The sequence below is a fragment of the Chinchilla lanigera genome, unplaced genomic scaffold (assembly GCF_000276665.1).
Source record: "Chinchilla lanigera isolate Chin_1 unplaced genomic scaffold, ChiLan1.0 scaffold00003, whole genome shotgun sequence".
Taxonomy (NCBI): domain Eukaryota; kingdom Metazoa; phylum Chordata; class Mammalia; order Rodentia; family Chinchillidae; genus Chinchilla; species Chinchilla lanigera.
The window spans coordinates 29,369,618-29,433,493 of record NW_004955404.1 but is presented as its reverse complement, the minus strand read 5'-3'; the positions used below and the strand labels follow the sequence as shown (position 1 = coordinate 29,433,493).

The window sequence follows — 63,876 nt, the reverse complement described above, 5'->3', positions numbered from 1 at the left end:
TTTTGGTTTTTCTCCGGTACCGGGAACCGAACTCACGACCTTGCACTTGCCAGGCAGGTGCTTTTGCCCCTGAGCTAAGTCCCCAGCCCCAACTGCAGGTTAATTTAGATGGCAAGAACATACAGAATATTTTTATGAATATAATTACTTTCTAGTATCCTGAAAGAAACAGCACTATGTTGATACATATTGGCAATTTTCAGAAACTCAACAGATCATCTGCTCTGTATTACTTTTTCTTTAGGTATAATATTCAAGTTCATAATGATTCTGCTTATAAGCTACCAGTCTCAACTTAGTTCACATATGGATCAAACATTTGGTCCTGTTATAACTTTAAATGAGCTAGAGCTTGTGGCTATGTATAGCAAAATATGCAGTTAAAAAACTACTTTAGGGCTACTTTAAAAATTCAGGTTATTAAAGAGGATGTTGTTTTCTGAGCTGCTTTTTTTGTTTGTTTGTTTGTTTGTTTTTGAGGCAGGGTCTTGCTATGCAGTTCAGGCTGGCCTTGAACTCACTTTGTAGCTCAGGCTGATTTTGAACACACGATGATCCTCCTGGCTCAGCCTCTCAAGTGCTGGGATTACAGGCATGCACCACCATGTCCAGTTAAGCTGCTAATTTAATGAAATCGTTAACATATGTATCAGAGATTGGGTAACTGCTTTTCTTAGGATGTTGTACCTTATATATAGTAAATGCCTTCGAACGTGGGCTGACTAGATTAGTGATGTTACTTTTTTCCCTTTTGCTATTCCAAGTCCAGATGATTTATTTTGAAGATACTATTTCAGAACTTCAACTGTAGAAAAAAATTATACAATTTTCTCTATACAGAGAAAAACATACACATTTATCAATTAAGGAACTGTTTCGGGGGTTTTTGGAAGGTGAGTTACTCTACAGTAACTATGCTTCAGTTGCCGTGCAATATGGCCGGAAACCATCCACTTCAACTTCTGAACTTTGGCTCGGAACACTTGTTTGGTGAATATTCAGTTAAACACTTGGATACAAGCTCTTGCCAGAAGGTCAGATCTCTGCCATTTATGCTGGAACATTTCTGAAGACAGTCTACTCCTTCTGTTAACTCTACACACTTCTGTGCTTGGCTCTCCAATGCAATTACAGACAAGGCCAACGCAGGAGGCTTCGCTTTAGAAAATATGATCCTGCAGTGACATGCCTTAAGCTGAGCTTCTAGTCGTTCAAAATTTAGGTTATTTTTCCTTTCAAATGGCAAGTTTTCTTGAATGAGTGAATAATAGAGCTGTAGAAACTGAAAGGCAGTGGGAGCTTTGACTTCCCAACACACCTTCTCCAACACAATCCTTTCCATTTTCATCAAATCTGAAACCGTGAACCTGTACTGACTTATTTGGATCAAGTCAGTTGCCAAGGGGACATTTCTTTCCTCTTCTATTGATTTTACAGCCAAGTAAAAGCAGCTCAGTCCAACACACCCAAGGTGCTTGGGCTGTACCTTCGTTTTAGACAGGAATCTGTCCAGTAAATTCACAGCTACAGAAAGCATCTCTGTATCAAAGCCAAAGAACTGAGTAAGACTAAGAAGATCTTTTACTTCAAAGTCCCTTAGTCTTGCAGTCATTCTGAGGCCATTATCATGTGCAGATTCAATTAGTCTCAAGCCACAGACCTTTGGCTGACATCTGGCCTCCTGTTCCAACAGGGTATTTAGCTGGTGTAGCAGTTTCTGGGAGTCAGTTGTTGTCAGTACTTCTGTCATCTTGGCAGAGACTGCAGCTCCTCAGCGCGGCCACCCCCCCTGGGCCTGCTCTCACCTCACCGCATGATATTGGATTCGACAGGCCTAGGAGGTGAGGACACTCGGGGGCAGGAGGGGAGAGCCCCATGGGCTGAATTCCTTGCAACCGTGAGCCAAATTAAACCTCTTCTCCTAATTTGTGGGTGTTGGGTATTGTGTACCAGTGACAGGAGACCTGATTAATACTATGTTCCCGCCAGTGATATATAAAAGTTCTAATTGTTCTACATCTTCAACAGCACTTATTATTGTCTGTCTTTTTAACTATAGCCATTCTAGAGGTATGTGTGAATGTTTACTTTTTAGTATTGACTTGGTAGTGTGTTTACAATATATTGTGAAGCAAAGCTCCTAAAGCCTTCTCGGAAGGCTATTTTCTCCTCCCAAGATACCTTGCGGCATTATTTTGGAGACTAGAACATCACATTATTGATGCTTAGGTAGGTAAAATAAGGATAAGTGATCTGTGCTCTTCCATAGGTAAATTGGTAAAAATAAATAAAAACGGTTGAGAGTAGAGAAAAAGGTGAACAGACAGAAAATATGATTAAAACAAGGATTTTATATATGTTGGGAAATTGGTCCAGAGATTAGCAGTAGAGAATTCAAATCATTTTTAAAATGTACATTTTTCAATAAAATATATTTTCAAGTTGAGTATATTTCAATCTTATAAATTGGTAATAAGAAACTTTTCTTACCGCATATACCTTCTAAAGATGTCATTAGTTCTTTAAATTATAGAAAAGATGGATTTAGGTAGAGGTTATGTTATTTCTAAACGTTGTTCATTACTGAAATACTTTTTGGATCTGAATTGGCTTAGGATAGAAATAAAAGGAAACATTTTTTCAGTGGGCATTTTTAAAGTGGACATTGTGCAGTGTTCGTGAGATGGATATATGCGTGTGTACCTGTTCATCTGAAAAGCATTGTAAGGAAAGAAAAGAACTTGAGCCAATTTCAAGTCTTTGTTATCTCATACCATTCACAGGTGCCAGGACAGTTATCCACAATCTAATGCCTAAAACACGAAGATATAGGAAGATCCTTTTTGTCATTTTATATTTATTTGATTCCCCCTGAAGAATATGGAATTTTTTCCCCCTTAGGGAACTGTGTATCCAAGTAAAGCTAAGAAGGCCTCATTTCAGCAGACACTGTGAGTCTTAGGTGACCTGGGGACCCCAGAGGCACAACACTGTTTCGAGTGCCAAGTGAGACTCCTCTGAGTGTGGTCAATAAGAACAAGAATTGCTAGAGGTATAAATCCAGGTGAGCAAGGGATTGTTCATGTGGTTTGGATGCAAATATGTTCTTATGCAAGCATAAGTTTAAAACTTCAGGGGCAGGGCTGGGGATTTAGCTCAGCAGCAAAGCACCTGCCTGGCAAGCACCTGCCTGGCAAGTGCAAGGTCATGAGTTCTGTTCCCGGTACCGGAGAAAAACCAAAAAACAAAAAAAACAAAAAAAAACTTCAGGGGCTGGGGATATAGTTCAGTGGCATAAGCTTCTTCCCGGCAAGTGAAGATCCTGAGTTCGATCCCCGGTACCGCAAAAAACAAAAAACCCAAAAAAATCCCCCCAAAAACTTCATTGCTCACCTCAAAATAGAGTGCCCCAGTCTGAATGCATGGAGAGGAGGGAATGTTTGTTTCTTATTATGTATCAGAGGCTTTACAGAATTTTCAAGAGACATTTTTAATTTAGAAAACCAGGTTGCTGCAACCTGTTAGATGAAAGAGGCTCCTGCTGGGAGAAAGGAAGGGGCTTCATTTTCTAATCCAGTGATGGCTGTAAAAATATTTATGGAGTTTGAGGTGGAGAGCCTGTTTATGCATGTGCACGTGCATGCGTGTGCGTGCGTGTGTGTGTGTGTGTGTGTGTGTGTGTATTAAGGTAGAGGAGGGATGGTTAGAAAAGTTTCTTTCATTGTTCAACTTACACAGTTTAAAAGACCTGATTATATGTAGGCCACACTCTGAGCTGTAAGTTATAATTAACAGTTTTATGAAATCAGATTATTCATATCTGCAAGTGGAAAAGATGGGATTGATTTCATGCCCATTCTTCAGCTCATTTTCACACTATATATTTATTAGCAATCTTTGAGAAGGGAGAAAGTCAGAAAGTATTTTCATTTTGGTTCCTTTTTGATGATTTGTTTTTCTTCTTTTATTTCTGAGTCTTATCAGAATTTTTTTGTCTTTCTAAGCAACGTTTTTTAATGTTACTTCTTAATTTTTCAATTAGATGTTACCTATACACTTCCTATACTATATTACTTTTAAATTATGAAATATAGCACATAAGAAATGCCATATATATTTAAAGAAAAATTATAAAGGTATAAGTATATAAAATATGTTGTATAATATATTAAAGTCACTATATACTAATATGTATTAATATGTAAAATAACTATATAAATTAATAAAATAGTAGGGAATCATAAATAGTGCTCCAAGGCCAGAAGAGACTTATGTACAAGGTCTGAATAAAAAATAAAGTGGATATTTAAATTTAAGAAATTTGTCACAGTAAAAGATACATTATCATTCACCTCTCTCAAAATACCACCCTCACTTTGAACACATTTATCTTAACGTTCTTGCAATTTTCTAAAGCAGTTCTGAAAGTTCTCTTTTGTGAGTACTTCTGGTTGTATTATCCTGTCTGCCTTGATGTCCTAACTTTAATGAAAATGTTTACCTGCTAAGGTTTTTGACTTTGGGGAAGAGCCAGAACTTGCATGGTGCCAAATCTGGGTGAGTAAGGTAAATAAGGCCACATTAAAATGCTTCCAGAAGCCTGCCTTTTTTCCTGCACCCTGCAGCAGCATTCACTGGATGTGTGGAGCACAGGCTGTGATCCATGAAAATGGACTTCCAGAACTGCTTCAGAAAGTAGCAGGAACGATGGGATGTGCTCCAAGCAAAGGTGAGTATTTTGAATGAGATTAGTGGCAAGATGTCTTTTACAAATTTTAAAATTTAAATATTCACTGTCTATTTTGATCACATCTCATATGTCTCCTAAGTCAAAACTGTCCCCTGTTTCCCAAGGTCTGTATTTCTATAGTAATTTCCTTGCTTTTCTTCATTTTTATCAACTACTTATGCATCCCTACAAAATATAGTTTGGTTTTGGCAGATTTTGAATTTTGTATTAATGGAATCATACTACAGTGTCGTAGCTCTCAATGTGGGAGATTTCCCCCAGGACATATTTGAACTGTCTGGAAATATTTTGGTTTTTACAACTTGGTTTTTACAACGTGTGCTGCCAGTGTCTAGTGGGAAGGGGCTAGGAATGCTGGTAAACATCCCACGGTGTACACAACACTGTAGACGATAAACAGTTTACTGGACCAAAATTTCAATAATGCTGAGGTTGAGCGACCTGTTGTAAAACATTCCATTGTATAGCTGTGCCAAAATTTAGTTACTTAAGTTACTGCTATTAAAATCTGTGCTGATGCCATTTTTCAGCTGATACAAACCATGTTTCTGTGACCATCCTGGTATCTATATCCTGGACATACAGCAGCGTCTCTACAAATGGAATTTTTTGATCCTAGGAGAAGCGTATTTTTATCTTTCCTAGATTAATCTGCAAGTGTTTCCTAAAGTGGGTATTAGATTTTTATTATATAAATTTAAATAAGTTTTCTTATCCCATAATCACCAAACACACTTTCCTTCCAATTTATTTGTATCACATTTTAGGTTACAATAATCTTTTTTACAGGGTAAATTTGGTTATATCCAAAACATTTATCTATCTATCTATCTATCTATCTATATATATATATATGAAAGAATTTGGGGAAGATTAACAATTATCTATTTACATTTTGTTTGCTTTTCTATATGCCTAATCATTTATTCATGTATACTCAGATACTTTAATAAAGATACAGACTCATAAATGTATCAACTATGCCAGGCAACCTCTATCTTCTATTGTTTTTTTCTTGGAGATATCCTTCCTCTGTTCTTTTCCTAACTGGACTGATTGCTTTGAGACAGACTGAAGACTTACCCCCACCCCCATCACCTTGGGAATAGCTTTTGCCTTTTTCCTGTGTTGGATTCACCTGTTTCCTGTATTCTTTAATTTCCTTTCTTAGTTTGCTGAAGTACACTTTAGTTCAGTTAGTCCACGTTCTACTTCTTCTTGATTTTGACCTTTGGAACTTTTATGGTGTTTTATTCCTTGTTACATATTTTCATTTTCCCTGGAGCAGTTTCTTGATTCCTGAATGCTTCTTTTGTTCATTAATATCTCGGTTTTGCTTCTTGTTTCTTATGGTTCTGGGAAAAGTAATTAAAGTTGTCTCTTTTCTTTTTTGTTCCGTGTACTGTTTCTGTTTTCTCAATCTATGGGTTTTTTCTTTTTTTCTGTTTGTTTCAGGTCTGTTGTTTCTAAAATGTCTACTGGCATTTCCCTACTCACTCATATTTAAAAATGTGATATTAAGAGGCAACTTGAAATTCCATACATATGTGTGGCACACAGTCCGTTTTGGTGAGAAACCCTGTTTATCTTCACTGCTGATGTCTACAGGTTTTTTGGTGTATGCTTGAGGGTGGGGTTTTTCACTTTCTTAGAAGAGAATCTTCATTCTTATGCCTGGACATGTTGGAATGAGGGCCAGAAATCTCACTGTGAGACAGGTGTGATTGCTCAGTGTGATTCCAAGACTGTGCCACATTTTCACCATGTGCTGCCCTTGCTGTAGCCAAGCCCAGGATTCAGAGATAACCTGGTACAATCTCAATGAAAGAAAATGAGCTACCTTTCTAGCTGATTAGCAGCTGTCACCAGTTACACGTGGCTGTTCTGGAAGCAAGGCTCTGGTCTGACGGACTTTTAATCAAATATTTTGTTTTTGTCCTCTTTTCTGTCTCTTGACTTTAAAGATACCAGCTATCTTCAGTTCCTGAATGTATTCAGAATTATGACACATTTTGGATCTTAATAGAGAAAGCAGAAATCTGGGGGCTGGGGATTTAGCTCAGCAGCACAGTGCTTGCCTGGCAAGCGCAAGGTTGTGAGTTTGATTCCCAGTACCAGAAAAAAGCCAAACAAAAACCAAACAAAAGAAAAAAAAAAAAAAAAAGAAAGCAGAAATCTGAGTAAATTGTCTCTTACCTCTGTCTTTTTTATATGCACAATTTTGTTCACATTTCTAGTTGGCTGATAGCATTCATCTCTGTGCTTGTAGAGTTATACCTTTTAATTTTTTCTGCCCTTTTAGTGGAGTTTTATCAGGTGAATAAAAATATGTTTAATCCATTGTATTTATAGAAGCCTATTCTTCCGTAATGATAATGTGACAATAATCTTATAAAATATATTTTTAGTATTGAATGAATACTAGTTAAGAAAATATATTTTTGTCATGCACACACATACTGCACATGCATACACACAAACTGCTCTAGACAAGGTCCTTGATGTTTTGCAAGTTGCCACTTTCAAATTTCACTTTTATATATCTATTGTATTCAAATCCTTAGTCTACTCTCTCTTTTTTTCAGTACTAGGGATTGAATCTAGGGGCACTCTTCCACTGAGCTACATCTCCAGCCCTTTTTATTTTTTGTTGTGTTGAGTTAGCGTCTTGCTGATTTGACCTGGCTGACCTTGAACTTGTGGTCTTCCTTCTGCTTATTCGTTTGTGTTCCCTTACTCTTGACTTTCAGGACACTGGTCTTCCTTGTCACTTGCAGATTCTTGTGAATTTCTCCTCTCTATCTATTCTTCTTGAGTTTGTGGTTCCCAATATTTTATTTATTCTCCCCCACTTCTTTCTATCTTTGAGCATTTCTCTTAGATTTGTTTTTATTTTGGAATATTTATACATAATTAGATGTATTGTGGATTGCTTCCAAGTATAAATAGGAAATTCATTTGTTGCATATATACCATACATACATATCTGAAGGTTCATTTTGTACAATATTTTTAGTGCATTTGAGTACTGAGTGCAACCTATCATATAAGGTCAAGTATGGAATTTTCCTCTTCTGGCATTGTATCAGTATTCAAGGAGGTATGAATTTAAAGCATTTCAGATTTTCTGATTAGCAGTGCTCAACCTGTAATAATTTCATGCCACTTAGTACATAGTAAACACTAAAAGACTCATGAACTGAAATGAGAAATTCACAAATCTCATTTCAACCTTTCAACTTTGACTGTGGTACAGTAATGATTAAATAGTGAAATGCTCCAAAAACAGACAACCCCAGAAAGAAAGACTTAGAGTCCATTGGAAACTACCAAACAGATGATCAGCCTTAGAAGGTTGAATGTCTGTAGAAAAACAACACAGTCCGAAGATCAGAAATGTGGTATTTTAATTTAACAGCTTTCATATATCTTGGATCTTTGTAAATTTAACATAATGCCAATTTATAAGATCTGCATTTCCCTTAAACATTTAATCAATCAAGATTTAAAGCATTAGTGCCTTCATAGAGAAAGAAGCTGGATTTAAAAAAAAAATTTACATATTTATTTTTTGTTTACCTAATAAGCAAACAGTGACTACAGTCATTGCCACTTTAAGTGACCACAGCAGAACAAAATATATAATTTGTACAGAGCTATGTTACAATTTTATAAGGTTAGCTACAGTAAACCCCACGTTTTGTTATAAACTATATTGCTTTGGCCATATTGAAGCTATCAGATACTAAAAGGTGTTTGAACTTATACCCATGCAAGTAGCAGGTAACAAAGGAGAAAACAGATCAACACCACTTATAAATCTTGTGAACCATAACATCCATGTGAATGCTATTTTATTGCTATATTAAATAGTTCTTAAGTTGAATGGTAACATGTTTTATCTTGGTTTTATTTTATTTATTTATTTATTTTTTCCGGTACCAGGAATCAAACTCACGATCTCACGCTTGCCAGGCAGGCGCTGTGCCGTTGAGCTGAATCCCCAGCCCCTTATCTTGGTTTTACATATGTAAAGAAATCATGTTTGTTTCTAATCACCCTTTATCATCATGTTAACATTTTGAATCAGTTTTTAAAAAGCTACTGAACACATTTGCATTAGAAATAGTGCATGAATAGTTTTTATATGCAAGTTTAAAATTTGGCAAGGGATTATAGACCATGATTCTGCCAAGAAGAAGGAAAGCGATTAGAATGTAAATGAAGAGGGTACTAGAATGTAAAAGCTCAGTCCATGGCAATTAAGTGATCTAAAACTTAAATAGGAGCAAAAGATGGATTCACAAAATGTGAAAACGTTAGTGATCCAAAGTTAACTTAAAATTAAAATTCTGAACATCTTTTATGATGACAGGCATTTGAGAGAGAGATTGGGAACAAATTAATAAATAAGACTGGGGGTGATTTGTAAATAGAATCCATGTGATATGTGAATTAATTGTTGTCCTTCCTTTTGGCCACATTTTTGGGTTTTGGTTTACTGTAGCATCACATTAGATTCTGGCAGGAAGCAACATTCCTAGCTTATTTTCAACATGTGGCCTGGTTTACTGAAATAAAAAAAAGACTGGAAATTGTGTTATATTTTAAGACAGAGTTAAAGCTCTTGGGTCTAATTTGTTCCTAAAGTCAGTCTGAGAACACTGTGCTGTGTTTTGCTGGAACAGAATCAGGACCTTTTGCATTGATGTGACGAGGCAGTGACGAACTCCAGGCTAAGAATGAGAATCTGTCCCCGTGGGTTTCCTCTCACCCCACCTCATTTCCTCTGTCTTCTGGTTTCTCTTGTACATATTTTCACACGCATTTCATCCCAAGTTAACCTAAGGCGCTTTGCTGAGGAGATTAAAAAGTTAGGCAGGAATGCACAAATTAAAGGGATAAAGAGATTGCTTCCTAGTCCTAAGAAGCAATTTTACCTCTAACTGATAGAAAAACACTATTCCAGACACCTTTCTGTTCGTTATTTACAAAAATAATATAAAAATTAGTAATAAAGCCTTACAGGTTGCTGTTAAATTGCCCGTTAGTTCTGTGATTTGAAAAATAGTATTTTAACTGTAATATGCAAATGCTAGAGACCATGGGTGAGAGAGGACGCTCCTTGCTCTTTTGCCATGTGAAGACTGCACCAGGCAATTCACATTTTGTCCTTTATGGAGTCGCTGGCATCTCTTGGTTGTAGAGCTATGAACACGGGGACCTGCCCTTCATTAATCATCTACATGTAGTGTATGCAGCTAACTATTTACAGATGACAGAACTAAACAAGCAGGGTTTAAACTATAAGAGTGAAAGAAAATTTTAATAGTCTCCAAAACTGTAGATAGTACACTTTCTTTGCAAAGGATGTGAATGGCAGAGTTCAAAGAAGTCTTTTGTGATAGTTCTGCTTCTTTGATCTTATCTGAATGTGAATGCAGAGTGCAATGATTTTCATAAACAGTCTTGATTTAACTTTCTAATATTTTTTCATGATCATTTCATTGTTACTAATGTGCAAAAAGTAAACTGGTTGAACTGCTTGTACACTTTGCACCTAATTACACCCTGACCATTGATATAGCTCTGTTTGCAGAAACGTCGTTTCTTGAAGGATTTTTAAAATTTCGTATTTCCTCTTTATACAGATTCACACGATTTAAGAATAAACCTCTTCAACAGGAATTCTGAGTGAGCTCATTTTTTTAATGTAAGTGGTGTATGAATAAACTGGAAGCTACTGAGAGCTATATGGAAGTGCTAACTGTAAAAAATTAAGTGCTTTCACAATGAGGCTTCCTTAACTCCCACTTCTTCTTATGCTATAAACAGCCCATAAAATGTCAGGTGGAATTATGAGTGCTAAAATGATCCTTCTTACATTTTTATGCGGTTTTGTGCAAACCCAGTTTTTTGCTTTGTTTTTCCAAACATATCATTTTGTTTTAATGACTTCTGTCCAAAAGAGAAAATGAGATTAAGTGAATGCTCCTCCTTTCAAGATGAGCTGTATTTATTACTGGAACGGAAGTTGTCATATCCGTGATCATTAGCTTTGAACTTTAAGCATGACTGCTTTTCCTCCAAGGACTGTTTTTCTTCAAATGACTGGCACCAGCAGCACAAGCATGACTGTACAAAACAAAGCAGCTCGTTACACGTCCGCGTTAGTCACACTGGCACCGCTCTTCCTGCTCTCTAGGGCTCCTTCTCTACAAGATTAGGAGCTCTTGGTCTTTTTCTTTCCACACACTCTTATTTTTCCCTTTAAAATTTAATTACATTCGTACATGATAATTTGTTCACTAAATGATTTAATTACATTAGTGTATGATAATTTGTTCATTAAAAATACAGAGAATAAAAATTATGTAATTAATATTTCTTACTTAGAGAGATATACTCTTAATTCCTGATATTTACTCTTAATTACCTGATGTGCATTCTTAATAGCTGATAAATATAGATTTTTAAAACTTTCTGTCTGGCAAATGGAAATATCACCACAGGTATGACTGTAAGTGTTTACGAATGTGTGGTTCATTTGCTTTTTTCTTCTTTTTTATTTTAAAGAGAAAAAACAAAACCCAATGAAACAGAGCTTCAAAACAGGTTAGTAGGAGAGTTACAATAATTAATACATTGTATATTGTTGTCTTCACAGCAGTTATTCAGAGGTGGCTAGTTTGTTTCAATGAGATTGTACTATCCCTATACTCATAACCTGCTTTCTCTCACTTGACAGTGCCATAAACATCATTCCATGACAGTTAATTCACTATTACTTTGCTGTTTTTTTCAGCCACATGTTTTTCTCACATGCCTTTTTAACTATTGTTGCACAGTAAGGGTATAAAGTCTGCAAGTGTCCCAGTTGCATTCATTCACTTTTTTCCCTTGGATGTTTTTTATTTTTATTTTTTTATTTTAAAAAGAATAATAAAAAAAGAACAGTAGCAAAATTTTATTGTTTTTCTCTTGTATCTTTAAAATCCAAAGCTCTGTTCATTTTATTTGTTCTCTGAGAAAATATGTGTACCAGAAAATAGGAGGTTGACCATTTTCTATTCTATAAAATAAGGAAGTTGCTCTTGATAGAAATCTTCTTCTAGGCCTAAAACCTGAATAATGAGTAACCAATGAATTTTGTAGACTGTCTTAAAGTTCAGAAAGAGGCCAAGTTCTTAGCTTTCCCATAATGAGATCCAGGAGCAATGGGTTCTCCTCACCGACAGGGAAGGTGCATTTTATGTCATAGTGAACTGTTGAAGGAGCTAATGGGTGGAACGAGGGATGTTTCAGTGCCAAGCAGGTAAATTCTCATTTCCTGCATATGTCTGATTAGACATACTCTGCATGGAACAGTGCATTTCTGTGATATACTGAATATGGTCAAGAAAAGGTAGATCTTGATTCAAATTTCATTGCTTGATTTGCTATTTTCATAAGCCATTTGAGAAAGGGACTGACTTATTATAATATAGATTGTTGTCAAATAGCCCAAAATCTCCCAGAACAGAGAAACAGTGCCTTTAATCATGTGTAGTTTTTATTTTATTATGTGACATCTGTCAGACATCAATGCATGTAATTTTTATTAATTTCCTGAGCAATTCCATGAGTTTAACTGATTGGCTGAGTCAGCAGAGAGTGGCTGGCTAAAATATATGGGCAAAACTCAGCTATAATGATGTAGAAGTCAAAGACATATTTGAAAAATCAACCATAAGCTGGGCGTGGTGGTGCACACCTGTAATCCCAGCACTCCAGAGGCTGAGGCAGGAGGATTGTTGCAAGTTCAAGACCAGCCTGAGCTACAAAGTGAGCTCAAGGCCAGTCTGAACTGCATAGCGAGACCCTGTCTCAAAAAAAAAGGTCAACCATAATATAAAGCAAGAGGAATCTAAAAAGCAATTCACTGGATCTCCTCAAAGAGAAATATTAATGGTTTTGAAGGGTTTTATTTGATGTCAATTTGCAGAGTTTTTTCTCCCGTCTGTACTGGAGATTGACTTCCAGGCCTTCCCACTGAGCTATATATACCCAGGCTTGTCTTTTTTTTTTTTTTTTTTTTTTTTTTTGATAGTTTCAGCCAGGGTCTCTCTAACTAAGTTACTCAGGCTGGGCTCCAGACTGCTGTTCTCCTGCCTTAGCTTCTCAGAGTTCTGGGGTTTATCACCACACTCATCTGACTACAGATTGCTTTTTATATTGGAATATTCTCTTACCTTAAAGCAGTTCTTGAATCTTTTGCTCACCAAATACAGAGCGATTGGATTAATGCAGGAATTCAGGGAGGCCATGTTGATACCGATGTAGTCCATCACCAACAAAAAGCTGCAATCAGATTAAAAGCTCAAAACATGTTTGTGAAAAACATGCTGCTCTGAGCATGTAAACTTTTGTGTTTTTGTGAGGAAAAAAAATTACCCATGGCCGATGTTCTGAAATTATCACTAATTTTCTGGTGGTGAGCTCCGGCTCCCATTTTCTGTCCTCTTCCCTGCTTTCCCCTCCTCTGCCCAACTCTTCCTTTTAAATTCCAATCTCCCTGGGAGCACTGGGTGCGGAGCAATTGCAAGTGTGAAGGAGATTTAGACATGACATGTTCAATCGTGTCAGCGGCTCATGATTTTGACAGCTCTGCCTCTTTTTCCCAGGGTCCTCACAGGTCCCCCTCAGTCCTCTCTCTAAAATAGGAGGGGAGGCTAAATTGGGAGTCTTAGTTGGTCCTTAAGGGTTAGAAAAATGACACTGTCTCTGCCTATGAAAGAGATCAATGGAAACACTTCTGTGTGATACTTGCTTACCAAAGGGTTGATTTCTATTCTACTTTTCTTACCTCAAAAGGTCACATCTATTGGGATCATTCTGATCATAAAGAGTGAGCTTCAAAATCCTGCTGAGGTGAAGGGGAAGCCAACAGAGTGCGAAAACAAGGACCAGGCAAAATACTGTCTTGGCAACTTCTCGCCTCTGAAATGAAAACATAGGCAGGCCTTGAGAGGAACTCCTTTATATTCAAAGTGTACACCTTCCCAGCCAGAAAGTTTAGTATTATTTGCAAAAATCAGTGGCATCTGTAAACACTCAGGACACAGAGTTTTCAGTTAAATACTTACTGTAAATTAGAACTGAAACGACTACATCCTTTAAAAGTTATGTCACTCTCTAGATCTCTCTAGATGATGCAAAACATTTCTAAGTAGATAATAGGGAAATATTCTTTAAGATTTAAAAATGCTAGAAGGACATAAATATTCTGTAATGCATGCTTTTAGTTCATTATCAACCACTGTAATTTTCATCTTCGTAATCATAGTTATAACCGCAAGCCACCCATTCTGTGCATCTTCTCACCTGCTTCAAGTGATCATTTAAAGCAATCTGCATGCCACTCTTCTTCCTCAGCATCTCACAGGTCATCAGGGTATAAAACAAGGCAGTGATGGCCAATGGCAGGCAGAAATAGAAGCTGAAGAGCCACCAGTCTTTAGCGGTCTTGTAAAACTATGCAGGAGAAATAATGTTGCTGGTTAACGTGCCTTTGTTAAAAAAGTCTTATGTACAAAACATTCAGCTTAAGAAAATATTCACCAAGGAACAGTTAGCTTCTTTTTTTTTAACAGTTAGCTTCTAAAGGAGATCCTCTTTTAGAAATATTGTGTAGGATCTTTTAGGTTGTGTCTACTCAACAAACAAATAATTAAATATGTATATTAAATGGGACAAACTTTCCTAAAAAGCATTTCAGTACTTTGTACTGGTGTACTATATAATTATGCATAAAATTTAAGTAGTTAGGCAGAATCGAAAGTATTATGGATTTAATAGTTTGTCTCCACATAAACAAATGATACTTAGTATCTTCTTTCTGTGAAACACACATGTGAATATATAAAGATACCCTAGTGTTTTGGTGAGGTTTTCCTTTTTTATTAACTCTGTTGAATGGAAAAACATATGTGAAAAAGTCTGCAGTGACTATTTAGGTCAATCAAAAAAATCAAAGAGCTTATGACTTAGGCCTTTTCTCTTATTCTGTTTCCACTCTATCTGCTGCTGTATCTGTGTTTGAGAAGAAGTTATATAAATTATGCAACACTTTCCCCCATTTTTTACTAATAAACAATAGCATTCTCAATTTCTTATTAATGTCTTTCTATCCTTTTACCTATGACATACATGGTTCATAAAATTTTGTATAGTCTTCTTATATGTAAATGAGAAAATAATCTCGGTAATAGACCTGCCTCCCTTGCATTAACTTCTCTTTACCTATTCTGTTGAAAAGACCTTTTTACATATACTTTCTGTCTTGTGCAGGCTAATGTCATTGTTCTTTTCCTGATTAAACATTCTTTAATAAATGACTAAGATGAAAAGTTTCTTGCAAAGGTAGTCTTTCCTTTAGATCAAAGGTAGAGAGAGGGGCAGGCTTGCCGTTCAGAATCCACTCATAGCAGGTGGCATCTATACGAACATTTGCAGAACCATTTTTATCTGACAACTGCTGTGTGGTCTGATGCAGAGTACATGGGAGCACCCAGTTCTTATTGGGCTTTGGGCAGAAAAGCCATAAACTTACACTGATTCTCATGTGAACTCAGTTTGGTTTGTGTCCTTGAGGCACAAAGGGTTCACGGAGAAGTAGTGGCCTGATTCTTGCTATCCGACTTTTTAGTCAAGGTTAACCCTACAGTGCTGGGATCCATCCTCTTAATTTATGCCAAGGAAACAAATCAATAGCTTTGATTTGATTGGGTTCAGGGACAAGTAGCTAAATGTTTTTGAGGTAAGGGCAGAGAGGAGAAAATAAAAGTAAGATTTACCTGCATGAAGCCTGTTTTCTGAACGGGGTGAAGCATGCAGATTCGTAGATGACGCCCTTTGTAGTTCATGGTAATCAGATCAAAACCTATGGCTTCAGGGACAGCCAGAACCACGGAGATCACCCAAATTAAAACAATTTCTACTGCTGTCCATTTTGGAACTCCGATCCCTTTAATACGACTCCAAGAAGCAACGGCTCTATATCTAAAGATGAGAATCGATTTTGAGGATGCTGGTGCTTGGCTTTACTGAATGGCATAGTTTATTTTCTACAGAACATAGCAAATGATAGCATTGTGCTTAAGATCTCTCTGACTGAAAAATAAGTTCTTACCTGTCGATACTCAGGGCACACAGACTCAGCACAGTGATTCCCACGGAGGCCTTCTGTATGAAAGGCACCAGCTTACACATCTCAACTCCAAACGGCCAGTCTTCTGCCAGCAGCTGCAGGAGGGGACAGAGAGCTTGGTGAGGGAGATACTCACAGGAAATCCTCTGCCATGCAGTGAGTTGGTAAGTGCTATGGGTAAAAACGGAAGTGGAGCAGGGTGAGGGAGCTGGGAAGGCCTGACGATCATGGTGTTCAATAATATGACCCAAAAGGTCACACTGGAAAGAGAAGATCTGAGCAGAGTCATTAATTGGAGGAGAAGAGTAACAAATTTTGGTGCTTATTCTTTGCCTCATGGACTAACACCCCTTTGAAAGGCATTAGTGTTCAAAATATGCAATAGAAGAATGCATGGGGGGGGTAATACAAAAGCAGTTTATCAGAATCCATTGTCCATATACACTAGCTGAGTCAGAATCTCCCGTGTGAGGCCAACTGTGGCCAGCTGCTTAAGGTCCCCTCTGGAAACTGATGCATACTGTCGTAGACTCTCAAAGCTCAGATCATGGCCAAATCAAGACACAGCTTACTGAAAACTAGATGGTAAATATACTCAGCTAAGAAGACTAGATTCCCCGCCCCTTGCCGCATGAAACAGTTCTCTATGAAGAGTAGATGCATTCATACACTTGTTTTAACTGTAGGCAATTTACTTAACTAAACATAAAGCAGGTGAAGTAGCCATGCTGCTTCTTGAACACCCTAGGCACAACCCTGCTTTAGGCATCTGCTCTAGCTCTTATTCCGGAAGGCTCTGTCACCACTGAGCCACTGGGTAACTCTCTCACCTTTTTCTGGCCCTCCTCAAATCTTCTTTTCAATGTGACCTGTTTGGAGCATATTATTAAATACTGTAATGAGTCAGGCCTTCCCATTTCCCTTAGAATATTCCACTTTCCTTTTTATCCATGGCACTTTCCAACTCCTACTGTATTTGCCATAACTTTTACTTATTTGGTTAATTTTTGATATCTTGACCCCTACAGTATAACACAGAATATGAGTTGCTCAATTATCTAGAATACTGCCTAGCAGATACCTAGATACCTAGCAGATGCTTGATAAATATTTATGCCTCTAGAACATATAGACATGAGCAATACAATGAACAAAAACATAGTTCTTGCTGTTATATATAAATATCTCTCTTTTTCTGACTGCAGACTGTGCAACTATCCATTATTAAATGTGGTTGTTGTCTGTCTTAGAACCAAGGGGTGTGCCCCACACTGGTAAATGAATCACTTTAGGTAAACATCTGGACTGAATGTTTATGAGGTTTTGAAAATAAAGAAAAATATTTCAAATCCACAGTTTTTTAAAATAAAAGTATAAAAAAGAACCTTCCAAAAGTGAAAACTATTTTGAAACACAGTTGGGTGTTTCTGTCCTTTAGTAATCAAGACTCACTTTAGTTTGTCAAGCTGGGTTGATTGTTCTATAACTAGAATAGCACCAAAGGCTAAAATGTGTGTCTCATTATGGATGTGACTTGAAAACTGCACATAGGATCCATTTCATTTCTAAATCAGACACGAAAACTTACACAAAAATGTGAGACAGATGTTGGCTGACTTATCAAGTATGAGTTTCACGTAGGATCCTGAAAGCCTATAGGGCTATAACACAGAGCAGGAAGGGAGGTAGGTGTAAGCAAGTCACTGGTGTCAGGCAGATAACTGGGAATGGTGAGACCCAAGGGAATCACTGTGTGAAAAGAGGTGCTAATAAACATCAGGTGGTTTTTGCTAATGGACTCCAAATATAAAAATACCTCAATGCTTTAAAAGAACTCAAAAATTGTAATTTTGATACAAAATCTCACCAGTTTTAAAAACTACTAACTCATTAATACTTTTAAAAGGCACTGTCATATAACATCGTATTAACAAAATGGAGGTTTGCATTAACCAATTCATTCATAACTCTGCTTGACAACTCATTCAAGGAATACTTATTGAGTATTTACTACATGCTAAAGAACATTTGGAGGCCAGGGTACATTTTCAGGAACAACACAAACCACCTGTTTTTATGGAGCTGATAGTAAGTTCTCTCTGAGAAGATGATATTTAAGTAGCAATGTAACGTAAATGAAAGAATAAGCCATTATGCTAGGCAGAGGAAAGAGCAAGTTCAAAGGCCCTGAAGTTAGAAAAAAAAGAGCCAAAAAATCCAACCAACTCTAGTAGACTAGAGACATAGATAACCCGAAGGCCATCAAGGCTGGAGCAGAGTGACCCAGGCCAAGTGTATGGGAGATAATATTACATAAAGGAGAAGTTTGGATTTTTTTTTAAGAAATCTATTGCAAGGTCCTCAGTATGGAAAAGGAATGATACTATTTCCCCTTTTAAAAGGTCACTCAGGCTGCTTAATATAGAACAGTACCTGTGGTCAAGCAAAGAATACATTGCTGAGAACTATACGAAGCTCTTGTAAACAAGCCCCTATAATGAAATTAATAAAATGTTTTGTCTTGTAAGAGGCTTGGACTATCCTCCCTCACTAGCTAATTTTTAAAACAAAGTATATTCTTTCCTCTGGTCAAGTTAAACAGACCCCAAACACGTGCTCCTTGTTGCTGTTCCTTTAAGTATCAATTATCATTGCTCACCTCAGCATACTTATTGTAGAACAAGGAGCTAAAGGTGTCATAGGTAACCTGCTAGCTTGATTTGCAGAATTATATGTTGCTTGGTGGTCTGCTAACATCAAGAAATCTGAAAACCTTGATTTTATCAAAACTTGTGAAACAATCTATTCACTCCCTGAACTCTCCTGCACCTTTTTCCTTTATATAATTTACAATATGCTTGCTGGGGGAAGGTGGCTTTCAGTTCTTTCTCCTTCTTGATACCTTCTTGATTAAACTTTCTCTACTCTAAGCACTGATGTTTGATGTTTTGTATTTACTGCACATTGGGCACATAATTTTGCTTTGGGGGCTTTGTGACAAGATTTGGTGAGTCAGCAAAGAGCTTGTGTAGACACCTTGATAGCAAGTTGTATCACTACGGCACTGATCTAGGGATGCCCCTGGATTGTCTTCATAGGTGGTATTGACCACAGTTAGTACAAAATAACTTGGAGAAGGGAAACCTCTAAGCTTTGGTTCATCCATTTCTCCCTCTTTCCTACCTTCTTTTCTTTCCTTCCTTCCTTCCTTCCTTCCTTCCTTCCTTCCTTCCTTCCTTCCTTCCTTCCCTCTCTCCCTCCCTCCCTCCTCTGCTTCCTTTCTTCCTCCTTCCCTCTCACCTCTTTTGTAGTGATGGGATTTCACCCAGAGCCTTGTGCATGCTAGGCAAGTGCTCTATTACTGAGTTATTCATCTGGCCCTAGGTTTCGATTTGAGACACTTAAGTGAATTGCCTCATGACATTCAACTGCAGAATTCTCTTTGTATTTGTATTCAGTCTCTTGGGTTCCATGTACAGGGAGCCCTTGGCACAATTTGACAGTGACCCTTGTTCAGGAAGTGTATGGATTTGTTGGACTTTACCCTTTTGTTGTTCTTCCTGTGGAATCAGTTGTTTGTTTAGTGTGGTTTTAAAGTTTGTAATAACACAGATCCAGCATATCATTTGAAGGGACAAAAACAAAAACAATCAAACAAAAGAAATGAAGCAACAGGATTCCCTGCTCGTAGTAGCTCTCACTCAAAACTCCAAAGGGAAAAAAATGGAAAACATTATTAGAAGATCCCAACAAAAGTAAGTAAAATTAATCACTTTTCAGGAAAAATAAATCAATATAGTTACTACAAGGAAGAAAGACATTGGATTAAATTGTCCAAAACTGAAGAAGTTGAAAGAGTTGGGAAAATAAAGAATTCTACCACCCAAATGGAACTAAAAAGATAAATTTCTCAAAAGAAAATGAAAAAGTCCAGCTGCTCCCTTTGATTTAACACAACTTCTCACTGTATTATTGTAAGAGCTTCAGTTACAAATCAATGACTTTCTTGTACATATGAGGGCTTCTTAGTTTGTCATCACCATATACATAACTCCTCATTCAAAAACCATATGACTGTAACAGGGTGTGGTGAAGGTTTAGCCTAACCTTTCCTGTAGCCTTTGGAATCCAGCCTTTGATGAAATGAACCTAAACTACAGCTTTCTGTACATGCCTGATGGCCCAGTTCTTCTACTGGCAATGACTAATTTGCAAGCTAAACTCTCAGGTAACTTTTTCAGTGCACTGGCTAGAAATAGGAGTTTCCCTGTACAGACTGCACAATTGGATGCTCTTGCTATAGAATAATTCACAAACCCCTTGGAGGAATCAAAAGGCATCTTGAACTGAAAAAGTGAGACTGTGTCCAAACTACCATGCCTGCTACTAAAGGAAAGCTATGATATACTATATGTAACCTCAAACACCATCCCTTAAAGAAGAGACAAAAAGGAACACAAACACTTAGGATAGTCTTCTAATGAGACCATGCTCTTCCCCATATAATATGCCTATCCTCTTGGTGCAAAAGCTTAACTCTAAAGAATATTGGTTTGTGCCAAACCCCAGGGCTCTCAATCAAACAGTGTAAAATGTATACCCAGTTTTCCCCAGCTACTGTACTCTCCTGACTGCTCTGTCAGGAGACCTATGTTGGTTCACTGTACTAAACAGAAAGGATGCCTTTTCCTGTATCCTACCAGAAGAATGGCAGGACCCAAATGACAATTTTACAGGACTGTGCTTCCATAGGGTTTAAGAACTTGTGAACAGTCTTTGGATGAATACTAGCCAGAGACTTAAGGTATTTTCAGCTGGAAGAAGGAATCCTCCTATAAAATGTAGATGACATTTTGGTTGCAAGTAAGAACAAAGAAGCTGCTAGTGAAAATGCTGTTCAGATCTTAAATTTCTTGGTTGGTAGAGAAAATACAGTCTGTAAGGAAAAGCACATATCTGCTAAGAGACTGTTAAATGGTTAGGATTTGAACTCTCCAAGACTCTTGAAATTTGCTCCCTAACTGAGAAGAAATTATTCACCATGTGGCCACCCCTACTAACTGTTGACAATTGTATGGCTTTCTGGGGATGGTCAGATTTTTCCCTGTCTGAATTCTTAAGGTTGAGCTAAATTCCTTTAGGAAGCTCTAAAGGAAGGAGATCTAGAACTCTTACAGTGTACTAAAGAAAGATAACAGGCTAACGGATAAAGGAAAATCTGCTTATCACTTCAGGTTTTGGCCTTTTCAATTTAAGAAAGACTTTTTACTTTTTGTATAAAACGTACGGACTGAGTTTCAGGGCATTTACTCAGACTGTTGCTCCTTTTTATCGCTCTGTGTCTTACCTTTCAAAGCAACTGGATCAAACAACAATGGGATGGTCTCCTTGCCCTAGGCGGGGGCAGCAACCTGTGATGATCTCCAGGAAGCTGAACAGTCCACTCTGAAGCAATGCCAACCCCTCGCTACGTCCTTTCATGACAAACAAGGAGCCCATTGGCTGACTTCAGCAGATTGGAAAGATATCAATCCTGTTAGACAACTCTATCATAAAGTTAGTTTCCAGCCCGACTCCTGTCACTTTGTTGCTGTTTGACTTCGATGAGCTTCATTTAAGCGGCTGTTTTCAGATAATTGAACAAATGACTGGACTTGATTAACCAACCACTGGGAAAATCAGACATGATTATAGATGGTAGTAGTTTCATGGGCTAAGAACAACTGTAGGTCAGACATATCACTGTCACCTTGCAAGAAACTATTAAAGCGAAGGCCTACTTGGCACCTCAGCACAGAATCTTAAACTCATCTCTTCATGAGAGTGCTGCAACTGGGTAAAATTATAGTGGTCAATATTTACACTTACTTGCCCCTTCCAGAACCTTAGTACAGATCACCACCACTCCTTACACTGACTGCAGATATGCACTCTCAGTAGTTTGTGCCTATGGACAGAGAGAGTTTCACTAACTTCAGGCTGTATCAAATATTCTTCTGAAATTCTGGTCCATTGCAAGCTATCAATAAGCCAAAGAAAGTAACTGCCATTTGTTGCTAGGTCACAAAAAAGAAATTTGATATTGGGCATAGGAAAGCAGTTGGCTGACCAGGTTGCCAGAAGCCCACACGATCCATGAACTCTGAGGCTCATGAACATGCCCCACAAGACTTAAAACAAGAATAGAGGTTGGAAATTTCTTCCCCAAAGCATCCCATTTGGAAATTCAATGCTAACAGCACTGACCTAGTTCCAGAATCTAAACTCTTCTAAAGAACCTCCTGAAACAAACCCACCCTACTGGCTGTTATAGTAGGATACCAGTCTTCTGTGCATCCAGAGGTATCTGATAGGTTGCAAACCATATAGATAGGTCCAACAATATGTAATCTCTCCCAAGAAAACCCCAAAGACTAAACTGTCCAACTAGAGAAGGGGAATCCCATGCTGAGGATGAAGCCCTGGTGAGACTGGAAAATAGGTTCCTCACCAAGATGCCAAGAGCTCCAGGAAATTTTAAATACTTGGTAGTTCAAGTAGATACCTATATTGGTGAGTTGAAGCCCACCCCTTTACTGTAGGAAGGGCTTCTGAAATAAAGCTTTAGTGAAATAAAATTTACTAACATGAACCATCTGTGTACATACAAATTGATAATGGGTTTTTTTTGTGTGTGTAGTACTCAGGAAATTGAACTCTATGGTGCTGTACTAGGAGAGAGACAGACAGACAGACAGACAGACAGACAGAGAGACACAGAGAGAGAGGCAGAGAGAGACTGACTGAGACATGCTAAGCTGCCTATGTGAGGTTTGAATTTGAGATTCTCCTGACTTGGCCTTCTAAATGCTGGGACAACAAGCATGTGCCACCACACCAGCTTGGGAAGTATACTGTGGCTAAAATAGCTAAACAAGTATCAAGGGTCTTACATTACATGCTTCATGAAGACTGCAATCTACAAGAAAGAGAAGATGAATCACACTTTACAAAGAGCCATGAAAATATCTGCCCTGAGTCCAGCTTGACATGGGGTGAGGCATTGGTTTGCTTCTGGTAGGGGTAGCATCTAGGCATAGAGCCCAATGGAGCCCATCTGAAAGTATGGTAGTCCATTCCAGGCACCCCCACCAGAGGGAGACCTGACCCTAGGAAGAAAAATCACAACCACAAATTACTGAAGAAACCTTAAATGAGATCTCAACTTCTGTTCATGAATGTTCTTCTAAGAGAATGTTGTTCACCACAATTGTCTCTCTGTACCACTTTAAGGCTGGACATCAAGTCCATCTTAGAACCTAGAAAGAACAAGGATCTGAGAACCAATTTTCTGTCAGTGGCATGGATCCTATGATATTCTGCCAACTCCCATTCTGTCAGTTAAGCTTGTGGAATTAAACCTCGTACACATCATACTTAAGTCAAACTCACCCCATCATAGCCTAACCCCAAAGCAATGAAAAACTGGTGGGCAAGGAGTTTGATCCTGATCTCTAAAACACTACAAATTTCTCTTCATAAAGATTGCTTCTAGGGGCTGGGGATTTAGCTCAGCGGCAAAGCGCCTGCCTGGCAAGCGCAAGGTCGTGAGTTCGGTTCCCGGTACCGGAGAAAAACCAAAAAAAAAAAAAAAAAAAAAAAAAGAAAGATTGCTTCTAAAGGTAAGTAACTAAGATCATATGGGATTTCACCTGCATTATTACTGACATAACTCTTTGTCCTTAGCTACATTTTTGTCTTTATGCTAAGAATTAGCCAACATGATCTTTGTTTACATTGTTGCTTTCTTGACCCCTGTGAGCTTCCTGGGACTACACTCATGGAGTAATCAAGGAACTAACCACACTCTTCTGCTTTAGCTTTTAAAAAATTCAATATTTTGGATACTCAAAGTCCACAGACCTCTTGTTCACTAGCTGTGGATTCTTATTTTGGTTCCTAACAAATCTGGCAAATGAAACACAAACTAAAAATTCAAACCCTACTTGTCACAGACACCTGGTTTGATCTAATCAAGAAGCCACACCCTGAAATTAAAAGCTCTATTTAAAAATTTGTTTGAAAATAATGTTCTTGAAAAGACACCTATTTGTGGTGGCTTTGAAGGAGACCAATGGACATAGCTATGTCTGAGTAGTTGGGTATCTGGCTATGCCTTTCCATCCAGTGGTACCAAGAAACTAAGTACTGGAATAGCTCTACAAAACTGTTTCAAGAATTAAGAGAAGGCCTTATAATTATTTACTAGATATCAGGAAGATGGACTTTGGTACATATTTAATAGGCTCTTCTTGTCCTGGTAAGGGTTAGAAGTCCATGAACACATAACTAGAAACTTGTCTATTATCCCAGAAATTGCATCTAATAAACCTGCCTGATTTATCTCTCATCAGCAAAAAGAAATAGAATCCTTGCTAAAGTACTAGTCAATAACCATAGGGCAAAGAGGGGATTGCGCTAGTAAGAAAACTTGCTTTGTGTTTGTATTAACATGAGTGCTGAAATTGAAACTCACCATGAGAAGATTTGAAAGGGGGCTTTCTGGCTTCTATAACTACCCTCAGAAGTACCAAGAATAAATGACAAGAGCACAGATTGTTTTTCTGGTCCCCCAGAACACTACATCTATATTTTCTAGGATACCCAAACTAGGAATGTCTATTTTACTGATCCTATTTGTAATTTACATTCAAATTGATGTGATTTAAAATATTGCAATAACAATTGCTGAAAGAGCTCAAGTTGTGGTTTTATACAGCCTTGAACTGATCCCTGGAATTCATAAATATTTCAAATTTCAGTAAGACAATATCATTCCTTCATCCCCTGTACTTACCCCTTCTAAACAAGAAGTAATAGATGGGTCATCATCTCTATTCCTATGAGACTAAGGAATGACAAAATAGATAGTGGGGATTTGCAGCTAAACCCCATCACAAAAATTGACAATTTTTCTTGTAACTGATTTGGATTATTCTTCCTTCCTAAAGTTAAAAAACAAAAAAATAGAGCACCTTCTTTTTCTTTGTCTATTAGTGACGTTGACTAGTACTTGAGCATGTATTCCCTGTTCCGATTCATGTAATATCAACCATCATTGATAACCTTGTTATCTTCATTGCAGAAGAATGAACTAAAACTTTACAGCGTGATTTACAAACTTGATTTAAGCAACTGTAATTGCTCAACAATCCACCAAATTTTTCCCAGTATCAAGAGAGTCTAAAACCTTGATTTTATTGTTTTCCTCCTTTACTCTTTTTCCTTTTATAACTCACTTATATGCTTGCTGAGGGAAGGGGGATTTGAGGCCTTATCCCCTGCCTTCTTTGTTGGTACCGTTTTAATTAAACTTTCTGTACTCCAAATATCAATGGTCAGTGTTTTGCATTTGCTGTATACTGGGCACATACACCGGGCCTAGGTGTTCACGCACATGCTAGGGGTGGGGGCATTAGGTGATGGATCTATATATTTTGAAGGTAGGGCTAGCTAGTAGAACTTACAGGTGGCTGAACGTAAGATATGAATGGATAGGACATTCACAGAGCTTTATCATGTGAATAGTGAGGTCTTTTACTGAGAGAGCTGGCACCATAGCTGTGAAGCAGTTTTGTACTCCAGCTACTTTAACAGAATTATCCAATGTCCCTGGAAACATATGAATAAAGGAAGAGAAAGACAAAAGAAAAAAAAAAGAATCAAGATATACCACTTACAGGCACAAATTCCTTATGACGTATGCTAGAGTTATGTACATCTGAAATGTACCAATACAACTAATTAAAAATTAAAAACTAAAATAAAATGTAACTGTATAGGAGGATTCTGGTAGATCTGGCATTATTCCAGCAATATTCTAATCATTCTTATTGTCCTTAAATGAAACAAGCCAATAAACCTCACACTTATTTGCTATCTACAAGACAATTAAGCACTTAACACATACCATGTTATCAATTCTAGTAATCCTATTATATAGTACTATTGCTATCCCTGTTTTACAAGAAGTCAGAAGCACTTAGAAGTTTAACTTGCCATGTTGGTTTTAAATATATCCACAAATATTATTACTGCTTCTTCCTTCAAAAGACAAAGCCAGCTTCCTTTTCCTTGACAATGGGTTGAACCTAATGATTTGATTTTAACCAATCGAATGGGGTAAACGTGATGATGTGTGATATATCCAACAAGTTCATAAAGGCAACATGGCTTCCTCCTTGCTCTTCTACCATCAGTCACTGTGGGGGAGGCCAGATCCTCTGCATCAAGAACTTTTATGCAGAGGCCAACATGGCAGATAATGGTGCTCTCTAGAAAACGGTGAGCAAAAATTTACCAGTTGTGTGAGTGAAAGGTTCCTCCAGCCCCGGCCAAGCCTTTAAAGACTGCAGCCCTAGGGGCAACAGCAGCCTCCTGAAAAAGCTGGAGCTCAAAACATTCAGCTAAGCCACAACTCACAAGTTCCTGACCCAGAGATGTGGTGGGGAAAAATAAACATTTTTACTGCTTTAAACGGCTAAATTGTAAGGCAGTTTGTTGCTCCTCATTAGATAACTAGTATGTCTATCTTTGCTCACTCCAGTAATGGATCTACAGGTGAATCCAGCAGGTCTGACCCCAGAATCTATGCGTATTTTATGACCATATAATAATGCCTGCCAGGTGGCTTTACCAAAATGTGCATAGGACGAAATATCTAAAAACTATAACTGCATGTCAAATAATGTCAAAAATTCTAGACAGTGTAAAACTTTCTTCTAACCACTTAGTGTGATGGTTGACTCTATGTGTTTACTTGACTGGCCTCAGAGTGCCCAGATTAAATATTATTTTAGGGGGTTTCTGTGACAGTAACATTTGAATCTGTAGCTTCACTCAGTAGCTCATACTGCTTTTGCCAATGTGAATGGGCATCATCCAATCTGTTGAGGGTATGAAAAGAACAAGGGTAGAGGCAGGAGGAATTCACTCTTTTTGCTTCCTGCCTGACTGCTTGAGCCGATGTCTCATATTTCATCTCATTCCATCTCATTCCATCTCATTCCATCTCATCTCATTCCATCTCATCTCACCTCACCTCACCTCATGTCATCTCACCTCATTTGTCTCTCCTTGTTCTCAGGCCTTTGGATTTGGACTGAATTAGATTTCTGGGTTTCTGGTTGCACTTGACAGATAGTAGGACTCCTCTCCTCAACCTCCATAATTTTGCCTATTTCTATCTATCTATTTATCTATCTGTCTGTCTGTCTCTCTCTCTACCTACCTACCTGCCTATCATCTATTTATCTATCTGTTATCTATCTATCATCTATCATGTACCTATTTATTCATTCATCTATTCTACTGGTTCTGTTTCTTGGACAGTCATGATTAATACACCTCACTATTACACTCATATAATGTCCAAGCAGGTGGATCTTCTCAAAATTTTTACTCTGTCTCAAACTTATTTCCAAATATGTCAATATTGGTATCATGTAATACAGCTATCATAAGCTCACAATGAATGAATGTCCAGGCCATTGAGGGAGAAGGGGGCTGGCCAATGAAAATGGGCTCTGCACTGAATCCAGGGTCTGTTTTGAGGTTGCTATTGTTTTTGGCTCAGCCTAGAAATTGGATTATTGCTCTTCATACCACCGGGAGGCCTGCAGCTCAACCTCTGACCCAAGCAATCACAGAAGACAGGGGTACAAACTGAAAACTGTAACAATGCTCTTCAAGTTCAACACAGAGATAGTAAGAAACCTAATCGTAATCAAGAAATTACAAGTTTGTAATGTAAAATCTTGAAAGGAAAGGGGTTTTAAAAAACATAGCATTGACCTTTATCAGCTTTTTGTATTTCATGCTTTTGATCCCAAATTGGATGCTCCTGGTTCTGGGAGGCTGGAGGAGTAGGCACCGTTGATTCCATTATTTTACAGCAAGAGGGATAATGGTGGCAGCTTCTACGTGTACTTCCTCTAAAAAGCTCAACCTCTGCCTTTTCTGTAGAGACACGGAAAAACCTGATACTACAATAGAAACCATGCCTGCTGTTGATGCTCATCTCTGTCATCAGAATGGGAATGGTCTCTAATATGACAGTCTTTGGACAAGTCAGTGCTTGGAGCTTAGTTAAAATGCAAAGACATCAACTTCCTGAGTAATGCAAATTAAAGTCCTGGGTGTGGAGAAGCTGTGAAGTGTCATAAGAAAATCACTTCCAACCAAGGTGCCACCTTCAAAATTTGGTGAGAGAATGTTCATATAAACTTTTATAATCTTTGCAAGTTTATTCTTTCACCATTCATTAGCAAAATAACAGTCTCCAACTTCTGTAATTTCAAATCCAACAAGATATCTTTGCTTTCTGCAGAGGAAATTGATTCATTTTACTATAAGAGGAAACAGCTTTACCATTTAGCCCAGTAATAACATGTTCTTTATTCCTTATTTTTAGTTTTTTATTTGGACTTTACCCCATCAGTTAGATAAGTTAAGATCAAGGTCTAAATACTGAAGACAAATCAAACATGTAATCAAAGAAGTCTTTCTTGGACTGAAGTTGTAGCTCAGTGGTAGAGCACATGCTTAGCAATTCAATCCCCATCACCAGGGGAAAGAAATGTTCAGTCTCTCTGACCACAAAAAGATATTAGAATTCAATATTGATACTGCGTCCTTCCCACATGAATTAAACTTATAGGTCCTGTTTAAAGTTACATCTGAATATATGTTACCTAATATTTATCAAATGTGAGCCAATTAGCAAACACTCCCATGACTAACATTGGTTTTCATATCACACTGTCTCATCCAACTGAATAGCTTTTGTTAGCATTGGGTCCTATGGGCAATGTGGCGCTCATTTGACAAAGTGATAGCTTAATGTTTATGTAGGTTCCTTTCTCCCTAAGGCTTACATTGCTTCCATAACACACTTCCTTTGGATGATAAAAGTACTAGCTTGAAAAAAGACGTGACCAAAGTGGTTACAAGAGATCTAAGATGGTCACAATTTCATAGTGTTCGTTGGGATAGAAGAAAAGGCAAGAGGATACAAATGCACACTATTTTTTATGAAATTGTAAAATTGTTTTTCTCTTACATAGGCTTTTAAAAATTCCTAAAATAAGAAGCAGTATGAACGGAAAATAAATATTCTTTCTTTAAGAGTATTGTGAAAATACAAAATCTCACTGAGAGATTTACATTTTTCATTTCTTTTTTTTAATTAAAAATCACATTCTTGAGACGTTAAAGGAGGGGAGGCTGGTGGAATCTTGGTAATACCCTGTTAATACCAAAAGGAATCAAGCCGTATAAAGTCAGGAAATGCCGATGTTAATCATCTTGCATTAGTAATGTTCACTTGCCTCATTAACCATACATACCATTTTTCCTATTCCTTAAATTTAGAGTATATAATGAGCTTTAACTGTGTCTTTGTTTTAGATTACTCTACAACATTTGGAATGTCTAGCACAGTGCCTGGCACACAGTGGTTACTCATTAAATGCTTGTTGAATAAAAAGAATGAATGAATGAGTGAATTTGGTCCTAAGGCGGAAATCTGTGATAAAACTTTTGTCATGAGCTTTCAGTCTCATGTTATAAATATATTCTTAAGAGAATGAAGTGATCTTGTTTATATTTCATACTTCCCAGTTCAGATGATCAGATGTCTTCTTGACACTTAGAGCCAGTGCCTCAGGGTAGAGGTTTGGGGCTTTGCTGTGTGCCTGTTGGACTTCGGTCCTTCCAGGCAGTCCAGAAAATGGGAAGGCCAAAAGCTCATCCCCCACTCCTTCTCTTCCTCCAGACTGTCAAGAGAATGACTGACGTAAAACAGATCCTCCTGTTTCTCACTATCTGATGGGACCCTGTGAAGAGCTTTCGTTGCTGCAAGGACTGTAAATTTTGTGGCGGCGATGCAGCAAGCATGGGCGCTGTAAGAAGCATCATTTCAGAGGATTGATGAGCAAAGCAAGAAGAACAACCAGTCTGTTCCATCCCTGGTGAATTGTGAACATTTCTTTCAAGGGACTGGCATTACAGAAATGTTTTTCCAGGAAGAACCACAGGAACTGATGGAGTGGTTGTATTCCATGGCTTTGGGAAAGAGTGTTTTCAATCTGAGTTTCCTGTAGCAGGTAACTTTTTCTGTGTGAACTAGCATTTTAATAAGGTAGGACACCCTCATTCAAGGATTTCCATATGAGAACTCTCTTTTTCTTATTCACGCACAGGAAAAATTTAAAGTGAGCTGCTGGTCAAGTGAATAGACTTTTTAAACTTACATTGTGCCCATGCCCCCAGGGACAAATGTAAATGACCAGTTTCACTCTGTGTCTATCAAAATGCACTTAATCACTGAAAAGATTAGGCTCCATGGCTTAGAAATCTGTGGGTCAAAAATGATGTCAACTTAGCCCCCAGGGCCACCATTATTATGTGTGGACTGTCTTCTGGAGGTGGGTAACCTACAGGTAGAGGCTCTGGAGACCTGTGCTATACACTTCTATGAAACAGAGGGTATTCTATTGCTCAGGAAAGAGTCCTGTGACTTAATGAAACAGAATAATGGGCTTATGTTAATGGATTAAAATTCTTGTCACAAAATCTCTAAGGGAAGCAGAGATAGGAAAATACTTTTAAAAATATTTCCTGGGAGAAATTGAAGTTTACTTCAAATATATTTTCCTACCAGTATCACAATAAAATTTATTTCAAAGTCTGTAACAGGCCCGTAACTGAATGGATCGCTACTGCCCTATTACCTCGACTTAAAAATATATATAACAGTTTGTTCTAGAAAACTTCTTTGAGCTGGGTATGGTAAGCATGTCATCCTGGCACTTTTGGAGGCTAGAGCAGGATTTCAAATTTGAGCCCTGCCTGGGTGACTTAGCTAGACCCTGTCTCAATACACAAATATTTAAAAGGGAGCCGGAAATGTTATCCACCAGTAAGACCCTGGGTTCAATCCCTGTACTGTAAAAACAAATAAATAACTTTCATTGACACATTATATATTTGAAAAGAAAGAGAAGTAATTCATTAGATTCAATTATGCGAGCTGGATCCTCTGAGACAGCTGATGGAATTGGAAAATGGGAATGTGGACAGTCCGAAGGCTCGGAATAAGACTCTCAGACTGAATTAATTCAACAAACCTTATTGAGTGCTTCCATGCGTATTTAAAGCTAATTCCATCTGTGGGTTATCTTGTGTAATACTCATCAGCTACAGTAGAAGATGTCAGATTTCTATGGAATCTAAAAGTCCTTTAAAATAGTTTGAAGACATTGAGTGAGAGGGAAGGTAACAGTGTACACTATACACCTCCGGAGGGTAGTTTTCTTCCTTTCTAGAAACTACAATGAAACTGACGAAGACAGAAGTAGGGAAGGGACACAGGTCAGGAGCAGGAGCAGGGTTTTGAGCCTTAGGGAGGGAGAATTGCTTGAGAAGTGCGTCAGTCAACTTTGTTAATACATTCTAAAAGGACAAGTCTTATCTCTTCTTTCTCCATTCCCCTTCTACTTCCCCACCTTCTCCCACCACCACATTTTGTCCCTTTTCTCCTTCTTATATATTTTCACTGGAGGATCTATAAGAAACACAAAATAACTCTGTAGTAGAAAAGCACTGAGAATAAAATTAGTCCAAAATTAGATAAGTTGCTGGCCAAAGTACACTCGTACACCATACCGAGCTATCTCCCAAACATAACTAACCTCTTCTTAACTTTGCAAAGTTTTAAAAGAGACTATTACACATCATAAATTACGTCTAATGTAATTTCAGTCTCAGGCTGTGTGTGTCAACACCCTTTAAGGCACTTAATCATTTGTTAGCATTTGACATGTTTCTCTAAAAATAATCAACTATAGCATATTAACCACACACAGATAACCATATATGGGTTCTTTGTGAAGTGAAGAACACAGCTCCCTGGCCTCGAGACAACGGAGTCTTGGCCATTTTATCCTTTTGTATAACTCTGGAAATAACCTTCAATCTTGAACAGCTCACACTAGGTAAGCAAAGCAAAAATCTAAAGCCTTTGATAGATAAAGCCTTACAATATTGAAGGGAACATTACCTTGACATTTTTAGAGGCTTGGATTTATGGAGGGACCAAGTGTCAGGACAAAGGCAAACACGAGAAGTACCACAAAGTCAACCTGGGGAAACTTTCATTGCCCAGGGCCCTATGTTTGCTCACCATTTTGTCACAGGACTCTGTGGCTGGCAGGTAAAACAGTGCATGGGGAGCATGAAGTCTTGAACTGCTGTGTTATTTGAATTCTGCTCCTGATCTGCTATTTGGTTATGACCAATACCTGCAAGCAAAGGGGATCAAGCTTCCCGTCTTTCATTTGGCCATTTGTAAAAATACAAGTAGAAAGAGCCCACTGACCTCCTGTCTTCTGCGTATTTCATTGTATACAAACATCAGCCCACCAGTGGCTGTTGTAAGCACTATGCTCAATGGGTTTGGGACATTTGTTTGATCTGTTAATTAGAGCTAATAGTTGCACTCTTTATTAACATTTTAAAATATAGTATTTAAATGTTCTTAATAGTGCTTCTTAAATTTAGTTTGCATTAACTAAATCGCAAAGGTATATAAATTCCATTTTTGAAACAAATTGCTTCTGCCATTGTATACCTTTGTCTATCACTAAAATATCTCACTATCATATCTAAGTTATTTGACCAATAATGAGAAAAGTGTTAATAAATTTGTTGATGAAAATAGTATTACTAAATAGGGAAATATCAAACTCCCCTCCTTTTGATACTTTTATTTCTTGTATTACTCTATATGTACCTATTTCTATTTGCTGATTTGGAAAATTATAACTTTAAAAGTTAAATTTGATCGTGCTCCATTAACTCTTAATTTTAACTATGAAACTAGTGAATTGCACACAAATTTGTTAAGTACCAGAGATAATCTAAAGAAAGATAGTGAAAAGAATAAATTTGTTCAGAAAGAAAATTCTGATTGTGACATAAGAACAAAATGTCTGATGACCTGCCAAGGTCATGTCACTCAAATCTCATTTGTGGGTGCAGTGCTGCAACTCCACATTTCAACATGCTAGCATTTTAAAATCACATGCATTTCCATCTTAATGAGTTAAATGTTAAAGATCAGCACTTTTTTTTAAACTGTGAAAGCAGTTTCCTTGCCTCTTATGGTGGCCTATAAAGTCTTAATGGTTAAACAATCTGAAAGCACTCTATTGGGCAATCCAGCCAATTTTTAGCTGACCACTGGACACCTGATTACACTTGGATCTTAATCAAGCCAATTAAGTATCAATACCTGCTATGTCACTTTGTAAGATTTTTTAAAAATTCAATTCTCTTACATATAAAGGAAGTTACATTTGCAAACTATATTGACCCAATTATTCATAGAAATGTAGAAGACTTACATTGTTAAAGTCCAGAAATATTTGCTCAGGAAATTTTAATTTCTTCACAACCCATCTCTAAGTGTTTTCAAATATCATCACTCAACCAGACCACGCCAAATCAACGAACCACTTAACTAACAATATGAAAAACCCATCACAATAGCCAAAATACACTTGGCTCTTTAGCTTTCTTCATGGCTTTGACTTCTGCACTGCCACAGGTCAGTATCTAGATACAGACTTCATGTCCACTACATATCTAGATGACCCCCACATTTTAGCACATGTAAGAAAGATACAGTAAATAGCTTGCAAATAAGAAGAGATTCACTCTCACAGATATTTCAACCTTGGCATTTGGTTTAGGTGGACATACAGACCATCTGGTGACTCAGATACATTAGAGGTATATATTAATGTATATATATTTATTTGGAAATGTTATATAAAGTAATGATTAGAACTAAGAGTATGATAATCAGTTCAAAGTGTAATGTAGCAATATGTATCAAATTTACAGATGCATATAACCTTTGATTTAGTAATTCTAGCTTTTGGAAATTTACCATTTAGACATAGCCCTACATGGATGCAAGGCGATATGTATAAACATGTTATCTGAGGTCATGTTTGTAATGACAATAGCTGAAAAACAAAAAAACATTCAAAACATAAATTTCTACTTATTCGAATATACATGCATTCCACTAGCATTGTTTGCTTATGATGTGCGAGGCTTTGTGCCAGGTGGTACTGCGTATCACTTACGTATCTATTTTATATGTGTCCATGCCTATATCTATGGCCATATATATTTGTAAATATCCACCCTGGATGGTTGAATGAATCACTTCTCATCTGGTTTCTGTTGTGCAATGTGGACACCGCCTTACCTGCGCTCACGTGGAGGGTAATAAAGCTTACTATGCTCAGCAAGTTTACTTGAGTACCTGAAGTGCTTCAGCAGCCTCCGTTTGCTCAGCGTCGAGACCTCTCCCTGGCCTTCAGCACAAGATCCCCTGACATAGGAGACTGGAAAGTGATTGATCCCACCTGAGAGTTTCAAGGTCGCAGCTCCTGGAGGGAGCAGGGCAGAGCAAGCTGGTCTGTCTCCAGAGGCTATCAGTGCCTCTCAGCAGCATCCCCGTGTATGGTTCTGCCCCATTTTACAGCCATGTCAGGAACCGTGGCCTCCAGCAAGAACTATGGCATTCTGTGCCTTGTCAGTTTTTTTTTTGTTTTTTTTTGTTTTTTTTTTTTTTTGGTTTTTCTCCGGTACCGGGAACCGAACTCACGACCTTGCGCTTGCCAGGCAGGCGCTTTTGCCGCGGAGCTAAATCCCCAGCCCTGTGCCTTGTCAGTTTTATTGAGCTTTGTATTTATTAATGTTATAGATTCAAATGGACATTTCTTAACCCCCTGAGTATATTAACCAAAAAGGCTTTAGGGATTCTATGAGCCTCCAGAAATTGTGTACATTAGATTTTCAATGAGAATTTTAATACCTCACCAAAAAAAAAAACCAGAAATCACTTATTTAGAGATTCAAATGTCTCACTTTAGGCATTCACAATAATGACATTCATAATTCACTTAAATTATTCTTAGTAACTGTGAAACTTGCCCACTTAGAAAGAAATTTTTTGGGGGGGTACTAGAGATTGAACCCAAGGCCTACTCACTCAGTTAAATAATCAACTCCTTTTAAAATTTTGAGACTGGGTATCATTAAATTGCACATTTTTTTAGGGGAATAAATGAACTTCAGCTAGTCCTGGAGTATGCATTTTGGTGAGTAGTCCTTAGGGAAACATCTACTGATATTATTTATATGACACACTATAGACTATCTGAAGACAATTTCAAGAGCTAGAAATCCTCAGAGAATTCAAGTTTATCCAGAACATTTGTAGCAAGAGTTCTACTATGTCATAATGTGCCACATAATTCTGCCAATGCACCCAGCTGAGGAGGTTGTAAAAAGGGCCAAGGCTTGAGGTTCAAGCCCAATTTAATCATTTTGTAGTGTGGTGACAGTGGGCAAGTTATTTCTTTATTCAATGTGTAATTTCCCCAGATCTAAAACAGATATGATAACACTTCCTTCTTTCTAAAATTGTTGCAATGATTTCATGAAGTGAAGCAAGTATCTAGTGCACATTAAATGGTAGCCAGTATTATTATATTAAACCAAAGGAAATGATGCAGAATCCCACTTTAGCAAACCTAGCAATGGGACGTAATTTTATGTGATGAATTTGTCTCTGACCTACGAAAATGTCTAGATGATTGAATTTGTAATGACTCATTATTTTATTTCAGAAGTAAAAACACAGCTTTAACAAACTTGATAGCTTCAGGGAAAAGGATGTAACTTCCTAGGGAAATAATAAAGGACTTTGAAGTGAAAGGACTTCTGTGTGCTCAGTCAGATAGTCTTTGGTTGATGGAAAGTCATTTGATGAGACAGAAAGTCTCTTCCACTATCCCACAAGAACCGATTTACAACTTTTCTGGAGGCAACAAAATAAAAGAAAATGTTCTCAGACCTGCCTTCCACACAGCACTTCAGTTTCTGGATGACTCAGAGAGGTTTTTAAATGGGCTAGATGTGGGGGGGCTCCAGTTTTGATGAACTGAATATTTATGCCAAATTACCAGGGTAGAGTTTAGTTTGTGGGACTCCTTATGGGTTCTTTCTTGCCCTATTGGAGTTGTGACCACATTAAAGAGACTCTTAGCCCATACTTTTGTTTAAAGTAAAACCCTTAGTCCATCAGAACCAACTGCTGGGCAGGATTGTATAATTTCTTCAACTTATTCCCCAATTCTGGGAAGGCTTCCTCCAGACCTGGATCCTTATTTGAGTCTCATCCCTAAACCTCAGAAATATCTAGAATTCCTTTCAAATGTGGAATTTGTTTTAGAATCTCCAGAGACTTAAGAAAGAAAATGGGTAAGGTGCTGTAAGGTAAGGACACCTGGCACAGGGCTCAAAGCATCCCTTACACTGTTTCCCAACCTTACATCCCAGGGCTACTTTTGCCCTTGTGCACAAATCCACAAAGTGCATTCTCTTTCCCTAATGCTTCACTTATGCTTTTCTGTAGGACTTTCTGTTGCTGCTGATCATTGAGAAGCAGAGTTTTAAATATCTGCATAGCATTTTAAAATTTTCCAGCTTTTTCACTCAAGCCATTTTTCTTAACACCAGAAATTCTCAGCATGTGGAGAGTACAAGCCTTACAACAATTGAGGAAACTGAGACCCAAAGGGTTGGGATCTGTCTAGAGTTCCAAAACAGCCTGGAGTCCAACAATGGTTGCTTATGTCCTACTTGGATTCTTCTACCTATTTCCTGTGACACCTGTGGTAATGATAATATTAACAATAATGTCCCATAGTAATGCTAACTACTAAAACTATCACATACATTGAACGTTCCTTGGTCTTGTCTGCAGAATAATACATGGGGTGCAATTATATGGTGTAAACATTGGAACCTGATGGCCTTGGGGTTGGTCTCCAGCTCTAGCTCTTACTCACTGGAAGATCTTGAGCATCCTACTAGTCATCAGTAAAAGGCTGGCGATATCTATTTGTGGGTTACTGGAAAGACTAAAGTAATTAAATAAGTTATTCCCGTGCTTGCACCACTGCACGCATTCAGTGAGGAGTAGCTAAACTCACTCATCGCAGCTAGAATGTCTTTCCTACGCACTAGCCCCGGGTCTCTTTCTTCCAGGCCTTCTGTTCCCCCTAAACCTACTCCAGCTCCTCACCTTCCAGGTCCTCCCGGACAATGCTTCCCGAGGTTAGTACGTGTATGAAGCACCTGAGCTTTAGAGGTGCAGATTCTGTTGTAGTAACTCTGAGGAAGCCCTGCTGTCCCTAACAAGCCCTGGGGATGGCAAAGCTGCCAGTCTGTGAACTACACTTTAGGTGGAGAATGTGCCCATATAGTTGGACTTTATGACCAGTGGTGATTCTCAAAGAGTTCACCATAACCACATAGAGGGCTTTTAGAAAATATAAATTGCTGTGCTCCACCTCAGAGTTTCATTGACCTGGGGCGGGACAGGAAAACCTTTATTTCTAGCAAATTCCCAATGAAAGGCACGCTGCTGATCAAAAGACTATGCTTGTCCTCGGCTTAGCAGGGAGCTGCTGAAGACTAGAAGGGAATTTGGTTGCAATGACTTTTAGGAGGGGAAGAATATTCACGCGGAAGCTCCCGCTGAAGGCAGTCTCAGCGGCCCCTTTCCAGCCAGGCCCCTCCCATAAATAAGCCCTCCGGGACATATGCAGCGACCTGTACCTTGTAGACATTGATGGGGATGTCAATGATGATGTGCAGGAGGTCTCCAAGAGCCAGGCTAGCGATCAAGATGTTGGGACCGTTCCGCATGCACTTGTTCTTGTAGATGATCCTCAGCAGTGTGGAGTTCCCGATGATGCCTAGCACGAACACTAAGCAAGACACAACCGTGTTGATGTATTTGAAAGTCTCCTTGATCTCGATGTTGCTGTGGCACTGTGAAGCAGAGGGGGGACGCGGGGGGCCCCCAGGCGTCTGCCCTTTTCCAGGTACCTCTGCAGGTGCCGAGGACTCTGGCAGGCTGGAGTTGGAGCTTCTCAGCCAGGAGGTCTTCGTAGATGGCGTTATTCTCTGTCCGGTCTCCAGAAGCCTTGGAGTGGTCCAGGCAGGGGGGAATCCTTTCTCCTCTCCCCAGACCCCCGCCGAAGTGCAGGCAAAAACCAGCGCCGCCAGGGCGAGTCCGCACAGACTTGGCGGCGACTGCATGCCGCCGCTTGCTCCAGTGGGTGTCTGGTGGCCGCTCCGCTGTTTTCTGTCTGGAGACCGGCAGGGGAACGAAGACGGGACACAGGGATCAGCTACAGAGCCACGCCTCTGCAAACTCTAGCGCAAAGCTCGGCGCGTCGCCACTACCCGCGCGCAAAAAGTAACTTAAGTTTGCGCGCCAGTGGGAGCTTCGGTGTGCGTCACCCGCCCGCGCGCTGAGTCTCCTTCCTGACCCCTCTCCCGGGTTTTTCTTCCCCCAGTTCCCGCCAAGGGGTAGGTCTCTCTCTGAGGGGCGGGGCATTCTGGAAGGGGTGTGCCTAGCAAGGAAGGATGGCAAAGCTCTGAACTGAACTCTCCAGGGTGCGGGGAGGGAGACTTGCGTTGTAGCTAAGCCTAGGGACTAGGGAATCAGTTCCTAGAGCGGCTGAGGGCAGGTGCCAATCTCAGCATTTTGCTCGGCAAGGGAACCCTGATCACCCAGGGCCAGAACTCCAGATCTCCTCAAAGCGGTGAATGTCGCTGCTCCCAGCCGGTCGCGCAGCTGTTCCCCCAGGGCGCGCAGCAGTGCACCGGAGGACTCGGGAATCTCAGACTTCTCACCTCAAGTCTGACTTGGGGAAATACCAGCACGACCTTGGAAGCTCTGTCCTTCTAAGCGGCTCCCAACACTCAAGTGTCCCCTTTACGCAACCTCATTTACATTTGCTGCATCTATATTTCTTATTGATTCACTTCTTTAAAAAGAAAAAATTCCCAAAGGAGTAAGCGAGTCAAACTGAAGCCCCAGAACAAGATTCAGTCACTGATTTTAACTCATCGCCAAGCTAGAAAGTTTACCTTGCGGATGGGACGCCCCAGGCGTGGGTGACCAGCACGGACCCCAGTGTCGGACGCAGAGCGCGCTGGGCGGGCAGCGGGCTTGCAGCCTGCCCAGGGAGTGGAGCCCCTCTCCACCGCCCAACTGCAGCGCGCCTGGCTCTGACCAAACCCTGAGGGACTCGGTCTCCGCTGTCCCCAGACAAGCACTTTTATTCATTCTTCCATTTTCCCATCAATCACCGCCAGATTCCTCCCTCGCCTTCCGACCGAGCCGCAACCTTTCCCCTTGGGCAAAGCCTGGACAGCGTCAGCGGGAGCTGCCCGCTGCAGAGGGCGGCCTGACCAGAGGCGCGTCCCACACGGGCAGGGCTGTGTTTTTGTCATAGTTCTAAGTTTTACAAACGAAGAGCCGGAATCAAGGGCAAGTTGTCACGCACCGCATCCTGCTGGGGGCTCCAGACTGGAACAAATCTCGATGTTAAACGTTTTAATGCGCACTGTGTTTTTTCATTCAGATAAATGTCTCGCCGTGATAGTTAAGAGTCATTGGTTTGGGGACCTGCTCTTTGCTTTTGTTTTGCCCTGAAGTTTCCAGTCCACAAGGGCCCCGGCAGGGAAGAAAGAAATCATTTTTCCCCTCGGGGCTTCTTGCTGCTCCTGGAGGGGATGGCCAGTCCGCCCTCAGTTTTTATGGCATAACTCAGCTCTTGTCGTCCTCATGTCAGGGGTTTTTACACTGTAACTCTGCAGGACTTGATACAGGAGACTTGAAATTGGTCGGAAAGCTGCTATGCAAATTTAATATGATATTGATTTAGCAGACAGAGCAATAAAACTAATTCTCCCAATCCATCCTTCAGCTCTATTTTAGTGGCATAGAAGGCAATGATAATGACCGGCAGTTTTGACCCAAGATTGCATAAAAGTGAGCAAGTTAGGCCTGTGGTGCCCTGGATGCTACTCTGCCGTTCTCCAGTCCCTGATTTCAGGACCAAAAAGCACCATTCCATTCCCGTAGCAGTTCTGCCTGGACAATAGGTGTACTTTCTTGGCTTTACCCTTAGTTAATGGATTAGAGGAGATTGAAGGTTGGACTTTCTTTCTTTCCTTTTCTCTCTCTCTTTCTTTATTTCTCTTCTGTTTTTGCCCCTGAAAAATACTTTCTGGGAAACTGGAAGCAGAACATCAATTTCTATTTTAGAAACTGAACTTTAAGTGAAAAATATAGTTAAGAAGACTATTGAAAAGTAAGGGTGAAGGAATGTGAAGTATGATCTGGGGCTGTGAGTGCTAATTACAAAACAGGCTGTTTTGAACATAGCTCTTATCTACCCTGTCCCCGTGAAAAAGGTCAACTTTCAATTGCTTCATAGCAGGGTGAAGAAACAATGAACATTGTTATCTGAAAAAGAATTATATGGATGCGTTTGGAGTATGACTAGTTTGCTCATTTGGCTGCCCCAGGGCAGATCTGAACCTGGTCCTCTTACACAATCGCTCTTCCTTTCTTGCCCAGGGCTCTTGTGGGGATTGTCTCTCCCCTGTCATCTTCATCACCATCATCATCCCTTCGTCGTCCACTGAGTCCTGGGAGTTCCTTATACCTTCCACCCAGGTTTACCTCTTCTTTTCTCTCCTAACACTTTTTGGCTACACATCTTAGTACTTGATCACATAGAGATGTTTATGGTTCATTACTAATTTCTTTTTCAGGACAGGGACTGAATTACTTGTTCTTTCTGTGCTATCACAATACCTGACTCAGGTTGAGCTCAAGAAATATTTTTATAGACTGGTCATTTCATTTTAAATTATTTAATTATATTTTAGCAGTACTAGTCATAGGGCTTAAGAATGAATCCAAATAATGTTGAGGTAAACATATACCATTTCTCCTTTGGAATTTAAAACACAGTGTACTTTACTGAGTATAGGACCCATTGTCTATGGTAGGCATATTATTTATTGGAACTCATTTACAGTAGGCTTTGAGCCCAAAATTATTTCTCATGATTTTATAGGTAGTGAAATTCTAAAATAGTTACTCACAACACATGACTATTTTGTTGTGAGACCAGAATTTGGGGCTAGGATTTGAATCCATACCTCTCTGGTTACTCAGACTATACTTCAGGTTAATTTAATTACACAGAATCTAAGCAGATCTTCTCTTATATATTGGGAAAACATGCTTTAGACATTAATAATATTTAACAGAAGTTTAACCATAAATATTTTGCCAAAATATCTAAAGGCAACTGTGTGAAATGTAAAGGTTAAATCTTTGAATCTCATAAATAACCGTGATCAAGTCTTAAGAAACTGAGTCTCAGTTTCCCTTTTGTATAAAACAGAGGGACCGAATTAGAGTTAAAGTTACTTGCTGCCCTGATAAAGAACTCTGGCTGATAAACTCGTGCTGTAAGAGTGATCTGAAGTACCAAATAATTGGAACAGACAGATCTTTGATTATGTATCTCTTTTTTTTTTCATGCTTGGAGTAGTACGGCTCTGCACACAGATTTATTTTCACCTTATAACTTAAAATCTCATATTCATCAAGTTTATTTATAAATCCACTGGTAGTTAGGCACTGTGTAAATTTTATTTGTATATACGAGCAAAATCTTGTATCTAAGTTCGAGAAACATTTCCTGAATACTTTTGGTTTTAGACTAATTTTGCATGTACAAAGAATTTATTTGGGGCCTGGAGTCACATAATTGGAACCTTTTGCAAAGTTGCTTTTAGAAAGACACTCTTACAAAGTATTCTAGGAAATCTGTCAAAATTCCAAATTGCCTAAGATCACCTGCAAAATCAGAAAGGTAGTGTAAGGAGATGTCCCAATATTGCCTTTCAGTGCTTCAGCTAGAAAGTTCCTGAAGACAGAGCTGGATGAGCTTCTGAATTTATCCCTTCAAAGAAGTTTGCCATGGGGAGCTTGCCGAAAGCAAATCTTTTCCCCTGGTAAGAAAAAAAAGAAAAAGCCTTTAGCACAAAAAAGCTAATACTTTCATGTAATTCTCTTGATACGAATGTACCTTAGAAGTTTACCTTGAACTCTCTAAATCATGAATGCTAAGGGACAAGGTGTGTAAAAACGCAGGCAGAGGTGGTTCAATTGCTTCTCTACACATTCCCTGAGGAGCAGATCCAATGATCAAATAGTGGTTGAAGTAAGAGCATAAAAAAGATTTCAAGTGACTGCACAAATCAATAGCAAACAGCATGAACATTTCTATTTCTTGGATTTTTCCTTTCTATTAAATGACTATAGGTATGTGGGACATAGAGTTGAGAATTTTTTTTAAATTAAAGTATAATTTATATACAGGTAAGTGGATAAGACTTAAGTACACAGTTTGAAGAATATTTTGATCAATGTGTACACCCCTGTGCGTCGTTCATATCTGAGGAGCTTTTTGAAGATGCAGTTTTTGCAAAGTAGCAAAATTTGAATATTTTGAATTTAGATACAATTTCTGTTAAACCTTCCAAGATATTATATCTGCTTTATCAATTATATATGTATGTGTATATATATATATATTCTGAAATTGAAATGTGAGGTTTGCTTACAGATGATATAATCTAAGATTTCAAATTTTAACAGTGATTGTTTCCCCCATATAGTCCATGCCTTGAAGTAATGAAAATTTGATAGGCTCAGTAGTAAACTAGAAATAACACATAATTGAATTCTGCTTATAGAAAATATGGAAATCAGGAAGGCCACACTTCCTTTTTCTGTTTGTGGAAAGTGATACAGTTAACTACTTTAGGTTATGGTTAACATTATTTAAAAGGTAATTATTTGCTTTATTATTAGTTAAGTAATTTTTGTATTCCTGTCTTTGATGTATTGTTTACACACCAATCTTGGTTGACAAAAAGACAAAAACCTTCACTATAACTTATTCTAAAAACTTAAAATGCTTACAAAACTTTGACACAACTTAAAAAATATATTAGAAATTCCAATCTAAGCGGGCAGTTTGATCTACATTTTCTTAGTTTATCAGTGCTCATGATGTTATGTAAACTATTTTTAGGTCATTCAGTACTGAAGACAATACTGTTTTAAGTTGATGTTAGAACACTCTTATGTGTGAGGCAATCTTTTGTGGGCTATTTCATAGGAAGTGTAACTTATGACACATTTATGCATTTTCCCTGCAATTGCTTTGTACAATTTTCACCTCTCCTTGTTTTCATTGTTTTGATGTACAAATACAGAGTCTAAAGAGATGTAAGTCACAGGAGGTTAGAAAGAAGATAAAGACAAGCTTGGAGTTTTAACAATCTAGTGGTGAATAAAAGAGAGTTGCTGTTTCACAATGAAAGGAAAAGTTCTCTGCAGTACAGAATGAAGTGTCCAGACAGTTACTGAAAAGAATTTCGACAACAGGCTTTTCTTCCTCTTTAACAACTGTATTTAATTGATAAGTTTTTAAAATCTCATTTCTACTAATTATTGAGCTCTGGGAATGGAAGTCTTTTCTGTCAAAATCTGCTGATATCCATGAAAGTTGCTAATAGTTCTTTGAGATTTGGTTGTAGGGGAGTAGAACTACTTGGACCAAAATTTAAAGGGGAATAAAGATTTTCCTGGGGGTTTATTCACTGTACATCAGATGAATCATACAGTCTCCAGTCCAATTTAAAATTAGTCTCTCACAGTTAGGGCATACTTTTCTCAAGGGGTGGGATCATCAGGGTTTTCAAAGCCAAAGTCATAAGATGGTTTTGGTCCACCCCTTAGGGAGACATACACAGGAAACTGCCTCTTCTCTTTTGGGCCCTGCCGGGAAAAACAGTTATCACTACCTTTGGGGAAAGCGATTCTGAAATGGCTTTATCGGTATAGGGTTATCCAAGTGAAACTACTCACACAATCTCTCAGGAAATGCACAAGAGACTGACTTCCTACAAGGGCAGCTGGGTAGTGCAAGGGTAGCATTTGAGGAGCCGCCAAAGCAGCAGGTACCAAGTAGCCAAAGGAAAAGTAGACCAGGTATAACAATAGGGAATCAAAGAGTGGCTAATCCTTTGAATGTCCCATACACTGATGTACTTCCATTGTGGTACCAAAAAAAAAAAAAAAAAACCTCACATAAAATGTACCAGATTAACCATTTAAATTATACTGGTAATTTAGCATTGTCAAGTACACTGCTACTGTACTACAGATCCCCATAATTTATTTTTTCATCTTGCTTATCTGATAGTCTACTCATTAAAGGACAATTTCTAATTTCTCTAGACACTAAGTTCCTGGTAATCACTATTTCCCTTTTTGTTTCTGCAAATTGGACTGCTTTAGGTCACTCATATAAGTGAAATTATATGGTTTTCATCTTTTTCTGACTGACTTACTCTCTTAGCATTTATTCCTAAGTGTTCATCCATGTAGTGACAGATGCCAGGATTTCCTCCCCATTTATGACCAAATAACATGCCATTGTCCATATATACTACATTTTCTATTCATCCACCGATGGACACCTTGGGTTGCTTTTATGTCCTGGCTGTTGTGGATAGCATTACCACAAACATGGGTGTGCAAAGAACTCTTCAAGACCCTGCTTTCATTCTCCGGCGTATATCCCCAGAAATGGGATTGCTGGATTATAGTGTTCTCTTTTGTAGTTGCACCATTTTACATTTGCATATTTTAAAATATTGCGTTATAATTTATTTTTAAAATTATGAAATTAATGTTTAAAATACAGTATCTTCCAGAAATTAACACCCAGAATTAAAAGTTATGAATATTTAAATTATAAAATGTCATAATGAATACATTTCTCTCTAAATGTATTAGGATCAAAATAGCTGTTTTATTACTTCCTCTCATTTCTTATTCTGGGGCCAGGGATATAGCTCAGTGACACAGTGCCTGCCTGGACAGTGGGAGGTCCTGAGTTCAATTCCTGGTACCAAAAAAAAAGAAAAATCATTTCTTATTCTGATACAATGGAGAGTACTGATACCAAACAAGAAAAAACGACAACAACAACAACAAAAAACCCTAATAAATAACCTAGTATCTAATGTAAATTGCAATTTATGAGTCCCTGGGAATAACTTCCTGTAAGGATCACATGAAGGAAAAAATGAACAGAAAATCTTTGGGTTCTGACAACGGGGAGGGGTTGCTGCTGTGCAGAATGTACTGTACTTGGTTTACTACATGGGTTTGGACCTGTGGGGAGACTTATACTCCTCACACCACCCATATGCACAGCTTTCCCTTTGGCTTCCTAGTACCTGAAACTCCACAATCTGGAACAAATGTGCTCACCTTAAGAACAGGCTTTTCCTACTGTGAAGGTGAAGGAAATTGCCAAGACGGAACAGAACCCCTCCCCCAGCAGCCTTCTCGAGGACGGAATGGAGGAGGATCTCTTTCACCATCCTCAGGTGGCTTCAGCAAATCCACTTCTGACCAGTGCCCAGTCTCACTCACTGGACAGCAGTCTCTGGCCATGTGGATTTCTCTGAAAGATAGCAGGCAAGAGAATGAAGGCAGCATCCTAAGTAGCAAGTCAGTAGGAAAAGAGAGGCTATGGTTACCAGGAAGTGGGGATAATTTGGGCCCATTTCAGAGGTCACCTAGTAGACATAATGAGAGGAGACAAGAGAATGATAAAGGCTACTACTGTAGGGCTGAGGGACATACCTGAGGAAGGACAGGGCATGTTTGCAGCCCACTGGGTGGTGATGAAAGTTCACTGGGTGTCACTGGCCAGAGTTGGTCCCTAGTTAGCAAGCTTAAGTTCCTGCTGGGAGTGTGGTAGCCTGAGGCTGAAGCTGGCAAGCTGGAATCCCTGGTTAGGTCTGAAGATCAGAAGGCCTTGGGCCATGACTGGTGTGTAGGTATCCCAGTTGCTGGAATGTTAAAAAAAAAATGTCTTGGGGGTGGGGAACATTGATGTCCTGCATGCTGCTGCTGCTGGGAGAGGACTTGAAGCTGGCCTGCAGGACATGTGACAGCTCTTTGCCTTTTGATTAACATAGCAAATTTTATGTCGCATCTCAAAGGACTGCACTTTTGAGTGTTGGCCTCCACATGGGGGAAATTTACAGGGCCTTTACCACGGTGTGTCCTACCTTCTAGCTTTTGAGCTCCTAGATCACCACTCTGTAGAATAGATTGTCTCTTCTTAGAACTAGATTGAAAAATGTACAGGTCATTTGAAAAACTTAAAAGTAAAAGACTCATTTCTTTGAACTTTTATTTCTTTTGGAGCTTGGCCTATTTTTTTTTTTTTTTTAGTTGACAGATGAAATTGTATATACTTACCATATACTACCTGATGTCCTGAAATACACATGCATTGTGGAATGACTGAATTCAGCTGATTAACACATGCATCACTTCACATGGCTTCATGTACATTAAAATAGATATACTCATATGTATACATGGGTATATAAAGGTCTATCTAAATATATACATGTATCTACATATTGTCAATAGAAATGTTGTTTATAATGGTTTAGTTCTCCTCTCCTGCATGAAGAAGTCTGAGATTCAAGAATCTATGGAAAAAACAAAAAGAATCCGTGGAAGCATTGAACTGTCAGGTACTATCTCTGGGAGCAGGGCTAAGTCAAGAGATTCCAAGTTGAAGCATGTTGAGGGCTGGGCTGTTGAACTCTGTCCTGGCTTGATCTGGACTGATGAAAGGCCTGGTCAGGCTGGAAAGTTTACAGGAGGAATGTAAACAGGACCTTCTGGAAATGTGAAGATCCAGGAAGCTGGTGCCTAAGAACCAGGGCAGAGGCAAACAGCGAGGGAGTTCTCAAGATAAATCTGAAACAAATTCCCTCTTTTTGACAATTTGACAAGAAAGTGCACCTGATTTGAAGGGGAATTTGGCAACCAGGAAATTATTATGTACGTTTTTATAAGATTATTCAAGTTCTAAATTAGTGAAGAGTTGGTGGATGATTACCATGATGGGGATGCCTTGGATAAAATTTATCCACAATATAAGCTGTAACGTATTTAGACTGGTATAGGCTCTTTTCCTCTAGCACCTTGATCTTTCTTTATGGACTAGGCCTTATGTTAATTTGATAATCATAAAAGTTAGCAGACAGTTGGGCTTTGGGAGATGGCTTTTGTTATTTTCAAGTTAAACATAGAAATATTTCAGAAGGCCTGCATGTTGGCACACACCTTGTAAATCCAGCTTTCTGGGGGCTCAGGAGTTAGAGTCTGCCCTGAGTATCTTAGCAAGACCCTCTCTAAATAAATAAATAAATAAATAAATAAATAAATAAATAAATAATGGGTTGAGGATGTAGCTCAATGCAAAGCCCTGGGTTTCAATTCCTAGTACTGGAGGGAGCAAAGGGAACACTAGAATATCTTAAATAATTTAGTGGAAATGTTATTAAGATATAACTTCACAATGAACAATCCTATGTTTAGTTAAATATTTGTTGCAAAAGCATTATTGTTACTCTTGTATAACTAATCATGTATCTATAAAGAAACATAAGCAATTAATCTTTTATAAAAATTTAGATGGGTAAATAATAGTTTATGTATATATTTAATGTTGTTTTTTCTTAGTAGTCATCATATTTTCTCTACTTTTCTCTTGTTTAGGTTTTGATTTGTTATAATTTAATTTTATTTTCTTTTTGTCTTTTTGAGACAGGTTTCACTATGCAGTTCAGGCTGGCCTTGATCTCACTCTATAGCCCAGGCTGGCCCCGAACTTGCAGCAATTCTCCTGTCTCAGCCTCCTGAGTGCTGGGATTGCAAGTATGCGCCACCACGCCTGAGAAGTTTTGGTCTATTGAAACAGGGTCTCTCTGTGTAGTTCAATCTTGCCTTGAACACACTAAAATCATAGTGATCCTCCTGCTTCAGCCTCCCGAGTGCTCAGTTATAGAACCAACATACTTTTGAAGATGCAATACCAACAGTTGTCCTGTGTCAAGAACCACATGTTCTGACCTTTGGTGGTCTTGATTTACACCCAAAATATTCTGAGGAAACATTTCATCCTTTTTGCTTACCGCACAATGGTTTCAGTATTGTTACCAAGTGTTTTATATAGTTTTTTCAGATAGTGTTTTGGGTGTAAAATTAGCTACAGCACATAGTATTTTTAAGGAACTTTGTTTTTGAAAGGAATGTCTTTCCTGAAAATGTTTACCACTGGAGGCATCCACAATGTGTTTGGTTTAAAATTAGCTCGGAAACAACATATTTAAGTTATTTAATCTGAAATGTATAACTGTAAATAGATTTGCCTGAAAAACAAAACTGGCCTTTTCCTTTGGAATTCCAGACATAACACAACTTCTGGAAGTCAAGAGAAGATCAAGTCTGAGCACAATGCTATTCTTACCTTTACCCTCGGGAAAAGACGGGTTCGCTCTAAGGGGAAAAAGCAGAGGCAAAGTGTTATTGTCTTAGCAACATTTTCACCAAAGTATTTAAGAACTTCCTAAATATTTTCTAAAATATTTGTAGTGCTTAATTTTATAATAACAAAAACCATCTTCCAGCCCTCAACTTGTAAGTTAATTTTTATCCTGTCAACTTTACTTGAGGCCTAAGTCACTAACAGAAGATGAAGCAGGGTCCAACGCGATAATGATGGCTCAGAAGCAGGCATTTTCAGTTGAAAGCTGTCACATTCTAACATGTGTGATCTTTAAATCTTAGGGTTAGACACTGATGAAGGTCAAAAGGTTAGTGATTCATTTCCTGGACCTGTCAGTATCCTGCTGGTTACAACAAATTTCTGGAAGTGACTGACAACAGAAATAATCATGAAAAGATCTTATTTGTGTGCCATAAGAAAATACATTTCAGACTCAAAACTAAGAATTGTTTTGATTAAAATATCTTCGTAACTAATGAGTAACAGGACCAGAATCTGCAGGACCGTCTCTTACCAAAACAGTTACAGATATCACGTATGAGAAGAGGGTACCGTAAATCCTAGTCATAATAGATATACCTGTTTTTCCACATGTGCGCAAATATTCTTTGATATTTAGAATGTCATATTAGCTTCAGGCTGATCTTATGGCATACCCATATTCACCGTAGGTGACCTTTATTTTCCTAAATTTAAATTATAATGCATTACGTTTTCTGTGGCTAATGGTTGCTATTAAAGTTTTGGACCAGATCTGTCTATTGTAGAGTGATACAACATTAACTTTTTTAGATTGTACAAGGTATTTATTGAAGACCCTGAGCACTAATTTATACATGGCATCCAAATATTCCAACACATTCCACGTAAACCTTTGGGTTAGGAATGAGAGGGAAACAAACCCTTTTGCAGAGAGAGAGGGTCTGGAAATGGGAGAGAAGCACGGACTTCAGTCACTCTGAATCCTGACCATTTACCTGGTTGAGAAGTCTTATGCAAATCATTTTACCTCTGTATATCTCCAGGGTGCCGGGGACACTAAGAATGATGTGTCCTTTGTGAGATTTAAAGTCTGTGTTTGAAAATGTTCAGTAGTGTGTCTGGAATAGATTGATTGTCTAGAAAATACCATAGACTGTTTTTATTAATACATTTTCTGGTTCCTGAAAGGTAAGTTGTAAGATGGGGACTAATTGTTAGATGGCACTATTGAATCTCATTGACAAGAGAGTGCTTCTGATAGGCTTGAGGTATTCACGGTTCCACTGACAGTTCAGACTGTGCAATCACTGATGCCGCTAGTTGAGCTAACTGCCTTCTTTTGATAATCAGTTGTACTGATGACCACGAGATGGGTACGACTGACTGATTCTGTGATTGATTTATTAGTCAAAAAGACATGGTCAGGTCTTCATGAAAATTCAGGAATAGTCATATAAAAAGAAGTCCAGAAAACTGCAAGCAGTAACAAACAGGTTTAGTAAACATTTTGCATCAGATCCAAAGTTACATCAATTCAGATGAATTATTTATTTCATGCATGAAGTTTGTTAGCAATAAGCTACTTTAAGAGAGAAGTCCATCAGTAACTGATCCATGATGGTATCAGTTTCCATTTTTTAACTGCAGAACATCTCTGTTTAATGGTGTTCATAAAAACCCACAACACAGTACTGTACAGCAATTTAGCAAGACTGATTTCTTTATTTTTTGGTTGTTTGTTTTCAGGAAGACAATAGCTGTGGGATTGAGAAATGGTTTCATAGAAAGTTCTATCATGGTGGATATAAACCATCCACATTAATGCAGATCTGAGACCAACATCATGTCAAAGTTTTGATAGCTTGGAACTTACTAAATTTCCAAATTTGTTACATGCCAAAATAGAACTGTTAACAACTCTGAGATGTTCTCAAAAACAATGAAACTTGGCTAAATGGATGCAATGCCTAAAATTTGATCTCTGAGGCATTTAGCATTCACAGCTGGGTCTTGTTATTGGTGCCAGCGGAATTTATAGCACTATCTATTTTATGACAGTCCAACACCTACTTTTACCTTATAAGGTAAAGTACCAAATTCTAAATGTGTCTTATATACAGGCCTATCTTTAGCAGCAAAATATGATTTCTGCAAGCCAAAGAGAAACAGGAATTCAGTCTCCAGATGCTGTTTTTGAAAAGTAGCATCTAAATAGTTGCCGCCCAGTGTCATGATAATATTGTTGGCTGAGATAACTTCAGTCTGTTTTTCTAAAACTATCACATAAAGCCAGATTTCTATTTTTAATATGAATTCTAAAATACCTAGATGCATATTTTAGACTAAAATAAAGTGAAGCTTCATATATTCTAAGGACACTGATGAAATGGCTTCATTTTACTAGAATTTACATTTAAAGTGATGCCTTCAAATTTTCCTCTTTTGTACTGTAGAGGGATTCCTTAGGTTTTATCTACTAGTCATACTGAAAAATAAAAAGGTTCTAATCAATCTGCTTGTAACTGATACTTTGATACTTTGGAATAACTTCTTCACCTTTGCATAGCTCTTTCGGAACTGTATTGATCACACAAGGTTGGACCCTCTACCCTCCACTGAGAGACCATTTTGTATCATATGATCCAGCCCCATTGACCCAAGATGTACCATCAAAACTTTTCTTTGGCTGCTGCTATCTTTTTGTTGTTGCTGTTATTTAAAAGTCGACCAGAGGAAAAAATATGTGTGTGTGTGTGTGTGTATATATATATTTACATATATATATGTGTATATATATATATACACAAACATAAATATATATCATATTTATATATCCATACCTGTAAGTATATATGGATATATATATATATATATATATATATATATATATTACATATATGATTGCTAAGACAATTGTACTACTACTTTGTAATGGTTTATTGAAAGGAACAGTTAATTTTTAAAATTTTTTTGTCTTTTTGACACAGGGTCTCACTATATAGTTCAGGCTGGCCTTGAGCTCACTTTGTAGCCCAGGCTGGTCTCGAACTCGCAACGATCCTCCTGCCTCAGCCTGCCCAGTGCTGGGATTACAGGCATGTGCCACCATTCCCAGCAAGGAACAGTTAATGTTTACTTGTTTAATCAATCTTACCTGCCAATATCTGGTAATCTGAGCAACTACTTTGAAGATAACAATATGTAATACAAAAACATTGTTGATTTCCTATCACCCTTTTTGAAATTCTGTATCGTTTTATTGTTTATGTGTTGTTTTGTTTTTGTCTTGGATTTTGTTCTTTTCTCTTCAAAATAAAAAAAATCAAGTAGAACAGAGAAAAAAATTCCCATAAGCAACATTGGTGGCCTCCATTAAATGGGGCAGTACACAATTAGAATAAGGTAGCCGACTAGCTAAACAGGATAAAGAAAAGCTCTGGTGACTTTGAGTCTTATAACTTTTTGAGTCCCAGCTACAGCAGTACTTTCTCTTACGGTTGAAAGAGCGGAATTATTCTTTTCCTTTCTCTTAGAGTTAAATAGTGGAATATCTAGCAGACCTCCTCATTTGCTCAGTTACTTTCAGGAGGGCATCTTTCAACAGACATTGCAACCAAAAACCACGAGTAAGAACTATACTATGTTAGCTGCCTATCTAACATAAACCCGATTCGACTACTCTTTCTCTCTTATCTCGACAAAGTGCACACTTTTCTGTTTAATTACTGACCTATCTCACTTCGCTAATATAAAAGGAAATATGGTAGAAATTATGACATGTGATTTATGAGTTTGGGTCACATTATCTCCGCCTCCTGCTCTTTGTTCTTTTTGTGCCTGTTCTTGTTGTTCTTGTTCTTGTCTTGTTCTTGTTTCCCTTCCTCCCTCCCCTGCTCTCTCTCTCTCTCTCTCCTCTCTCTCCTCTCTTCCACCCCGTCTCTTCTTCACTTCTCTCTTTTTTTATAATCTGAGAGAAGTCATCCTACAAAGATGCTATTCCTATGGAGTAACTGAGGGCTCTGGCCAATAGCTAATAAAACAGGCCTGCTAACATTCAAGAACAGGTTTTGGGAGTGAATCCTCAAAATGAGTTGCGCTTTACTTCACTAAGTCCTGAATCAACAGCTTGACTGAAGCTGAACATGAACCTGTTGCACAGAAGTACCCAGGTACACCACTCCTGGTGTGCCCTCGGAGAGTATGTAACATAATACATGTTCAACACTGTAAGGTCCTAATTTTGTGGTAATTTCATGCATGATTAAATAACTAACACCAATACTTAGTAAATATTTATTAAATAAATATTTGAATTAAATTTATTTCAAAAATATATACATGTCCACAAAGAATGAGCAAGCCATTCTGAAAAGTACTAAATTCATGGAAGCTTCATGTCATTCTGTGTGGTCTCAAGCTATAGATATGAAAAGGAAAATTGCTGTCTCACAAAGGGCTTAAAATATAATAACAGAAGTATTAATATCATATTTGAAAGAGCTACAAATAGTCATAGGCCAATCATTCATAAAATTGAAATGACTCTAACTTAGATTAAAGAAAAGCATTCTGTTTTGTAAAATGCTTGTTTACATAGTCATATATAAATATTTATAGCATATACACTCATATATATATATTTAAATGTTTGACAGTAGAAATTACATTGTTTAAAATAAAATGTAAACTAACATCTGAGTTACAGTAACCAGTGAATAAACATTACGTGTTCATGTTTGTTTTCTCATTAGGAAATTGTGTGGTTATATTCAGGAAAATCCACCTATTTACAGCTAACTGCTTCTTAGATACATTAAAAGCCAAGGCACTTTGTACAAACTTCTCCAACTAAATCACATGATAAAGTAAACTAGCCAATGATCCTACCCAATCCTGTTTTTTGAGATTGTCTTTTGCTGTTGTTTGCTGAGAGGGGAAGAAATATTTAGTAAATAATAGCAATACATCAATTTCCAGAGGGGGCAAAAAAAAAAGTATTTTTTTGTTGTGGTCTATCTGAGACAAGATCTCACCATGTAGTCTGAACTAGACTTGGGGTTTTTATATAGCCTATGCTGTCCTTGAACTTGGGATCCTCCTTTCTTTCTCAAGGTTCTGAATGTTGGGATTATAGGTATGCATCACCACATTTGGCTACTTAGTGATTTTTTAGAGAGGTTCTTGACAAATTCTATTTTTTGCTCAGATTCTGGGTTATCCTTCCTGGGAGAGGGTATGATCAAGTAGTGCATCAGTAAAGGATGCTTGGTTATTAGTTTCGAAAACATAACTCAGTATATGAGGAAGGAATGATTTGCTGCATTTTTTATTTGTAATTTTTCCTCCATGTAATAAATCTTTTCCTTTTTGATTAAATTTTCAATAGAATTATTGTTGAATCTCAAATAATTCATGCATTCATTTTATTCACCCTTCTCTCCAGAAACTTTTGAGTGTTTATCCAGTCTGTATTTACGAACCTATGCCTAAGCAGATAATGCTTCCTGACTGTTTTCCTGTCCTGTAGTTCTAGCTACTCTTCCTTAGAGTATATGTAGAAACATTCATTTTTTATCTTGGAAAAACTCTGCTTTCCAAAAGATTCTATCTGGTTCTATGAATTATACTCATTATAATCATTTAAAAAAAGAAAACTTAAAACTAAATGCCTGGTGATTCCACATTATGGGATAGGTAACTAAAGGGCTGTCAAATCAAATATACAACTAGTTATGAAGGTCTTAAATTATTCTAGCTACCATTAAAAGTGCACAGATATAAGTCAGTGGTTGGATGCAGTCACCATATACTATTTCTCTCCATCTTCTTGTTTTCTTTATGGATCCAATAAACTCATATTAGCTATCCATAAACACAAGAGACACATTATACTTTAGAATGTAATTTTTATATATAATACATAATGTAAATTATATAAATACATAGACATATATTTCTATTCTACCAGTCTATCTGTACCATTTATCATCCTCTATACTTATCCATCATTTATCTATCATGTATCTGTCATCTAACATCTATCATCCTTATCTATCATTTACCTGTCATCTATATCTATTTTCTATTATCTGTATCTCTCTATGTTATCTATCTCTCTCTATTCTGTTTATCATCTGTCTGTCTCTATGTCTATGTCTCTATCTATATCTATATATTTATTATCTCTATCTCTATATCTAATCTATCTATATGTATCCGTCTCTTCTGAAAACATGATGTTGAAAATTTCACTGTCAGGAGCTCTTATGACAACTTTTAGAAAGGCTTTAAGTAGTTTATAGACTTTTTTAGATTCCCCTTATCATCTTAGAATTCTTTTACCACCTTATAAGGAGAGGGAAATTTTCTTTAGCATCTTAGAATTCAATTTTGAATTCCTAATACCTTTCGCATAGATTCTGTGACACACAATGCAAAGATTATAACTTTTTTCACATAAAAAACAATAGTAAATTGTTCTTGCTTATGAAAATTGATAAATAGAACTTCAATTATCAGAATGAATAAAACACAAAATGACACAATATTGTCTTACAGAAGTAAGTTCTTAAATAAATATTGAACCAAGATGTACAATATGGTTGCTAATTTGTAGTTTTGTAATAATGGCTTAATTATGATCTTATCCTTGACTGTCAGTGAGTTTTTAATCAGCTGATATTGAAGCATGCTTTGAGACATATCTTTGCCATGACTAAGAGTTAGCTTCTATATTGTTAGAGCAATTTAGCATTAAGCTCCCTTCAAACTGCTTCCTTTCCTTGACATAATCAGTTTGCTCTCTTTCTTGGACATCCTGGCTTATTTAAAGGGATGATTTTTTTTTTCACTTCTAAGTATCAGATTTTAGGAAATCTGTGCTGTCTTCTTATTATAGATTGTATCTTTTGTTCTCCCCAGAACTAAAGTAAAGAAAATAAGAAAAGATCATACAGAGTTTCACTATCCTAAAAATATGGGATGTTTAGTTATGACCACTTAAAATAAATTAATTTTCATATTATTATCAAATAGTCTTCTGTTTATTAATGGTTACCTGTAGCTAACTATATGTAGCTGGAATATCACAGTAACAGTGCTCTTCAGCAAGGGGTATTTGTTCACTAATTTTTATACACATCTCCTGAAAGGTTCGATTCTGTATTTTTATATTCAAAGATAAGACACCATAATACAGGAATCCAGTTTTAGTACAGACATAGCTCTCATGGTAGAGTATATTCTCACCATGAAATAAGTGAAGAGAGAGCCTGCTGAGGGCAAGCAAGAGACCTAAGAGAGAAATGCTGCACTTGAGACACTGTCTGAGGTGGAAAACTATAGGGGACTAAACCAGTGCCCAAAGATAATCAATGTCTCCGTAATAACATGGAAGACAAAGACAGCTTCATCTCTTCTTTATTTCTTCCAGTATCTCACCTTGGATCAAATTTATCAGAGTATACCCACATAGTGACAGGAGAAAAAATAGGAGAAACACCACTCTCCATGGCTTATTTAATAGGTTTTATTATTAAAGTAATAATAGCAGAAATATTTACCATCTTTCAAGGGAAGTGATGTGTCAGTCTTTTAATTTCTTCATGTGTCAGCTTCATTAAAGTCTTATAAAACATCTGTAAAGTAGATATAATTTTCACAGCATTAAAGATGAGAATACTGAGGCTCAGAGAAGGTAAATCTGTGCCTACAGCCAGAGAAAAAGCAAGTGACAGACTTTAGTTGGACCTGTGACCAAGACTACTGACTCTAATTTCCTGTTTTGTTTTGTTTTTTTTTTTTTTGGTACCAGGAATTGAACTCAGGACCTTGCGCTTGCCAGGCAGGTGCTTATGCTGCTGAGCTATATCCCTGGCCCCTAATTTCATGTTCTTAAGCGAATACTTTGATCAGCCTCTTTTTAACTCTGTATATCTAGGACCACTGGTGGCTTCTTTGCCTGCCTTTTATTGACATCCTGTCAGAAAGGACAATAAATACACTTAAAACCAGAAATACCAAGTAAATCTTTCTAATAATTAATGTTTGCCAAAGCAGATTTTATTTTAATCTCTTTTTAGACAGAGCCTAACTTTAATGTTGTAATTATATAAATTCAAGTTCAATTCCTTTCTCTCTAAGATTAAAACAAATGAATAAATAAGGAAGCACAGTGACTTTTGGAGAACATCCAATAGCAGTAAATCTGTCATGACCAATTAAAGGATACATCACATTAAAAAAGCAAACTTTGATGTTTTGCCAAATGTTAAAACATGCAAATTCCCCCTATGCTTCATTGTGTATGTTTAAGAAGTGGTGATGACATGGGCTATTTTGAAGGCTCTGCAATTATCCTTTTTTGGAAGTATTTGTTTCTGTAGCAATCCTAAAATACTAGCAAATATGCCCATTTAAAAATATCTATGGAGTCAGAGAGAAGTTGCATTTCAAACTATAGCTGGAATATTTACTCCAGAAAGCAGAGTACTAAGTTGGTATTATTTATTAATTTTAACTTGAAGCACATGATCTAATTTCTTGAAGCTTTGGTGTTGTCTTAGTTGATTTTCTCTTGTTGCTGAAACAAAATACCTGACACCCAGAATTAAGGAAGCTAAGGTTTATTCAGCTCACAGTTTGTGGAAGTTTCAGTTCATACTTGGCTGGCTCCAAAGCAGAGTGGCACATGGCAGAGGGCAACAGTTCATGGAGGCAGAAAACAGCAAAAGCAACAAGAGCAAAAGAGAGAAACAGTGGCAAGCAGCCTCTTTCACTCCCTTACATTGTATGCAAACTATCCACCCCAGGGCAGGTGTAGCACTCACACCCATAATTCCAACACTGGACCATGAATCAATCATAAACTCTAGAAGCCTGCCCCATGACTGCTTGAGGCTTTGAGGAGATATTCAGTCACAAACCATAACAGATGTTATCATTTTTATATTTGTTAAAATTATAACTTCTCCCTAAATATGTTGGAAAGATTCTATGAAGTCATAAATGAAAATTGTTTTTGTTCATTGTAGGCATTCTATGATGCCACTTGTAAAGAATTTCTATGCAAATTAAATGAGAATGATTCTATAGGAGTTGCTCATCATCAGCACTCAACATAGGAAAGCAATTCTTTTCTCTAGACATACTTTGATATTATGGTAGCACTCTAGACTTAATATTCTTAAGAATAGGTTCATGTTCTTAGAAGTTCACACCATGTTGATATTTACCTTATTATAACTATTCATTTCTTATTGTATTCATACATTGATACATGTAAATACTTATTAACGAACCACTGGCAGTATGTTAGGTTCTGGAAAAGAGATGAACAGAGGGAAATCAAATATGAGCACCATAAAACAGATTCATTTAGTCACAAAGAAGAGCATAATAGAGCTGGAGCTGAGTGGGTAAAAGGTGAGGAAATGCTTTCCAGCAGCTCCCCTCAAAAAAAGCAAAAGCAAAGAAAGGAAGAAAGAAAGGAATTTCAGGAAAAAATGGAGTAGTTTGATATATAATACTTCAAAATGTCTCTAAGGAACTTCCATTAACAATCAGTCTGAGAAGGGAGGATCATAAATCTGACTCTAGAGATTCTAATGCACCAAGCTAAGTTGACTGTGGTTTACTTTTTAGGCATGGGGAATATATGACTCACAGCATAAATCATAAGAAGATAATTTATCAGTAAACTTCATTTATACCCAAATAGAGACTGAGTTGGAGGTATGTGAAGGTGAGGAGTTGAACTATTTTACACAGAGAACCATTAGGTTAAAAGGATCACAGTCAATGAGTGAGAGGAAATGACTTGCACTTCAGACATTTGAAGGGGGATTGATAGAAGTGAATGGGTTATTTATAATTCAGTGGAAGATACGATCTTTGTGTGTAAATTGAGGAAAATGAGAACAGGTATCTTGATGCTGTTCTGACATATTTAACACCATAACAGAAGGAACCCAGAAATCTTGGGGAAACTGACGATTTTAGTTTTGGATTAATTTATGGTATCTGGGAGATTTCTGGTTGAGAATTGGAGGTGTGAATCTGCAAGTCTGGATAAAGATCTCAGATGCAAGTCTACATTTGGTAGCTACCAGCAGTTAAGTTGATGCTATGATTCAGGATTAGTGTGGATATGAATATAAAATCTACTCCACATGAAGACAGAGAAGGCACATTCAAAGAGGAAGGAGGAAAATTAGAGAGGCTAAGAAAGGGAAGGGATTCAAGAAGTAGTCCAGGGATTCAGAGGTAAGAACTGAAAAGTTCATTGCATACACTTTGCTTTTAATCGCTAATAGACACTCATAGTTATTTTTCTAATAATTGAAAGCATCTGTAAGCAATTATTACTTTCTAAATCATGCAAAATTTTCCCAAGCAGATTCAATTATTTAAAAACTTATTTTATATCCCTTATATTAATAGATAACATTAGCTCAGCGAGTATTCTGCTCATGCAAAAACCTGCCTAACATATTATAAGTTGTTATTTCTACTATAAGGGTTCTTTCTTTGACACAGATGGTTAGTACACCATTTATAGCCATGCCAGTTTAAAATAGGAATTAATTTGTGACTTAAGCAAATGCCCCACATGGTAGTTCTTACATTCTACTCAAATACTATTATATTTTTCTATAAAAGCTGTTTTTTAAAAAATTTAACTTGTCTGAAAAATATATGAACTCTGTTCATATATTTTTGCTGAACAGCAAAATGAGGCTGTGTGACCATGGTAATTGAGAAAGAGACTTATCTAAATTACTTTTGTTATACAGGCAGACTGGAATCTATTAGATTTTATATATCTCATTAGATTAAGTATCCCTGTTGACTAACGTTAAAACTAACAGTTAAAAGTCTAGTGATAAATCCATTACCACAGAGATTTCTTATATACTAATGGATCTAATCTCTGTCTTTACAATGCATGGAACTTGCCTATTGCTTTACTGAAATTCTTCTTTTCCTCATTTAATTTTTCTTGTAATAATGAAGCACTTCCTGATAGAACTGCTTTTGATTTCAATCAAACTTTAAAATGTATTTCCAAATTTTACTATTTTAAAATTACTCTGTAGTATTTGTTGTATTAAAAAACTTAAAGGTCTTATACATTTTTACCTCAACATCCTTTAAACCTGATTTATGAGATCTAATTGTGTTTGGTCTTTCCTCATGGAAGCCTCAATCTCCCTTTCATTATGTTAACTCCCTTCTCTCGGACATTATCAGTTTCATTATTTGTTTCTTGACTTCAGAGATCAGAAATGCACCAATTAGTCTGAGTTCAGATGGAATACTCTTTTTGTTTTAAATAAGTAAACTTTATTTTTACAAAGTTCCATCCTATAAAGACAACTACCAGCACTTTGCTAGATATCTGTAATACAGTCTAATCTTTTTAAGTTAAAATAGATTTGAAGAAGACAAGAAATTTCAAAAATCCCAGGAAAGTGAAACCTTAACTCTGAAGATGGTCAAATTCATGCCAAATGATCACTTAACAGAGTTTAAACTGAAGTTTATGGAAATGTCTGTGTTACTGCCCACTTAATTAAACAGTCTGGGAGACAGATTGCCAAGTGAAATCTTCAACATTTCAAACTCAGTGATCTTTATGATGCTAACATGCCAATCTTATGGGAGATTTACCAGGTTGTACAACTAGACAAAAAAGCAGTCAGTGAGCCTGAGGATGAGCAATGGTATTTTAAGGGTCTATTACTCAAAGTTTTAGAGGATTCTGGTCCCTGAATATTAAACCAATCTAACATAAAGATCTGATTATTAGTAGAATTCGTCTAATATGTTGCCTTGAATGTGTATAATTGTTGTTAACGCTGAGATTATATAATTCCATGAACTTTAGAAAAAATCACAACTCCCAGCACAAAATTATTGCCCTCCTTTTATCCATATATTGTCAAAATTTTGTCGTGTTTAAGGTGCTGTGTGTATATGCTATATCTTGCAGAAAATTAGAGCTCACTTATAAGAGGCAATATAGTAAGTGCAATCAATTTTAAAGATAAAATAAATGCATGAAAAAATTTAAAAAGAGTACATGAAGTTCAAAGACAGAAATTTTAACAGACAGTTGATTCATGATGTTATTATTAATTAAAAGATGAAGAGGATTTCAACAGCAGAGTGAAGACAGTAATATTTTCAGGCAGTGAAAACAACATGAATAAAGGAGCCAAGACATATTTCAGTGAACAGGAAATCATTGGCTTTACCTGGATGTTAAGAGATTAGTACTCCCAAGTTTCTTAGGAGCCAGTCCCAGAAGCAAGGATGAATTGCCTAACTACTACGCTGTGAAACCAAATAAAAAATCGGCAGTAAAATATTGGAATTCCTTGGGGTAAAGAAAGGAAAGAGTTGGTGGATAATTTGTGAGGAAATTTTCAAGTGTGATGTTCTGGAGGGGATGTAGCTGTTGAATGACTTACATGAATGTTGTGGGGGGTTTCCTATAAAAATGGTGGGTGTTTGAAAGGGGTTGGCTTCTATGTAGGGGATGTGGTACTCCCATCCTTTGTTGATACCTTCCATCTTAGCAATGTACGGTTTCATTGATTTTGTGCATATGCATTTTATGCTTTTATGCAGCTGATTTTTATTTTTTTAAAAAATATAGAGAGTATTTTTACTGTTTAAAAAACTGCACCCAACAAAACAAAAAATGAAGATGCTAGGGGATGCAGAACTGGGAAATCGCTTGTGTTCTTTTTGACTGGACAAACTGATAAACCTACTGGTCTTCAAAGCAATATGTGGGCCTCTCATTTCCAGGTGCAAGATTTGTAAAGAGCTTAGAAATTATCACCCTTATCTGTAGGGCAGGGAAAAACTGAACAAACTGGAAATGAACACTTGTTTTGGATGGATCATAGAACTGAGAACATAGGGCAAACTTTTACAACAACACTCAGAAAGAAAAGCAAACTTGGTCATAAGTTACATCTACTTATGGGGATCAGAAGCTACAAAAACTGGGCTCCCATGGGGCAAAGGATTGTAGCTGACAGAGCTGCAAGGCTTAGACTTTAGGGCAACTTCAACTCAACACAGGAGGTAAAATCAAGGACACTCATGAAACCTGAAGGTTCTGGCACCTGCAGGTTTGGCAACAGCAAACATTAAACATAGCCCGTCTCCTAAGAAGATTGATGTCATATTTCACACTTTCACCCTGTTTCTCTCATTTCTTATTATCTGATCCATTTTGTTCATTTTTCAACAAAATACTGCAAGGTATTAAAGGCCAAGAGAAAGCGTAGTCCAAAGAGAGAGCAATCATTAGAATCAGACGTAGATATACACAGACGTTGGAATTAGCGGACTAAGACAGTGACGCTTCATTGCTATTTGGCATCATTTATCATTGCCTCAGAGACTTACTATGATACAAATCTTGACTTATTTCTGGAGTACTAATAATTATAAAGTAAGTCTTCTCCTTAAAAGCCAGTATTGGAACTCTTCATATAGATTGGAAACATCACAGAAACCAAATTCAGGGGTACTGCAGAGAAACTGTGTATTTGCATCTTTATAGAACCATTTTTATCTAAATTAAAAGCCAGAAAATTCTCATGATAAACCAGGCTAAGTTCTGCAGCATAATTTTGTAGTTTGCTGTCCTCAGCCTTTTTCGGGGAGGGGGTGAGTTAGAGGAGACAGGGAAGGAAGTGATGCATTTGGCATGTTGTAAAGCTAGATATGTCATCACTTTCAATGGCTTAGAAACTTGAAAAAATAGTTATCAGCACATAGGAAAGAGTTTATATTTAATATCATTTCCTTTGGAAATCTCTGGTTTTCCAGCTAAGATTTGCCCTATTGCTCAGCTGTTTTTAGTTCACTCTGATTTATTGCTGAACTCATGAATTGTTCGAATCTCCTGTGCTAAGAAAGAAAGTTTTCCATTGATTTCAGCTCTCTGTTAGTGGCTGCATGTGACACACTAGATGATAACCTCAGCCATAGGCTGCAAGCCTGAGACTGCAAAGACTGATGTACAGAGTACAATGACAGGAATTCAAGCGAGCATGTAGGGGAGGCTTTATTTCCCCAGAGATAGTTGTATGGAAGACAAGGGAAATGCACTGACGTGATCAGTGATGTATTTATAACAGTTTGTGCTCCCACCCTGAGGCCCATTGTTGAGCTGCCATTGTTGTTTCCATAAAAATCACACCAGGCAGTTGCAAGTTTATACAAATGATTTATTTCCACACTTCCAAGGGTGAGAAATGGCTCTTTAAAGCAAGTATTTACTAAGAAAAATTTCAAACAACTACAAGTCCTATGAGGAGACAGGATGAAGAATGTTAAGTTCATTCTTAAAAGGCCTTCATACAATTAATCAAGTTTTTCTAAATAATAAGATAGAAATTGTATTAATCTTAACATTGTTCATAACTGTAAGTGTAACAAACTCAAGATGTGTGTTTATGCTAGGGATTTATTTGAGACCCTTAAAATGAATACATGTAAACTAATAATGACACTAATGACCATTTCATTGACTTTGTACTGCTTGCCTAAGAACAGAGGCTGGTTTCTATGTATTTCCTACTAGATAATCACCTCAAAAATTTTAAGGATATATCAATTCAGTTTTAATTCTATGAAACTTTCTAAGCATATCTCAGTCAAAGAGATAATGACTAGAAAAGTATGATACTGATTGTGAGAGAATACTTAATTGCTTTTATCTTAAAAATTTCCAACTTTTACCTTGCCTACTTAATGATGTCTTATAACCCACACTCAGTTTTGCTTTCAAACTGTACAATTATCTAAAAAGTGTCTGCTGGGTAACATAAAAATCTTTTAGAAAGGTGGAATAGAGATTTGCTTTCAGTTAAAGTGGAGTTCCTCAGGTACAAATAGGAGTGTTAAAACTAGTGTCAATGATGTTAAGGGGATAACATGCTTGTATTTTGGAGTCAAAGAAATATGGCTTCATATTTGTGCTCTAAAAGTAAGACCTCACTTGGACACCCATGCAACCTCTGAGAGGTCTGTATCTTTCTTTGAGCTTAGAGAGAATTGTATACAACAGCGCTTGGTGCGTGGTACAGTTCTCCTGCCTTCACATACAAGTAGATTTCAAATGCATGCTAGACAATGAGACCATGTGAAGATCACACGTGATGGGTGGCTTCTACTTTCTCTGTGAAGGGGGAGCTTTCCCAAGATGATCAAATGCATTGAAAAATGAGATAAAAACTTAGAGTAGCCACTGTGTGTATGTCTGCAGGAGCTTGATATCTTTCTTATAGCAATAATAATATTCTGGTTCTTTTGTTCAAGTTCTGAACTTATAGCAGTTACTTCTCTACTTTTCATTGCTAAAAATGGCACAGCCAAATAGTTGGTGAGATGAATCAATACAAGGAGAAATCAGAGTAGAAAACCTGTGTTCTTATAGATTATATCCCTATAAAGCTAAAGAAAAG

At 37.6% G+C, this 63,876-nt stretch overlaps 1 protein-coding gene, 1 long non-coding RNA gene and 1 pseudogene across 2 annotated transcripts; 1 reads left to right on the top strand and 2 right to left on the bottom strand.

Moving 5' to 3' along the window:
* Positions 1–955: 955 nt before the first annotated feature.
* Positions 956–2,011, bottom strand: LOC102014735 (annotated as a pseudogene).
* A 6,124-nt stretch (positions 2,012–8,135) lies between these two features.
* On the bottom strand, positions 8,136–39,241 carry Ednrb (endothelin receptor type B). Its single transcript, XM_005374148.2, has 8 exons — positions 39,006–39,241; positions 37,683–38,218; positions 15,921–16,033; positions 15,586–15,790; positions 14,114–14,263; positions 13,596–13,729; positions 12,982–13,090; positions 8,136–10,885 (listed from the first exon to the last, which is right to left on the bottom strand). The coding sequence occupies exons 1-8, from the start codon at positions 39,202–39,204 to the stop codon at positions 10,751–10,753; spliced, it is 1,581 nt and encodes a 526-aa protein (XP_005374205.1). The 5' UTR covers positions 39,205–39,241; the 3' UTR covers positions 8,136–10,750.
* On the top strand, positions 27,889–34,300 carry LOC102015070. Its single transcript, XR_259326.1, has 2 exons — positions 27,889–28,180; positions 29,752–34,300. It is a non-coding gene; the product is annotated as an uncharacterized LOC102015070 (long non-coding RNA).
* Positions 39,242–63,876: the final 24,635 nt, after the last annotated feature.

Excerpts from the sequence above, each read along its gene's own strand:
- Ednrb (XM_005374148.2), bottom strand. The coding sequence starts at position 39,204 with ATGAATAAAAGTGCTTGTCTGGGGACAGCGGAGACCGAGTCCCTCAGG. Across the intron at positions 38,219-39,005 it reads TGGGGCGTCCCATCCGCAAG|ACAGAAAACAGCGGAGCGGC; the intron begins GTAAACTTTCTA and ends GCCGGTCTCCAG. Across the intron at positions 13,091-13,595 it reads AATAGATGTGACCTTTTGAG|CTTTTTGTTGGTGATGGACT; the intron begins GTAAGAAAAGTA and ends ATCTGATTGCAG.